The sequence below is a fragment of the Perca flavescens genome, chromosome 8 (genome assembly GCF_004354835.1).
Source record: "Perca flavescens isolate YP-PL-M2 chromosome 8, PFLA_1.0, whole genome shotgun sequence".
In the NCBI taxonomy this organism is placed as follows: domain Eukaryota; kingdom Metazoa; phylum Chordata; class Actinopteri; order Perciformes; family Percidae; genus Perca; species Perca flavescens.
The window spans coordinates 22,834,230-22,906,318 of NC_041338.1; the positions used below are offsets into that span (position 1 = coordinate 22,834,230).

The 72,089-nt window shown below is 38.3% G+C and overlaps 3 protein-coding genes, 2 long non-coding RNA genes and 3 pseudogenes across 7 annotated transcripts; 5 read left to right on the forward strand and 3 right to left on the reverse strand.

Moving 5' to 3' along the window:
- The first annotated feature begins 4,857 nt into the window (after window positions 1-4,857).
- LOC114560802 (proprotein convertase subtilisin/kexin type 5-like) lies at window positions 4,858-12,950 on the forward strand. The gene is made up of 7 exons (XM_028586434.1): window positions 4,858-4,930; window positions 5,603-5,848; window positions 6,511-6,706; window positions 11,333-11,538; window positions 11,687-11,787; window positions 12,087-12,261; window positions 12,339-12,950. The coding sequence occupies exons 1-7, from the start codon at window positions 4,918-4,920 to the stop codon at window positions 12,719-12,721; spliced, it is 1,320 nt and encodes a 439-aa protein (XP_028442235.1). The 5' UTR covers window positions 4,858-4,917; the 3' UTR covers window positions 12,722-12,950.
- A 485-nt stretch (window positions 12,951-13,435) lies between these two features.
- LOC114560075 (beta-1,3-galactosyl-O-glycosyl-glycoprotein beta-1,6-N-acetylglucosaminyltransferase 3-like) lies at window positions 13,436-14,687 on the forward strand (annotated as a pseudogene).
- A 709-nt stretch (window positions 14,688-15,396) lies between these two features.
- Window positions 15,397-18,012, reverse strand: LOC114560803 (uncharacterized). The gene is made up of 2 exons (XR_003693243.1): window positions 17,532-18,012; window positions 15,397-15,834 (listed from the first exon to the last, which is right to left on the reverse strand). It is a non-coding gene; the product is annotated as an uncharacterized LOC114560803 (long non-coding RNA).
- Window positions 18,013-19,295: 1,283 nt separating this feature from the next.
- Window positions 19,296-20,607, forward strand: LOC114560076 (beta-1,3-galactosyl-O-glycosyl-glycoprotein beta-1,6-N-acetylglucosaminyltransferase 3). Its single transcript, XM_028585231.1, has 2 exons — window positions 19,296-19,309; window positions 19,524-20,607. The coding sequence occupies exons 1-2, from the start codon at window positions 19,296-19,298 to the stop codon at window positions 20,605-20,607; spliced, it is 1,098 nt and encodes a 365-aa protein (XP_028441032.1).
- A 711-nt stretch (window positions 20,608-21,318) lies between these two features.
- Window positions 21,319-24,542, reverse strand: LOC114560407 (uncharacterized). Its single transcript, XR_003693179.1, has 2 exons — window positions 23,462-24,542; window positions 21,319-21,753 (listed from the first exon to the last, which is right to left on the reverse strand). It is a non-coding gene; the product is annotated as an uncharacterized LOC114560407 (long non-coding RNA).
- A 613-nt stretch (window positions 24,543-25,155) lies between these two features.
- On the forward strand, window positions 25,156-26,541 carry LOC114560077 (beta-1,3-galactosyl-O-glycosyl-glycoprotein beta-1,6-N-acetylglucosaminyltransferase 3-like; annotated as a pseudogene).
- Window positions 26,542-26,956: 415 nt separating this feature from the next.
- Window positions 26,957-45,666, reverse strand: bnip2 (BCL2 interacting protein 2). Of its 3 annotated transcripts, XM_028584534.1 has the most exons (11): window positions 44,558-45,666; window positions 40,524-40,619; window positions 40,352-40,416; window positions 39,811-39,987; window positions 37,580-37,762; window positions 37,239-37,341; window positions 37,021-37,152; window positions 36,788-36,874; window positions 36,593-36,691; window positions 29,403-29,438; window positions 26,957-27,696 (listed from the first exon to the last, which is right to left on the reverse strand). In XM_028584534.1, exons 1-11 carry the CDS (start codon window positions 44,923-44,925, stop codon window positions 27,639-27,641), a joined length of 1,404 nt encoding a protein of 467 aa, XP_028440335.1. In that variant the 5' UTR covers window positions 44,926-45,666; the 3' UTR covers window positions 26,957-27,638. The 3 variants fall into 3 exon arrangements, with proteins under 3 accessions (XP_028440335.1, XP_028440334.1, XP_028440336.1); XM_028584533.1 differs by lacking the exon at window positions 26,957-27,696 and having other exon boundaries at window positions 29,231-29,438; XM_028584535.1 differs by lacking the exons at window positions 26,957-27,696; window positions 29,403-29,438 and adding an exon at window positions 32,897-33,635.
- Window positions 31,229-32,481, forward strand: LOC114560590 (beta-1,3-galactosyl-O-glycosyl-glycoprotein beta-1,6-N-acetylglucosaminyltransferase 3-like; annotated as a pseudogene).
- Window positions 45,667-72,089: the final 26,423 nt, after the last annotated feature.

The window sequence follows — 72,089 nt, forward strand, 5'->3', positions numbered from 1 at the left end:
GACTACAGGTTGACAATTTGTCTATCAATCCACATCACATTTGTGTGTTTTGCCCAGAGATAACGCTGTACCTGAGACAAAAGGTGGTGAAACATCAGTAGATAAAATGTCGTTTTTACCGTGTGAATATGCATCTATTGTAGTCACAGGTTCACTGAATATGTAAAACACTGTGAATACAAGGCCTACGCTGTCGTATAGGTTTTCTATAGTCTCCTGTCGATGGAGACAAATAAAAACATTATCAGTAATGTCAGTCCAGTCAGTCAATTTTTACAAATAGTCACAAGGTGTCCTACGTCTGTCTCCTCTTCTGTTGGAGACAAAGAAACATGAATGTGAGCTTTTGAGTTAGAATTTCTGAAAAACTTCTGTAGTTTATCAGTCAAGGTAACAGCCACTGGACATGCGTATATGCCAGTAGACAAAAGAAAACTCATACTCGTCCTTTGATTTGTTCAAAAAACTTTTCAACGTAGTCTTCATCAGGGTCAAAAGGTGACAAAAGGAATGCATGTAATATTTGTGATTCCTTAAACTTAACTACAGGTGTCCCAATTTGTTACCGTAATCAGGAGATTAACAGACTGACATGGTACGTGTTACGTTAAAATTTGTAAACAAATACATACTTTTAGGCTGCAACAAAAATATGTCAGCCAAAGAGTGATTTTTATCAAACCGCACAACTTTAAAGCCAGTGGGCAAAAGAATAAACATTCCTAAGACCCGTGGGTGAAAGAATGTCTTCAATTTCAAATAGACATTTTCAAATGCAATCTGCATAACAAATTTACAGGACACTCAGATGAAAGGGAGAAAGAAACAATGAACATTTTCCTTTCTTATCTAGTTCAGGATCCTAAGGATCTGAATATACTCAAATCATAAGAATGGTGAACTTTTCTGGGATCACCATTCTATTAATCACTTCTCTAAAGAAAAACTAGTTTACCAGAGAGCTTCTGATTGAAGAACAAAGATCTTTACTAAACCCAAATTGTTGCTCCTGAATCAACTAAAGATTAAATTGTCTTCCCTTATATAATTAACACCATGCTAGGCAATTTGTATACACACCAGACAAACTACTTGAATACTTGGACATATTTTCCAAAAGTCATTTCTGTTTGTCGTGCTGTTTTTGCGTCTAATTTGATCTGTCTTGTGGGGAGTGTTTGTAGCGTGCAAAAAGCATGTCTTCATTGCAAGCATGTGTATGTACGTGTATGTCTGTATGAACTGTTTTTAGGGATCTGGCAGTCCCAGCATCGGAGAAGACTGCAGAGACAGTTTCATATCCACGAACGCTTCAATAACTTTGGCAGCAAAAGTCTTACAGTGACATCAGGAACGTGTACAGACATTCTAGGTGACCGGCTCAAGTAAAAATCTAATTGTTAACACTAAACTGAACAAGCTGCTATTCTGTTCATTTTACATGAAAACAGCACTGCACCAACAAACTTTTCATGAGGGATAAAAAGCAGATGCAGCCTTGAGTGATGTATTGGTTATCAGGTTTCATGCAGTCAGAGGCAGGGCTGATTACAGACGCCGCCTCAGTGAGGTCATTTTAGCCACACTGTAATTAACGTGGTTACGTCAGTTGAACATTAGGAGAAATTCTCAATCCGTCAGGTGTTGAGGTTAAACCAATGTTAAAAGTGCACATTAAATCACTACCTAAACCAAATAAGTGGAACCTTCATACACCAAGAATTGTTTTTCCCATGTACAGGAGAGAGGAACAGAGAATTTTTACTGTTTGATCTGCAGCCCCAATTGACCAAATAGAATGACCAAATAATCTTCAGTGTCAAATCTTTAGCTCTAATAATCAAGTTATGTGAGTGGAACCTCTTTAACTTTACATTCAGTAGTAGGCATTTTCTTCTAGGTTTCAGAAGATAACATACTAAAATGGTTTAACTGAATAGATTATTTTTCCAGATCCTTTCTAACCTATCAATTGTCCCTAATAGCAAAAACAAAAACAGTGTATCAGTGCAAAGCAATTCTTCATTGCATGAGACGAGTGTGTGTGTGTGGTAGCACTACCTTCCTCAGCTTTTGGACTCAGTCGAACAGAGGGACAAGTGTTGTTCTTTGTCGGAGGTGTTTTTTGCTTTTTCTTCGGGCATTTACATACCCAATGTCCAAAGTCCTTGCAGTACAAACACTGGTCTCGGTTGTAGGGCTCACCATTTTGCCCATGGTACCCGCCTGGGCCTCTCTCTGGCTCGACCACGTCCTTTGTGGGAGCGGCCTTTTTTTTTTTTTTTCGGGTCCGCGCTCCATATGTTGCCCACCAGCCTGTTGTAACATGCAGACAAACGCTTCAAACATGGTTTTCTCACGTACTCGTTGGTCTTTCCACCCGATGCCGGTGTGACTGATGAGTCCGTGTCCTCTTCGTCCCTCCGTTTCTCCAGCTCGTCTTCCTGATTTTTAGAGAAAGCTCAGAAATAGGCTTTGGTTAGAACTGATGAGGTTATTGGTGCATGTGTGTTTGCATTCTTTCCCTGTCTCACTGTTTTATCTATATTTTAAAACATTCTTTGTTTTTCTTATACCCAGTAGCTTTAAATCCTCTGTCTTAATTTTGTTTTTGTTTTTTTCCATTAATTTTCTTTCTACTTCTTCTAAAATCTTGCTTTAACATTCTCAGTGTCTTTGTACACAAAGATCCGTTTCTCGGAAAGCCAAAGCTTTATGACCAGTTATGACAGACATCGCAAACATTCCGTTCCATATTTATGAGTCATTTCATCCACTATGGGTCCAGCTGCATCACTGGAACGGGAAATTTCGTTTCCCATAATTGATTCTTGGACTTTATAGTATACTTTGTCTTGGTCGATGTGATCGTCACCACACCGGGAGGTTATTTGTTCGGGAAACTTGCGTGAAAACCCGTGTACAGCCCTGCGGACAAAATCTACTTAATAGTCAAATAACTCAACCTATTTAGTATGTTTTGCCTTGTTGCAGTCTGTCTCTAAATAATCAAGAGGCTCTCTTAGAGTAATGTTACAACCCAGACCGTCCCGCAGGTTGTCCTTAAAGGGTCCAGAACTCGTTTAGAGTTTATTTGTTTTTTGCTCGGGAAACTTGTATGAAAAACCCGGTGCGACCCTGCAGTCAAAAATCTCTTAAATAGTTAACTATTTTTTTGTTTTGTTTTACTCTGCAGTCCGCCTCTTTAATCAAGAAACGTGCTATCAGTTTCGTAGATTAATTCTTTAGGCCTTGCCTACTGTTCTGCCAGTTCTCTTACTGGTCTTGTCCGTCAATCAATTGTCTTATCACCATATGAGAATTCAATCATAAATATGTCCGACATTGTCCGTGTCTGCCAAAAGATGTCATTCATAACCTCAGTTATATCTTTGTCCTATCTAATGACCCAAAAAAAATACCCAGTTACTCACTTCCCAAAAGTCAGAATAAGTTTAATCTATTCTCTTTAGTTAAGAGAATGATTTCGCCAATTATTCATTACTTAATTCGTTTAGCAACGGTTGCTTGTTTAGAATGTTTGGAACAAACCTTGAATTCACAATCCAATTGTAATTAATCAATTTTATCTTACCGTGCTGCTTGAAATCTCTTCCTGCTCGTTTTTAACGGAGTGGAAAACAGTCAAGATCTCTCCGCGGTCCTAACCCTCTTTTCTCTGAAAAACCTTTTTAAGGTTAGAGGTATGCGGCAGGTGATTTTTGATCCCTGGATAGCCAGTCATCAGCGACCCAACGGAGCTCTTTTCTCTGTTAACTCATCCATCTTGCCGGACAACGCCAAACTGTGGTGGAAGTTTTCCTGTGAAGCAGCAGCGTTTAGAAATATAAATGATCAAATGAAAACGAATAACGACTGTTTGAGAATTAAACCAAAGGTTGGTCTTTGATTATTTATTCACATTTGCAAATGGAGAAAACACAGTTTCAAAGGTACACGCAGCACAACTGAAAATGTCTTTCCTCACTAGAAACCTAAAAATCAAAACATCTTATAGTGAAGAAACTCCATTAAGCCACCCCTCTTCAAATATCTTTAGCATGCTGCCACTTTTCTAAAAAATACCATAGACAGTCAGATGATTTTACAACCTTCCATTCTGCTCCTGTGTCTCCTACATTAGACTAAACACCTGCTTATCTCAGGAGACAGAAAGAGATACGGTTCACACAGTGTTATAGCCTTCTTCACTTTATCTGCGAGAAATAAACAAATGAGGAGCTGCAATTTCTTTAGCGAAAATAACTTCTGCCATTGCTCACAGTCTACAAGGCCAGCTCTCTCACTAGTGCCTTTAAGTCTACAGGAAGGAACAGGATTATGTGGAGGTTTAAAACAATCTTTAAATAAATGGTCAATATCATTAAACAAATGGTTAAAATAAAATTTGCCACCACACTCTCTTGTGCTGATGGCCACTACTTGGAGAGTGGTATGTGCAGACTCAACTGTTCACTGCGGACATACCCTGCAGATGATGGTACCTGCAGACGCTGTTCTCCCCACTGTGACGTTTGCTCAGATGACAGGACCTGTTTCAGTGAGTTGTTGGCCGTGTTGGCAGCTAAACTTACCAAAATATACCAAGTGGATGACATTTTAAAATGAATTGTGAGACTGAAATCTCTTGTTACAACTTTATCACCCCTCCTCAATGTCATTACAGAATGCAGTTTCCTCTACCTGATGCTGAATGGTGTGTGTAAGGCGAGTTGTCCCATTGGCTATTATGAGGACATGGAGGAGGGCCGCTGTGGTCAGTGCCACCCGACCTGTGGCAGCTGTTCAGGGCCCCTGGCAGATGACTGCGAGACCTGCTCTACGTTTAGCCCTAAACTCTATAAGGGTGTATGCTCCAAAGACTGCCCCACTGGTACTTACTATGAAACTGAAGCTATGGAATGTCAAGGTGGGCCTCTCAATACATGTGACTTAATTAGATTTTTAAGCAGTGTTGAATATGCAGGCTAACATAGTTTTCTGACAATGTACTATCTAGCACTGCCCTTTAAAATAGTAAGCCATGTCTCATTGTTTATGTCTCACCTATGGGAACTTTATTTAATAAAATAGTGAATGTATCACATTTTTAAGATATAGAAGAATTGATTTCTATGGCTTATAACACAACAGAAATAACACAAAACCCTAGGTTGGAAACGTGCAGATGGTTAAACAGATAAACCAATGTCTAACTAATGTCTCTGAAGTGAAAAATATCAAAGGAGAGTACACTGAGATTTTGACAGCCAGTTTTGTGAAATGGAAATCCAGCATATCGGGAAGATTGCGTTTTGGCTTATTTAATATAGCTGCTTGATAAGAAAAATCTGCAACAAAGCCAAAGTCAACATTTACAACTGTATAAAGTTTGCTTATGCGTAGGTAGAAAGTACTAAGTCCACAGGATCTAAAACCGCAACACTGTCATGTATTATCTGAAAAGGTTATCTCTGCTTAGTGATAATGAAAAACAGTATTTATCTTTATATTAAGATGGTGGTGGTAATCACACACTCTTTTGTGAATACACTTATATGACATTCAACTGACGCAGTCTGATTTGTTTGATTATGTGCTGAGTGCCACCAGACTTGTATGAGCTGTTCTGGCCCAGATGCAAACCAGTGCACACAGTGCGAGAAGGGACTCGTGCTGGATCCAAACACATTGTTGTGTGGCGTGACGGGTGATACAGACTGCCCTCCAAGGACCTACCTACACGACGACCAGTTCACCTGCATGGGTTGCCACCGGCACTGTTACTCTTGTGAGGGGCCGGGCAACGATGAATGCCAGACCTGTGCCATCCCCAAATACCTTCATAGTGAGCATTTTCCACTAATGTTCAGCTGCATACTGAGCAGAGAAGCTGATTTTTTTTTTTTTTAAAGTGTGTGTATAATGCTGGAATATTTTTCAAAGCTAAACCACATATCTCCAAACTTTCAGCTCTTCAGGGACTTGATAAAAGTCTTATTTTTAACTTTGATGACTGATGGAATTCGAGCTTGAGTCATAGATTTTTTTAATGAGTGTTTGAAGTTGCTGCCCTCAGTGCACCTTGAAAACGCTGCATAACGATGGCTTTCCTGAGAATATTTCACAATTTTAGTTTCACTTAAACAGCTGCATGTAATGTGTGTAATGCGCTCAAAATTGTATTTGAAAATATCGTAGCACTTTCAATTTCAATTATTTGGAGCCTTCAAAATGTCTTTTTTTACATGAATAACCATGGATTTTGAAGTGTAAGCACTGCAATGAGTCCAGTTTCAGTTGCGCCAATTTAAAGGTATTAACTAAAGTAAATGCAAAAATAGATTTATTTTTTTTATCGATTCTGAATCATACAAGATGTGTGAATCTCATGTGAATAAATTTTTCTCAGGTGCCATAATCCAGATGAACAGGAACGAAAAATAAAGAAGTCAAAAAAAAGAGCATGAGTGGGTACTAACCTGGGAATGTAACTTTTCTTTTTTCCAGACAGCACCTGTGTGAGTGAGTGTCCGGCTGGTACATACGACACAAAGCAGGATGCTGACGGAACAGAGCTGGGTCTCTGTTTGCCTTGTGATCACGCCTGTTCCACCTGCGATGGAGCATCGCCTAAAGATTGCCTCACTTGTTCTCCAGGATACCTGCGTCTTCTTCAACTCTGTGTCACTCATTGTCCTACAGGGTACAACAAAGAAGGCTCCATTATGTCTCAGAATATTTACTTTGTGATGAAATAAATGGCCTCACCCTTAATCCTAATTCATAAAACAAACAGCATGTCTGCTTTGAAAACAAGTTGTTTACAGAGCCATTTCCAGTATTTCTTGAGCAGTGGAGCAACTTCCTCTTAAAACGTTTTTACTCATTTCCACAGAAAGGCAAGACAAGGCAAGGCAAGGCAGCTTTATTTGTATAGCACATTTCAGCAACAAGGCAATTCAAAATGCTTTACATGAAACATGAAACATTAAAAACAGTTAGAAAACAATTAAAAACAATTTCAAAGCATTAAAACAATTAACAACAATTTAAGATCATTAAAAGACAAGAATAAAATGTACAGTGCAGTATAAGAATTTTAAAGAAAGAGCAGTTAAAAATAGGTTATTTAAAGAAAGGCAACATTAAAAAGATATGTCTTCAGCCTGGATTTAAAAGAATTGAGAGTTGCAGCGGACCTACAGTTTTCTGGGAGTTTGTTCCAGATATGTGGAGCATAAAAACTGAACGCTGCTTCCCCCTGTTTAGTTCTGACTCTGGGGACAACAAGTAGACCTGTCCCAGACAACCTGAGAGGTCTGGTTGGGTCATAATGTAGTAGCAGATCAGTAATGTATTTTGGCCCTAAACCGTTTAGTGATTTATAAACCAGTAAAAGTATTTTGAAATCAATTCTTTGAGGCATTGGAAGCCAGTGTAGAGACTTCAGTACTGGAGTGATGTGATCCACTTTCTTGGTTTTAGTGAGGACTCGAGCAGCAGCGTTTTGAATCAGCTGCAGCTGTCTGATTGATTTTTTAGGGAGACCTGTAAAGACACCGTTGCAGTAGTCAAGTCTACTGAAGATAAAAACATGGACAAGTTTTTCCAGATCCTTCTGAGACATAAGTCCTTTAACCCTTGAAATATTTTGAAGGTAATAATAGGCTGATTTTTTAATTATGTTAATGTGGCTTTTAAAATTCAGGTGTGAGTCCATGACTACACCAAGATTTCTGGCTTTGTCTGTTGTTTTTAACATTGTCGTTTGAAGCTGAGCGCTGACTTTCAATCGTTCCTCTTTTGCTCCAAAAACAACCACCTCCGTTTTTTCTTCATTTAATTGAAGAAAGTTCTGGCACATCCAATCATTAATCTGTTGAATGCACTTATTTAATTGTTGTATTGGGCTATAGTTCCCTGGCGATAAGGTTATGTAAATTTGTGTGTCATCCGCATAACTATGGTAACTTATTTTGTTGTTTTCCATAATCTGAGCCAGTGGAAGCATGTAGATGTTGAACAGAAGAGGCCCCAAAACTGAGCCTTGGGGAACTCCGCACGTCATATTTGTATGCTCAGATGTATAATTACCTATAGACACAAAGTAGTCCCTATTCTTTAAATAGGATTCAAACCACTTTAGTACTGAGCCAGAAAGACCAACCCAGTTTTCCAATCGATCAAGCAATATGTCATGGTCTACAGTATCAAATGCAGCACTGAGATCAAGTAATACTAAGACTGAAATTTTGCCACTATCTGTGTTTAAGTGGATGTCATTAAAGACTTTAACAAGAGCCGTCTCGGTGCTGTGGTGTGGTCGAAAACCTGACTGGAAGGCATCAAAACTGTTGTTTAGCGATAAGAAAAAGTTGAGTTGTTGAAAAACCACTTTTTCTATGATTTTACTTAAAAATGGAAGGTTTGATATTGGCCTATAGTTGTTCATTAGTGTCGTGTCTAGATTGTTCTTTTTTAGGAGTGGCTTGATGACTGCCGTTTTCAGGGCCTGTGGGAAGATACCTGAGAGCAGAGACGTGTTTACAATCTGTAGAAGATCAGAAGCCAAACAATTCGAAACATTTTTGAAAACACCCGTTGGTAGAATATCAAGGCAACAGGAGGAGGTTTTCAGATGTTGTATTATGTCCTCCAGGTTTTTAAGGTTGATCGTATGAAATTGTGTCATGTTGGAATTTGTTTTGCGTGCACACTGTGACAACACATATCCTGTACTTGATATGGAAGCACTGACTGTTTGTCTAATTTTCTGAATTTTGTCTGTAAAGAAGGAGGCAAAGTCATTGCAAGCCTTGGTAGACAACAGTTCAGATGCTATTGGTACTGGAGGGTTTGTTAATCTATCAACAGTAGCAAACAAAGCACGTGAATTATTATTGTTTCTGGCGATAATGTCAGAGAAAAAGGACCGCCTTGCATTTCTTAGTTCCAGATTATAAATGCGAAGTCTGTCTTTATAAGTGTTATAATGGACCTGGAGATTAGATTTTCGCCAACTGCGTTCAGCTTTTCGACACTCTCTTTTTTCTGTTCTCACAACTATAAAATTTCTCCATGGAGATCTTTTCTTACCAGAGACAGCTTTGACCTTATTGGGAGCAATAGCATCAATAACATTCGTAATTTTACAGTTGAAATTATCCTGGGGGTTGTCAACATGAATGTTAAAATCACCAGCAATAATTACACGGTCAAAGTTAATACAGATAACAGACAGCAGTTCATTAAAATCGTCAAAGAAGTTTGCACAGTATTTAGGTGGTCTGTAGATATTTAGAAGTATAGCTTGAGGGGAGGATCTTAGCTGAAGAGCCACATATTCAAAAGAAGCAAAATTTCCATAAGATAATTGCGTACATCGGAATGAGTCATTAAACAAAATGGCGACTCCACCTCCTTTCTTATTCACTCTATTCTCACTCATACAACTGAAGTTAGGGGGGGCTGACTCAATGAGAACAGCAGCACTGTTATTATGGTCCAACCAGGTTTCAGTTAAAAACATAAAATCAAGATTGTGCTTAATAATAAAATCATTGATTAAAAATGATTTTCCCGCCAATGACCTAACGTTTAGTAGTGCTAGTGTTAGTGTGTTTTCATTTTTTGGGATAGACTGTGGCTGACGAGGAATGGATGCTAAATTTGCAAAGTTTGCAGTTACGTGCTTATTCACCATTCTTTTTCGATTACCTATCACAACATAAATTGTGGAAGAATCTAATAAGCAGGGCCCAGGCTTGTCTTGGAAAGAGTCATGAGTGCTACTAGGCGTGCAGCCTGGACCCGGCCCATATCAGTTAATGCTTGCTGCATTTTGCACATAAGCATCCTTATCCGTTTGGGGAGAAGGAGTTAACTGCCGTCCTTGAGGAGGGATAGGTGCCTGGCGTTTTACGATGGGAGAAGGAAGGGGGGCATACTTGGTTCCAGCATTCACCAGCTGCTTCATCTGGTCAGTGAACTCCAACATGGGGATGGGGGAAAGAGGGGAGAGCGACGTATCCTTAAAGAGGTCCTCAAAGATTTCGTGGTTGTCAAAGGGGTTTGAGGAGTGTTGGACGGGTGAGACGGGGGGTTGAGATTTCTCATCTCCGCTCTTTGGTCTCCCATGGTCAAATCTTTGCTCAGTGGGGGGCTGTAGTGGATCACTGCCGCACTTTGTTGTGTCTTCCTCTTGTTTTGGTTCATCTTGTCTCGTGTCCTTGGCAAAGTGAGCAGATGTGTGGTGTGATTCTTTGGGTCAAGTCAGACACCATGTCTTTGGGAAAACAGAGTATTTTGGTGTTTTTACTGCTTTTTATATCTTTCACAGCAGAGTCACCCACAATCAGAGTTTGGGGCCCAGTCATTAGCTTTCCCTGTAGCTTTTTACTTTTAGAATTGTTCTCAGTCCTTACCCTGCTGTGTGACGAGACGTAATCCAGGTCATGTCCAGGGTCCTGCAGCAGAGGAGCAAATCTGTTCTTCACCTGCACACTCATTTGTTGGGGAGGCATTTTGTTGGTGGTTTTCCCTTTTGCAGTTGTCCACGGCTGTGTCCTACTAAGTACAGGGGTTGAAGAGGCGCTCTGCCTGGGTGGTAATGCAGGCCAGCCGGTCATATCACAAATCTCAGGGCGCTGTGCCCTGCCTGTTAGTCGTCCTCCCATTTCCCAGGAAAATGATTTACTCTTAGGCTTTGCACCAAAAGAGGTCCAGGGAGGACTACCGCCTGTAGATTTATTATCCGTTCCACAGCCCTCCTGTTTCTTTGTGGTCTTGCTGGTGCTAGTTAGCCGTGTGTTAGCATGCTTTTGTCCATTGTTTTGGTTCAGTGGTAAAGTGGTGTCATTTCCACATGATCCGTTCACTTCCACGTTTACTTCTAACCGGTACATTTTGGTTTCCAGAACTGCAATCTTCTGAAGGAATTTGTAGTAGTCCTCTATGGAGAAGGGTGGCATCTTGCTGCTAATTATCTTTAGCTACAGTCACTTTAGGACAGGCTTGAGCTATTGGTAGGCCACGCTCACGCAGAAAAATGTTCAAATATGAAAATAGCCTACTATGTCTACAAAAAATGTATAGTCCAGTGATTTATAAGTATCCAAGAGCCGCTGCTCATAGTTTCTCTCAGAGGAAAAGCAAGATTATCAGCAGAAATATGCAAGCAGAAGCAGGAGCAAGCAGTAGAGCGTCTGCACTGTAAGAAGCAGGAAGCGAGAAAGACTTCAGACATAAATCCTAAATGATGTCTGCAAATCTAAAAGATCTACGTATGTGTCTGACTTGTTAGTATTGATAATTCCATGCATTTCTTCAGGTATTACAAAGAGGGCTCCCACTGTGAGAAATGTGACCAGTCCTGTGAGCTGTGCACAGGGCCAGGGCCTGAGTCCTGCAGGGCCTGTCCACCTCCTCTTCTGGAGCTGCAAGGCACCAAGCTGTGTGTTGAGCACTGCCCACACCGCTTCTATCAGCTCAATGACATGTGCAAGCAGTGCCACACCAGTTGTCAGACCTGTACAGGTACAGATGAGGGAGCTATTAACTACAGCTAGTAACATATTTCGCAATCATTTTGTCTCCTCCACCTACTGTAAATATCCTTCCAGTGCGTCAATAGTGGACATTCCCTTTAACGTAATTTCTAGATCATGACTATGTGTGTTTGCAGATGCCTCACCTCAGGGATGTGTGACGTGCGACTGGGGCAGCACCTTAAAGGACAAAGTCTGCTATCCCCGTTGTAAGGAAGGAAAATACTTTTCGGAAAAGGTGTGCTCTTAACTGCTAGCCATATTTATTTAATTATTATAATATTTAAAGGCAAAAGATAAGGGCTTCCGACTTATTTTTATCAAACACAAAAGTGCAAAGCAGTTCCATTAATTTCTCGCAAAATCAGTGCACTGCTATACATTGCAATAGTGGGTGTACTGTACTGTAGTTTTGGTTATTTCACATAAGAAATATCAGTTTTTGTCTGTTTTTGTCTGGGCTCTTTGTACTGGTTTAGATTCAGCTGGAAAGATGCAATGTCACGTACAATAATTTGTGAAATTGTACCATTGTAGGGAACCTGTGAGCCATGTAACAGCTCGTGTAGGCATTGCACCGGCCCCAGACCTGACCAGTGTCTGACTTGTCACCGTGATGCTGCTCTTCATGCTGTGGAGAACCGCTGTGCGCACTGTTGTCAGGCTGGAGGGAATCAGGACACCTATTGCTGTGTTTGTGACAGCCGCTCAGGTAAGGACCCTGCCTATCATAAGAAACATAGACTTGTTTAGATGCAACCATCTACTAAAGTCAGTTTTTTGTTCTAGTTTTGTGTGTGGAGGCCCCCCAACCCAAGTCAGGAGACAATCAGGTAACAGACCTGGATATGTCGTCTAGAGCTCTGAAGCACACCTCGGCTGGCTTGCCTATTGCCTTGCTGCTAGCACTGGGATTGGCTCTGGCTGTGTTTGCCTTGGTCAAGGCTCATGCCAGGAAGAGGCTTTGCTGGGGCCAAAGCTATGAGAGGCTGAGTGGCAGCGCCAGCATCAACATGCCCCACGGTGTTCCCGAGCCAGACAGTGGAGACGAGGTGGATGTGGTGTACACCAGTAGAGGTGGATCAGTTTATCGACGCTACAGCTTTATCCATGAGCAGGACACAGATACAGACCAGGGTGTGGATGAGAACAATTGTCTCAATCAATCTTAGATACATTCATACCAGAGCTTACAGTATCTAAGGAATGTGTTGTGGATGCTCACAATATCAAGACTGACAGGTGAATTCAAAATAGTTTAGTTAGTGTTTAGAAGAGAATGTACAGTAGTGGTATTATGCTTTAGAATGTTGCTTTTTGAGTTCTGGTGTTTATTCTACTTTACAAAGTGCCTGTACCTGTATAATGCACATTCTTAGTTGAGGCATTTGTGAGTAAACAGTGAACAATTGCATATATGTATGTATGTATGTATTACTTTTTCTTTTCTTTTTTACTTAATATTAAAGAGATATTTGTAAAACAGTGAAAAAATCATGTATAATAATTGAAATCTGCATGATTTGTTGTAAATAGAAACGTAAATGAAATAAAACTATTTATACTTGATGCCCATAGTGCACCTTGAAAACTGGCTACATTTTGATAACTACTGAGAATATTTGTATATATAGTATCATAAAATAGTATTGAAAATTGTGTTAGTGTAAGCTGATAGTGTACATTCTTTCCACGCCTTTGTTTGACACACCTACTTAAGGGGCTGATTCATCTTGTGTTCATTAACTGAAGCCATGCTCCACTCATCAAACTGTAACTTGCACTGAAGACAAGGTCACCCGTGTTGTAGTTAACCTCAAGCAAGAAAAATGATTTTTTCAAGGTTGTTGAGGAGCCAGATGCTGATGACCCTCTCTCTCTTCCTCATGGGTACGTTCCTTTCTTTTGTCCTTTGGGAAGCTGGCTCGAACAGGCAGTCATCGCCTGATCTCATAATACCACAGCAGTTCTTTACTGATCTGCCTGGCTGCTCGGCTATCATCAGTGGAGACGTCGAGGACAGGCAAGGCGAATTAGAAGTTCTTCTGGCATCCAGGAAAAGACAGCATAGTTTATCTGAGGACTTCTACCTTAATGTGACAAAGGACTGTTCATCTTACATTAAAAACAGAGGTTTCATTACAGCGCCTCTGAGTCAAGAGGAAAAGGATTTTCCCATTGCCTATTCCATGGTGATCCATGAGAAGATTGAGATGTTTGAGCGACTTCTACGAGCTGTTTACACTCCTCAGAACATCTACTGTGTGCATGTGGACCAGAAATCCTCTAAAGAATTTCAGAAGGCTGTGGAGGCAATAGTTTCCTGCTTTTCTAATGTGTTTGTAGCCAGTAAATTAGAAAGCGTGGTATATGCCTCATGGTCCCGAGTGCAGGCAGATCTGAACTGCATGAAAGATCTGCTGAACTCACATGTCCAGTGGAGATACCTCCTTAACACCTGCGGGACAGACTTCCCCATCAAAACCAATGGAGAGATGGTTCAGGCACTGAAGGCCCTGAATGGGAGAAACAGCATGGAGTCTGAAGCCACCAATGACTACAAGAAAAGCCGTTGGCAGTATCATTTCAATGTAACTAACACTGTCATCAGGACAGATGTGAGGAAAAGTCCTCCACCCATTAGCAGCCCAATGTTCACAGGAAATGCTTATATTGTGGTCACAAGAGCCTTTGTGGAACATGTGATGCAGGACAGAGAGGTTCAGCAACTTCTGGAGTGGGAGAGGGACACATACAGCCCTGATGAGCACTTGTGGGCCACTCTACAAAGGATGCCTTCTGTTCCTGGATCAATGCCTGCCAACATCAAGTATGATGTGTCAGACATGCAAGCTCTCGCTCGTGTGGTGAAGTGGAGCTATTTAGCAGGAGATATGAAAGATGGAGCCCCGTACTATCCTTGCACTGGCACTTACAGAAGAGCAGTTTGTGTGTACGGAGTTGGTGACGTCCCGGCTCCTGAGACAACAACAACTCTTTGCAAATAAGTTTGATCCTGAGGTTGATGATGTCGCTATTAGATGTATGGAGTCAGTTCTGCGTTTCAAAGCTTTAAGTCCACGAGCCACTGTTAACAGAGCAACATTCCATCGTTTGGTAAAGCTTGCAATCATTTGAAACATGAAATACATTATAATGTATTAAGGCAATAGTTCGTAGTTAGAACAGGTATATAGAAACCCTATTCATTTATTATACATTGCCAGGGATTTTCTATTGAAATGTCTTACAATATTTATATATATCTTTTAATTTATATTATCTATTTTAAAATGAAATGTAAAAATATTCTGTCAATGTCAGTATATTGTTATGCTCTTATGTAATTTCTTATATTCTGTGCATTTTTAGATTATAAAGATGCTGATGGATGGATCTTGCTGTCATTTCTTTCTAGAATATTATTTTTATTTATAATTTCAATGAAATCTGTATTTGTGGTGCCATCTAGTGGATTCTAGGTGAAATAGATGTACATAGCAACAACAAAAAACATTAGCTGTAGAACCTACTCAAAAATTACAAAACAATGATGTGCATCCATGACTTTACTTGGAGGAAATGTTCCATTAAGACCTTCCTTGCTGTAGATTGTTGCTTTCACAAATGTTCTCCCTCTACAAGTCAGAGGGCACATTCAAGTGAGGGGCAAAAAGAAAACTTTATTTTTCCCCAGGCAGGATTTTGATAGAGAACATCAGCGGTGAACAGTGAAAAAGGTGCTGTCAAAACTTATTCTATAAAATGCCACTCGATGGGTCAGAGAAACCTAAAATGCAGTTTAAAATCAGAGCAACCATAAAAATATATTAATTTCTCTCCATAGTCACCTTTTGAATATAAATATATATTTCAATGTAATAAAGCAGAACATGCATCAACCATTTGTAACAGAGTGCTTTAAATAATGTGTAGATACACCAATAACTAGGAAACACCATTAACTAGAAAACACCAACAAGCTAAGTTTGACATGATATATTGGCAGTACATAAAAAAAAAAAAAAAAAGATAAAAAACATTTCAGACAGCATGTGGAAAAACGCTGAAGATCAAGCTATAAAAAGGTTCCACGTTATAACAGGCAGCATAGTTTCAAAAAGGCACTTTCTTGAGCTAAGTCTTCAGTCACGTTGTCCAGAACATAAAAATAAGAGTGGCTGTTGGAAACATTCTCCTCCTCCACATCTGGCAGTGCGAGCAGCATCACTCTGGAACAGCAGCAGCTGCGACCTCCAGTTTGCCGTGCATTTCCTGGTCGATCCTGCAGACAAATTCAGTCATCAGACAAATCTGTGTGACTGGGATGGGACGTCATCTAACCAGGCTAAGACAATAACAGGCTACTACACTGCCCATAAACAAACCTTTCATATAATCACATCCTGAAATGTGATCATGGCCTTTACACCGTTGCAAAAGGGAATTCTGAGAGAATACTTCTATTTTTTTCTTTTTTTACTTAACAGACTTGTTTTCAGCATACAACTGAATGCCTAATATTACCCATGCTTTTTTCTACTGAAAGCACTTTAACTACCTGGGCAACACAAACCACTATTATCAGTTGTATTATTATTATTATTATTATTATTATTATTATTATAATAATAATAATAATAATAATAATGTTCTTAAACCCCTTGACACCTTGCAAGACAAATGCATTAAAGTGATATGTACGGCATAAGACCAAATTCCACGTTAGGACGCAGACGGCTTTTATTATCTGCAGCACACATTGCAAATAGTCGTAGATGTCGTGCAATAAGAAAATGCATATGCATACAGGTTATGCAATCTTTGCAAACCTGTGAACAATATGTTACAACCCATAGCTATGTGATGAGTGCAACCTCTGTGTATAAAACATGCAATTTTTGTTGACATGGTCAGAAAGAACTCCATGGCAATGTGTGATGTTTCGCTGCATCTGTCTTGCAAGTTTGCCAATCAACTTAGGAACTCATGCCCCTAATGACAGAAGAGGAACTAAAAGAGTCTCTTCTGCAACCCCACAGTTATGACTTTTCTAATGTTATAACATGCCATGATATATCTGCAAATTAATAACCTCACACCTACAACTTATTAGTATGGAGCAGAACATTTCTGTGTGCATGAGAAAGGCTGACCAAGGTTTGTGGCAATTCCTAAACATCAGCAGTGAGTGGGTATGCAGTGAGTCATGCAGAGCTGTGAGAGTGGACAAGCCGAGTGTTCAGTGAGGGCGAGTTACTGAGGGGAACCATGGTTACAGTGCAACCACAAAACCACAGTGACAAGCTACTTCCTTGTAGTTCCACCCCATTGAGTTGTACAAACATGAACAAACTTACCAAACATCAACCATATCAAATTCTAAACCTGTTTTTTTTTTTTTTTAAGACACATGCAAGTAAGAGCTACCTGATGCCCCAACTTTAATATCAGAAAGCAGCAATGCAATCATTGACCTCAAAACTATTCTAACTTGTTCTTGACATAAATCAATAATTCAGCATCACAGTGGAGACAGTACTTCGGGTATAAAATGGGCTACAAATTTACATGGTACGTTTTAAACCACATACAGACAGCTGATATTATTTTGAGGCAATAAATAGAGAACACATTTAACAAGAATCATCTTTGAAATGAACTTCACAGAATTGGCCTCAGAAATGGGTTTTAGTTGGTTAAACAATCACCAAGCCACCTATTTTTAGAAATCAAACAGCTTTTCAGCCTGCTTTTAAGGGAATGTACTAAATCTACTGAGAGGAAAATGTGCGACATTTTGGGGGAGGGGGGAAAGAGTTGTTGATTTTGGCCAGAAGGTAACTGCAAATCAAACTACAAACACGCGGGACAGAATGAGGTGTATTGGTACATTTCTGAAAGCCAACAGATCATTTCGTTATTAGTTTTGTGAAATGCAAAAGAATTGCTGAGGCTGACCCTGGGTGAAAGTGCATATACCTTTTACGGCTTTTCCTATTTTTTTCGTCGTCAAACCTTAAGAGGGGGCAGGGAAATAGAGTTAAAGAAAGGAGAATTACACAGCCAACAGCAACCAGACATCCAAAAGAGCAAAAACGTTTGATAAAATGAGATGTATTTGTCTTTTCAAATGTCACTTGGATACAAGACCTGCCTCAGGTAAAGCCCACACAAGGACAAATACTGCATGAGTAATCTCTCAGCATGAGCTCAATAGTTATGTATATCAACAAAGGTTAACATGAGGAAATGACCAATGCGTTCTTTAATAGCTGTTTCTGGGACAAAATGATCTAGATGCAGTTTTCAGTAACACTTGTTGAAATGTTAAAAGAACTCACATAGCTATACTAGGCTCTTAATGTATATTCTAAAAAATACAATGTTTAGATATTTGTAGTTTGCATTTGAATCGTTTCTCCATCAGAATACATATAGTGTAAGTAAGTAAGACAATCATGCCAGACAGCGCGTCTATGGTTTTGGAAAAACCTAAATCTTGCTCGGGAATATTAGGGCTTTGAACGAAGAAGAATTGTGCAAAATTTCAACTGAGTCAGACTCATAATCACTGCCCACACAGGAAAAGCAGAATGATGCTGTAGCATCACCTACAGATGAAATGTAACCAAAGTTTGCAGGATCAGTCAGAGCTGATACTGCGTATGCACAAAACGTTACTCGAATACCTACTAGAATTTGGGAACCAATTAAAGCCAAAACATCAAGGCACGTGAAAGGAGTTACTTTTTTCTAACAACTGTTTAATTATAATTTGTACCAAGTTTGGTGAGTATTGGATGAAATTTGTAGAAAGGAAGAAATGGAAGGTGACCTCTACTCATGTAGTCATGGTTTATTTAGCGACTAATTCAAGTAAGCAGCCACGCATTGCTCCATGGCACAGCTGTTAAATCTGCAATCCCCAGGTCCACTTTGCTACCTTTAACCGAGAACCACTCTGAGATGTAAACGTACAACATGTGAATGCTTACTCAAGTGTTAGACTTGACCCCGAACACCTTTTCATCACTCAAGTATAAAAATCAGAAGAAAAAAAAAAAAAAAAAGAATTTCTGATATAGCCTCGGTTTTATATTTATTAGCTTGCGAGATACCTAAATATTTTGTCTTTTAACGAGACCTTTGTCTTGTTTTAAAAGAAAATAGTTTAGTTAGTGTTTAGAAGAGAATGTACAGTAGTGGTATTATGCTTTAGAATGTTGCTTTTTGAGTTCTGGTGTTTATTCTACTTTACAAAGTGCCTGTACCTGTATAATGCACATTCTTAGTTGAGGCATTTGTGAGTAAACAGTGAACAATTGCATATATGTATGTATGTATGTATTACTTTTTCTTTTTTTTTTTTTAATAATATTAAAGAGATATTTGTAAAACAGTGAAAAAATCATGTATAATAATTGAAATCTGCATGATTTGTTGTAAATAGAAACGTAAATGAAATAAAACTATTTATACTTGATGCCCATAGTGCACCTTGAAAACTGGCTACATTTTGATAACTACTGAGAATATTTGTATATATAGTATCATAAAATAGTATTGAAAATTGTGTTAGTGTAAGCTGATAGTGTACATTCTTTCCACGCCTTTGTTTGACACACCTACTTAAGGGGCTGATTCATCTTGTGTTCATTAACTGAAGCCATGCTCCACTCATCAAACTGTAACTTGCACTGAAGACAAGGTCACCCGTGTTGTAGTTAACCTCAAGCAAGAAAAATGATTTTTTCAAGGTTGTTGAGGAGCCAGATGCTGAGGACCCTCTCTCTCTTCCTCATGGGTACGTTCCTTTCTTTTGTCCTTTGGGAAGCTGGCTCGAACAGGCAGTCATCGCCTGATCTCATAATACCACAGCAGTTCTTTACTGATCTGCCTGGCTGCTCGGCTATCATCAGTGGAGACGTCGAGGACAGGCAAGGCGAATTAAGTTCTTCTTCTGGCATCCAGGAAAAGACAGCATAGTTTATCTGAGGACTTCTACCTTAATGTGACAAAGGACTGTTCATCTTACATTAAAAACAGAGGTTTCATTACAGCGCCTCTGAGTCAAGAGGAAAAGGATTTTCCCATTGCCTATTCCATGGTGATCCATGAGAAGATTGAGATGTTTGAGCGACTTCTACGAGCTGTTTACACTCCTCAGAACATCTACTGTGTGCATGTGGACCAGAAATCCTCTAAAGAATATCAGAAGGCTGTGGAGGCAATAGTTTCCTGCTTTTCTAATGTGTTTGTAGCCAGTAAATTAGAAAGCGTGGTATATGCCTCATGGTCCCGAGTGCAGGCAGATCTGAACTGCATGAAAGATCTGCTGAACTCACATGTCCAGTGGAGATACCTCCTTAACACCTGCGGGACAGACTTCCCCATCAAAACCAATGGAGAGATGGTTCAGGCACTGAAGGCCCTGAATGGGAGAAACAGCATGGAGTCTGAAGCCACCAATGACTACAAGAAAAGCCGTTGGCAGTATCATTTCAATGTAACTAACACTGTCATCAGGACAGATGTGAGGAAAAGTCCTCCACCCATTAGCAGCCCAATGTTCACAGGAAATGCTTATATTGTGGTCACAAGAGCCTTTGTGGAACATGTGATGCAGGACAGAGAGGTTCAGCAACTTCTGGAGTGGGAGAGGGACACATACAGCCCTGATGAGCACTTGTGGGCCACTCTACAAAGGATGCCTTCTGTTCCTGGATCAATGCCTGCCAACATCAAGTATGATGTGTCAGACATGCAAGCTCTCGCTCGTGTGGTGAAGTGGAGCTATTTAGCAGGAGATATGAAAGATGGAGCCCCGTACTATCCTTGCACTGGCACTTACAGAAGAGCAGTTTGTGTGTACGGAGTTGGTGACGTCCCGTGGCTCCTGAGACAACAACAACTCTTTGCAAATAAGTTTGATCCTGAGGTTGATGATGTCGCTATTAGATGTATGGAGTCAGTTCTGCGTTTCAAAGCTTTAAGTCCACGAGCCACTGTTAACAGAGCAACATTCCATCGTTTGGTAAAGCTTGCAATCATTTGAAACATGAAATACATTATAATGTATTAAGGCAATAGTTCGTAGTTAGAACAGGTATATAGAAACCCTATTCATTTATTATACATTGCCAGGGATTTTCTATTGAAATGTCTTACAATATTTATATATATCTTTTAATTTATATTATCTATTTTAAAATGAAATGTAAAAAATATTCTGTCAATGTCAGTATATTGTTATGCTCTTATGTAATTTCTTATATTCTGTGCATTTTTAGATTATAAAGATGCTGATGGATGGATCTTGCTGTCATTTCTTTCTAGAATATTATTTTTATTTATAATTTCAATGAAATCTGTATTTGTGGTGCCATCTAGTGGATTCTAGGTGAAAGAGATGTACATAGCAACAACAAAAAACATTAGCTGTAGAACCTACTCAAAAAATTACAAAACAATGATGTGCATCCATGACTTTACTTGGAGGAAATGTTCCATTAAGACCTTCCTTGCTGTAGATTGTTGCTTTCACAAATGTTCTCCCTCTACAAGTCAGAGGGCACATTCAAGTGAGGGGCAAAAAGAAAACTTTATTTTTCCCCAGGCAGGATTTTGATAGAGAACATCAGCGGTGAACAGTGAAAAAGGTGCTGTCAAAACTTATTCTATAAAATGCCACTCGATGGGTCAGAGAAACCTAAAATGCAGTTTAAAATCAGAGCAACCATAAAAATATATTAATTTCTCTCCATAGTCACCTTTTGAATATAAATATATATTTCAATGTAATAAAGCAGAACATGCATCAACCATTTGTAACAGAGTGCTTTAAATAATGTGTAGATACACCAATAACTAGGAAACACCATTAACTAGAAAACACCAACAAGCTAAGTTTGACATGATATATTGGCAGTACATAAAAAAAAAAAAAAAAAAAAAAACATTTCAGACAGCATGTGGAAAAACGCTGAAGATCAAGCTATAAAAAGGTTCCACGTTATAACAGGCAGCATAGTTTCAAAAAGGCACTTTCTTGAGCTAAGTCTTCAGTCACGTTGTCCAGAACATAAAAATAAGAGTGGCTGTTGGAAACATTCTCCTCCTCCACATCTGGCAGTGCGAGCAGCATCACTCTGGAACAGCAGCAGCTGCGACCTCCAGTTTGCCGTGCATTTCCTGGTCGATCCTGCAGACAAATTCAGTCATCAGACAAATCTGTGTGACTGGGATGGGACGTCATCTAACCAGGCTAAGACAATAACAGGCTACTACACTGCCCATAAACAAACCTTTCATATAATCACATCCTGAAATGTGATCATGGCCTTTACACCGTTGCAAAAGGGAATTCTGAGAGAATACTTCTATTTTTTTCTTTTTTTACTTAACAGACTTGTTTTCAGCATACAACTGAATGCCTAATATTACCCATGCTTTTTCTACTGAAAGCACTTTAACTACCTGGGCAACACAAACCACTATTATCAGTTGTATTATTATTATTATTATTATTATTATTATTATAATAATAATAATAATAATAATAATAATTTCTTAAACCCCTTGACACCTTGCAAGACAAATGCATTAAAGTGATATGTACGGCATAAGACCAAATTCCACGTTAGGACGCAGACGGCTTTTATTATCTGCAGCACACATTGCAAATAGTCGTAGATGTCGTGCAATAAGAAAATGCATATGCATACAGGTTATGCAATCTTTGCAAACCTGTGAACAATATGTTACAACCCATAGCTATGTGATGAGTGCAACCTCTGTGTATAAAACATGCAATTTTTGTTGACATGGTCAGAAAGAACTCCATGGCAATGTGTGATGTTTCGCTGCATCTGTCTTGCAAGTTTGCCAATCAACTTAGGAACTCATGCCCCTAATGACAGAAGAGGAACTAAAAGAGTCTCTTCTGCAACCCCACAGTTATGACTTTTCTAATGTTATAACATGCCATGATATATCTGCAAATTAATAACCTCACACCTACAACTTATTAGTATGGAGCAGAACATTTCTGTGTGCATGAGAAAGGCTGACCAAGGTTTGTGGCAATTCCTAAACATCAGCAGTGAGTGGGTATGCAGTGAGTCATGCAGAGCTGTGAGAGTGGACAAGCCGAGTGTTCAGTGAGGGCGAGTTACTGAGGGGAACCATGGTTACAGTGCAACCACAAAACCACAGTGACAAGCTACTTCCTTGTAGTTCCACCCCATTGAGTTGTACAAACATGAACAAACTTACCAAACATCAACCATATCAAATTCTAAACCTGTTTTTTTTTTTTTTTTTTTTTTTTTACACATGCAAGTAAGAGCTACCTGATGCCCCAACTTTAATATCAGAAAGCAGCAATGCAATCATTGACCTCAAAACTATTCTAACTTGTTCTTGACATAAATCAATAATTCAGCATCACATCACTGGAGACAGTACTTCGGGTATAAAATGGGCTACAAATTTACATGGTACGTTTTAAACCACATACAGACAGCTGATATTATTTTGAGGCAATAAATAGAGAACACATTTAACAAGAATCATCTTTGAAATGAACTTCACAGAATTGGCCTCAGAAATGGGTTTTAGTTGGTTAAACAATCACCAAGCCACCTATTTTTAGAAATCAAACAGCTTTTCAGCCTGCTTTTAAGGGAATGTACTAAATCTACTGAGAGGAAAATGTGCGACATTTTGGGGGAGGGGGGGGAGAAGAGTTGTTGATTTTGGCCAGAAGGTAACTGCAAATCAAACTACAAACACGCGGGACAGAATGAGGTGTATTGGTACATTTCTGAAAGCCAACAGATCATTTCGTTATTAGTTTTGTGAAATGCAAAAGAATTGCTGAGGCTGACCCTGGGTGAAAGTGCATATACCTTTTACGGCTTTTCCTATTTTTTTCGTCGTCAAACCTTAAGAGGGGGCAGGGAAATAGAGTTAAAGAAAGGAGAATTACACAGCCAACAGCAACCAGACATCCAAAAGAGCAAAAACGTTTGATAAAATGAGATGTATTTGTCTTTTCAAATGTCACTTGGATACAAGACCTGCCTCAGGTAAAGCCCACACAAGGACAAATACTGCATGAGTAATCTCTCAGCATGAGCTCAATAGTTATGTATATCAACAAAGGTTAACATGAGGAAATGACCAATGCGTTCTTTAATAGCTGTTTCTGGGACAAAATGATCTAGATGCAGTTTTCAGTAACACTTGTTGAAATGTTAAAAGAACTCACATAGCTATACTAGGCTCTTAATGTATATTCTAAAAAATACAATGTTTAGATATTTGTAGTTTGCATTTGAATCGTTTCTCCATCAGAATACATATAGTGTAAGTAAGTAAGACAATCATGCCAGACAGCGTCTATGGTTTTGGAAAAACCTAAATCTTGCTCGGGAATATTAGGGCTTTGAACGAAGAAGAATTGTGCAAAATTTCAACTGAGTCAGACTCATAATCACTGCCCACACAGGAAAAGCAGAATGATGCTGTAGCATCACCTACAGATGAAATGTAACCAAAGTTTGCAGGATCAGTCAGAGCTGATACTGCGTATGCACAAAACGTTACTCGAATACCTACTAGAATTTGGGAACCAATTAAAGCCAAAACATCAAGGCACGTGAAAGGAGTTACTTTTTTCTAACAACTGTTTAATTATAATTTGTACCAAGTTTGGTGAGTATTGGATGAAATTTGTAGAAAGGAAGAAATGGAAGGTGACCTCTACTCATGTAGTCATGGTTTATTTAGCGACTAATTCAAGTAAGCAGCCACGCATTGCTCCATGGCACAGCTGTTAAATCTGCAATCCCCAGGTCCACTTTGCTACCTTTAACCGAGAACCACTCTGAGATGTAAACGTACAACATGTGAATGCTTACTCAAGTGTTAGACTTGACCCCGAACACCTTTTCATCACTCAAGTATAAAAATCAGAAGAAAAAAAAAAAAAAAAAAAATCAAAGAATTTCTGATATAGCCTCGGTTTTATATTTATTAGCTTGCGAGATACCTAAATATTTTGTCTTTTAACGAGACCTTTGTCTTGTTTTAAAAGAAAATAGTTTAGTTAGTGTTTAGAAGAGAATGTACAGTAGTGGTATTATGCTTTAGAATGTTGCTTTTTGAGTTCTGGTGTTTATTCTACTTTACAAAGTGCCTGTACCTGTATAATGCACATTCTTAGTTGAGGCATTTGTGAGTAAACAGTGAACAATTGCATATATGTATGTATGTATGTATTACTTTTTCTTTTCTTTTTTACTTAATATTAAAGAGATATTTGTAAAACAGTGAAAAAATCATGTATAATAATTGAAATCTGCATGATTTGTTGTAAATAGAAACGTAAATGAAATAAAACTATTTATACTTGATGCCCATAGTGCACCTTGAAAACTGGCTACATTTTGATAACTACTGAGAATATTTGTATATATAGTATCATAAAATAGTATTGAAAATTGTGTTAGTGTAAGCTGATAGTGTACATTCTTTCCACGCCTTTGTTTGACACACCTACTTAAGGGGCTGATTCATCTTGTGTTCATTAACTGAAGCCATGCTCCACTCATCAAACTGTAACTTGCACTGAAGACAAGGTCACCCGTGTTGTAGTTAACCTCAAGCAAGAAAAATGATTTTTTCAAGGTTGTTGAGGAGCCAGATGCTGAGGACCCTCTCTCTCCCTCATGGGTACGTTCCTTTCTTTTTGTCCTTTGGGAAGCTGGCTCGAACAGGCAGTCATCGCCTGATCTCATAATACCACAGCAGTTCTTTACTGATCTGCCTGGCTGCTCGGCTATCATCAGTGGAGACGTCGAGGACAGGCAAGGCGAATTAGAAGTTCTTCTGGCATCCAGGAAAAGACAGCATAGTTTATCTGAGGACTTCTACCTTAATGTGACAAAGGACTGTTCATCTTACATTAAAAACAGAGGTTTCATTACAGCGCCTCTGAGTCAAGAGGAAAAGGATTTTCCCATTGCCTATTCCATGGTGATCCATGAGAAGATTGAGATGTTTGAGCGACTTCTACGAGCTGTTTACACTCCTCAGAACATCTACTGTGTGCATGTGGACCAGAAATCCTCTAAAGAATATCAGAAGGCTGTGGAGGCAATAGTTTCCTGCTTTTCTAATGTGTTTGTAGCCAGTAAATTAGAAAGCGTGGTATATGCCTCATGGTCCCGAGTGCAGGCAGATCTGAACTGCATGAAAGATCTGCTGAACTCACATGTCCAGTGGAGATACCTCCTTAACACCTGCGGGACAGACTTCCCCATCAAAACCAATGGAGAGATGGTTCAGGCACTGAAGGCCCTGAATGGGAGAAACAGCATGGAGTCTGAAGCCACCAATGACTACAAGAAAAGCCGTTGGCAGTATCATTTCAATGTAACTAACACTGTCATCAGGACAGATGTGAGGAAAAGTCCTCCACCCATTAGCAGCCCAATGTTCACAGGAAATGCTTATATTGTGGTCACAAGAGCCTTTGTGGAACATGTGATGCAGGACAGAGAGGTTCAGCAACTTCTGGAGTGGGAGAGGGACACATACAGCCCTGATGAGCACTTGTGGGCCACTCTACAAAGGATGCCTTCTGTTCCTGGATCAATGCCTGCCAACATCAAGTATGATGTGTCAGACATGCAAGCTCTCGCTCGTGTGGTGAAGTGGAGCTATTTAGCAGGAGATATGAAAGATGGAGCCCGTGCACTATCCTTGCACTGGCACTTACAGAAGAGCAGTTTGTGTGTACGGAGTTGGTGACGTCCCGTGGCTCCTGAGACAACAACAACTCTTTGCAAATAAGTTTGATCCTGAGGTTGATGATGTCGCTATTAGATGTATGGAGTCAGTTCTGCGTTTCAAAGCTTTAAGTCCACGAGCCACTGTTAACAGAGCAACATTCCATCGTTTGGTAAAGCTTGCAATCATTTGAAACATGAAATACATTATAATGTATTAAGGCAATAGTTCGTAGTTAGAACAGGTATATAGAAACCCTATTCATTTATTATACATTGCCAGGGATTTTCTATTGAAATGTCTTACAATATTTATATATATCTTTTAATTTATATTATCTATTTTAAAATGAAATGTAAAAAATATTCTGTCAATGTCAGTATATTGTTATGCTCTTATGTAATTTCTTATATTCTGTGCATTTTTAGATTATAAAGATGCTGATGGATGGATCTTGCTGTCATTTCTTTCTAGAATATTATTTTTATTTATAATTTCAATGAAATCTGTATTTGTGGTGCCATCTAGTGGATTCTAGGTGAAAGAGATGTACATAGCAACAACAAAAAACATTAGCTGTAGAACCTACTCAAAAAATTACAAAACAATGATGTGCATCCATGACTTTACTTGGAGGAAATGTTCCATTAAGACCTTCCTTGCTGTAGATTGTTGCTTTCACAAATGTTCTCCCTCTACAAGTCAGAGGGCACATTCAAGTGAGGGGCAAAAAAGAAAACTTTATTTTTCCCCAGGCAGGATTTTGATAGAGAACATCAGCGGTGAACAGTGAAAAAGGTGCTGTCAAAACTTATTCTATAAAATGCCACTCGATGGGTCAGAGAAACCTAAAATGCAGTTTAAAATCAGAGCAACCATAAAAATATATTAATTTCTCTCCATAGTCACCTTTTGAATATAAATATATATTTCAATGTAATAAAGCAGAACATGCATCAACCATTTGTAACAGAGTGCTTTAAATAATGTGTAGATACACCAATAACTAGGAAACACCATTAACTAGAAAACACCAACAAGCTAAGTTTGACATGATATATTGGCAGTACATAAAAAAAAAAAAAAAAAAAAAAGATAAAAAACATTTCAGACAGCATGTGGAAAAACGCTGAAGATCAAGCTATAAAAAGGTTCCACGTTATAACAGGCAGCATAGTTTCAAAAAGGCACTTTCTTGAGCTAAGTCTTCAGTCACGTTGTCCAGAACATAAAAATAAGAGTGGCTGTTGGAAACATTCTCCTCCTCCACATCTGGCAGTGCGAGCAGCATCACTCTGGAACAGCAGCAGCTGCGACCTCCAGTTTGCCGTGCATTTCCTGGTCGATCCTGCAGACAAATTCAGTCATCAGACAAATCTGTGTGACTGGGATGGGACGTCATCTAACCAGGCTAAGACAATAACAGGCTACTACACTGCCCATAAACAAACCTTTCATATAATCACATCCTGAAATGTGATCATGGCCTTTACACCGTTGCAAAAGGGAATTCTGAGAGAATACTTCTATTTTTTTCTTTTTTTACTTAACAGACTTGTTTTCAGCATACAACTGAATGCCTAATATTACCCATGCTTTTTTCTACTGAAAGCACTTTAACTACCTGGGCAACACAAACCACTATTATCAGTTGTATTATTATTATTATTATTATTATTATTATTATTATAATAATAATAATAATAATAATAATAATGTTCTTAAACCCCTTGACACCTTGCAAGACAAATGCATTAAAGTGATATGTACGGCATAAGACCAAATTCCACGTTAGGACGCAGACGGCTTTTATTATCTGCAGCACACATTGCAAATAGTCGTAGATGTCGTGCAATAAGAAAATGCATATGCATACAGGTTATGCAATCTTTGCAAACCTGTGAACAATATGTTACAACCCATAGCTATGTGATGAGTGCAACCTCTGTGTATAAAACATGCAATTTTTGTTGACATGGTCAGAAAGAACTCCATGGCAATGTGTGATGTTTCGCTGCATCTGTCTTGCAAGTTTGCCAATCAACTTAGGAACTCATGCCCCTAATGACAGAAGAGGAACTAAAAGAGTCTCTTCTGCAACCCCACAGTTATGACTTTTCTAATGTTATAACATGCCATGATATATCTGCAAATTAATAACCTCACACCTACAACTTATTAGTATGGAGCAGAACATTTCTGTGTGCATGAGAAAGGCTGACCAAGGTTTGTGGCAATTCCTAAACATCAGCAGTGAGTGGGTATGCAGTGAGTCATGCAGAGCTGTGAGAGTGGACAAGCCGAGTGTTCAGTGAGGGCGAGTTACTGAGGGGAACCATGGTTACAGTGCAACCACAAAACCACAGTGACAAGCTACTTCCTTGTAGTTCCACCCCATTGAGTTGTACAAACATGAACAAACTTACCAAACATCAACCATATCAAATTCTAAACCTGTTTTTTTTTTTTTTTTTTTTAAAGACACATGCAAGTAAGAGCTACCTGATGCCCCAACTTTAATATCAGAAAGCAGCAATGCAATCATTGACCTCAAAACTATTCTAACTTGTTCTTGACATAAATCAATAATTCAGCATCACAGTGGAGACAGTACTTCGGGTATAAAATGGGCTACAAATTTACATGGTACGTTTTAAACCACATACAGACAGCTGATATTATTTTGAGGCAATAAATAGAGAACACATTTAACAAGAATCATCTTTGAAATGAACTTCACAGAATTGGCCTCAGAAATGGGTTTTAGTTGGTTAAACAATCACCAAGCCACCTATTTTTAGAAATCAAACAGCTTTTCAGCCTGCTTTTAAGGGAATGTACTAAATCTACTGAGAGGAAAATGTGCGACATTTTGGGGGGGGGGGAGAAGAGTTGTTGATTTTGGCCAGAAGGTAACTGCAAATCAAACTACAAACACGCGGGACAGAATGAGGTGTATTGGTACATTTCTGAAAGCCAACAGATCATTTCGTTATTAGTTTTGTGAAATGCAAAAGAATTGCTGAGGCTGACCCTGGGTGAAAGTGCATATACCTTTTACGGCTTTTCCTATTTTTTTCGTCGTCAAACCTTAAGAGGGGGCAGGGAAATAGAGTTAAAGAAAGGAGAATTACACAGCCAACAGCAACCAGACATCCAAAAGAGCAAAAACGTTTGATAAAATGAGATGTATTTGTCTTTTCAAATGTCACTTGGATACAAGACCTGCCTCAGGTAAAGCCCACACAAGGACAAATACTGCATGAGTAATCTCTCAGCATGAGCTCAATAGTTATGTATATCAACAAAGGTTAACATGAGGAAATGACCAATGCGTTCTTTAATAGCTGTTTCTGGGACAAAATGATCTAGATGCAGTTTTCAGTAACACTTGTTGAAATGTTAAAAGAACTCACATAGCTATACTAGGCTCTTAATGTATATTCTAAAAAATACAATGTTTAGATATTTGTAGTTTGCATTTGAATCGTTTCTCCATCAGAATACATATAGTGTAAGTAAGTAAGACAATCATGCCAGACAGCGTCTATGGTTTTGGAAAAACCTAAATCTTGCTCGGGAATATTAGGGCTTTGAACGAAGAAGAATTGTGCAAAATTTCAACTGAGTCAGACTCATAATCACTGCCCACACAGGAAAAGCAGAATGATGCTGTAGCATCACCTACAGATGAAATGTAACCAAAGTTTGCAGGATCAGTCAGAGCTGATACTGCGTATGCACAAAAACGTTACTCGAATACCTACTAGAATTTGGGAACCAATTAAAGCCAAAACATCAAGGCACGTGAAAGGAGTTACTTTTTTCTAACAACTGTTTAATTATAATTTGTACCAAGTTTGGTGAGTATTGGATGAAATTTGTAGAAAGGAAGAAATGGAAGGTGACCTCTACTCATGTAGTCATGGTTTATTTAGCGACTAATTCAAGTAAGCAGCCACGCATTGCTCCATGGCACAGCTGTTAAATCTGCAATCCCCAGGTCCACTTTGCTACCTTTAACCGAGAACCACTCTGAGATGTAAACGTACAACATGTGAATGCTTACTCAAGTGTTAGACTTGACCCCGAACACCTTTTCATCACTCAAGTATAAAAATCAGAAGAAAAAAAAAAAAAAAAGAAATCAAAGAATTTCTGATATAGCCTCGGTTTTATATTTATTAGCTTGCGAGATACCTAAATATTTTGTCTTTTAACGAGACCTTTGTCTTGTTTTAAAAGAAAATAGTTTAGTTAGTGTTTAGAAGAGAATGTACAGTAGTGGTATTATGCTTTAGAATGTTGCTTTTTGAGTTCTGGTGTTTATTCTACTTTACAAAGTGCCTGTACCTGTATAATGCACATTCTTAGTTGAGGCATTTGTGAGTAAACAGTGAACAATTGCATATATGTATGTATGTATGTATTACTTTTTCTTTTCTTTTTACTTAATATTAAAGAGATATTTGTAAAACAGTGAAAAAATCATGTATAATAATTGAAATCTGCATGATTTGTTGTAAATAGAAACGTAAATGAAATAAAACTATTTATACTTGATGCCCATAGTGCACCTTGAAAACTGGCTACATTTTGATAACTACTGAGAATATTTGTATATATAGTATCATAAAATAGTATTGAAAATTGTGTTAGTGTAAGCTGATAGTGTACATTCTTTCCACGCCTTTGTTTGACACACCTACTTAAGGGGCTGATTCATCTTGTGTTCATTAACTGAAGCCATGCTCCACTCATCAAACTGTAACTTGCACTGAAGACAAGGTCACCCGTGTTGTAGTTAACCTCAAGCAAGAAAAATGATTTTTTCAAGGTTGTTGAGGAGCCAGATGCTGAGGACCCTCTCTCTCTTCCTCATGGGTACGTTCCTTTCTTTTGTCCTTTGGGAAGCTGGCTCGAACAGGCAGTCATCGCCTGATCTCATAATACCACAGCAGTTCTTTACTGATCTGCCTGGCTGCTCGGCTATCATCAGTGGAGACGTCGAGGACAGGCAAGGCGAATTAGAAGTTCTTCTGGCATCCAGGAAAAGACAGCATAGTTTATCTGAGGACTTCTACCTTAATGTGACAAAGGACTGTTCATCTTACATTAAAAACAGAGGTTTCATTACAGCGCCTCTGAGTCAAGAGGAAAAGGATTTTCCCATTGCCTATTCCATGGTGATCCATGAGAAGATTGAGATGTTTGAGCGACTTCTACGAGCTGTTTACACTCCTCAGAACATCTACTGTGTGCATGTGGACCAGAAATCCTCTAAAGAATATCAGAAGGCTGTGGAGGCAATAGTTTCCTGCTTTTCTAATGTGTTTGTAGCCAGTAAATTAGAAAGCGTGGTATATGCCTCATGGTCCCGAGTGCAGGCAGATCTGAACTGCATGAAAGATCTGCTGAACTCACATGTCCAGTGGAGATACCTCCTTAACACCTGCGGGACAGACTTCCCCATCAAAACCAATGGAGAGATGGTTCAGGCACTGAAGGCCCTGAATGGGAGAAACAGCATGGAGTCTGAAGCCACCAATGACTACAAGAAAAGCCGTTGGCAGTATCATTTCAATGTAACTAACACTGTCATCAGGACAGATGTGAGGAAAAGTCCTCCACCCATTAGCAGCCCAATGTTCACAGGAAATGCTTATATTGTGGTCACAAGAGCCTTTGTGGAACATGTGATGCAGGACAGAGAGGTTCAGCAACTTCTGGAGTGGGAGAGGGACACATACAGCCCTGATGAGCACTTGTGGGCCACTCTACAAAGGATGCCTTCTGTTCCTGGATCAATGCCTGCCAACATCAAGTATGATGTGTCAGACATGCAAGCTCTCGCTCGTGTGGTGAAGTGGAGCTATTTAGCAGGAGATATGAAAGATGGAGCCCGTACTATCCTTGCACTGGCACTTACAGAAGAGCAGTTTGTGTGTACGGAGTTGGTGACGTCCCGTGGCTCCTGAGACAACAACAACTCTTTGCAAATAAGTTTGATCCTGAGGTTGATGATGTCGCTATTAGATGTATGGAGTCAGTTCTGCGTTTCAAAGCTTTAAGTCCACGAGCCACTGTTAACAGAGCAACATTCCATCGTTTGGTAAAGCTTGCAATCATTTGAAACATGAAATACATTATAATGTATTAAGGCAATAGTTCGTAGTTAGAACAGGTATATAGAAACCCTATTCATTTATTATACATTGCCAGGGATTTTCTATTGAAATGTCTTACAATATTTATATATATCTTTTAATTTATATTATCTATTTTAAAATGAAATGTAAAAAATATTCTGTCAATGTCAGTATATTGTTATGCTCTTATGTAATTTCTTATATTCTGTGCATTTTTAGATTATAAAGATGCTGATGGATGGATCTTGCTGTCATTTCTTTCTAGAATATTATTTTTATTTATAATTTCAATGAAATCTGTATTTGTGGTGCCATCTAGTGGATTCTAGGTGAAAGAGATGTACATAGCAACAACAAAAAACATTAGCTGTAGAACCTACTCAAAAAATTACAAAACAATGATGTGCATCCATGACTTTACTTGGAGGAAATGTTCCATTAAGACCTTCCTTGCTGTAGATTGTTGCTTTCACAAATGTTCTCCCTCTACAAGTCAGAGGGCACATTCAAGTGAGGGGCAAAAAAGAAAACTTTATTTTTCCCCAGGCAGGATTTTGATAGAGAACATCAGCGGTGAACAGTGAAAAAGGTGCTGTCAAAACTTATTCTATAAAATGCCACTCGATGGGTCAGAGAAACCTAAAATGCAGTTTAAAATCAGAGCAACCATAAAAATATATTAATTTCTCTCCATAGTCACCTTTTGAATATAAATATATATTTCAATGTAATAAAGCAGAACATGCATCAACCATTTGTAACAGAGTGCTTTAAATAATGTGTAGATACACCAATAACTAGGAAACACCATTAACTAGAAAACACCAACAAGCTAAGTTTGACATGATATATTGGCAGTACATAAAAAAAAAAAAAAAAAAAATAAAAAAAAACATTTCAGACAGCATGTGGAAAAACGCTGAAGATCAAGCTATAAAAAGGTTCCACGTTATAACAGGCAGCATAGTTTCAAAAAGGCACTTTCTTGAGCTAAGTCTTCAGTCACGTTGTCCAGAACATAAAAATAAGAGTGGCTGTTGGAAACATTCTCCTCCTCCACATCTGGCAGTGCGAGCAGCATCACTCTGGAACAGCAGCAGCTGCGACCTCCAGTTTGCCGTGCATTTCCTGGTCGATCCTGCAGACAAATTCAGTCATCAGACAAATCTGTGTGACTGGGATGGGACGTCATCTAACCAGGCTAAGACAATAACAGGCTACTACACTGCCCATAAACAAACCTTTCATATAATCACATCCTGAAATGTGATCATGGCCTTTACACCGTTGCAAAAGGGAATTCTGAGAGAATACTTCTATTTTTTTTTTTTTTTTACTTAACAGACTTGTTTTCAGCATACAACTGAATGCCTAATATTACCCATGCTTTTTTCTACTGAAAGCACTTTAACTACCTGGGCAACACAAACCACTATTATCAGTTGTATTATTATTATTATTATTATTATTATTATTATAATAATAATAATAATAATAATAATAATAATAATAATAATAATAATAATGTTCTTAAACCCCTTGACACCTTGCAAGACAAATGCATTAAAGTGATATGTACGGGCATAAGACCAAATTCCACGTTAGGGCGCAGAGCGGCTTTTATTATCTGCAGCACACATTGCAAATAGTCGTAGATGTCGTGCAATAAGAAAATGCATATGCATACAGGTTATGCAATCTTTGCAAACCTGTGAACAATATGTTACAACCCATAGCTATGTGATGAGTGCAACCTCTGTGTATAAAACATGCAATTTTTGTTGACATGGTCAGAAAGAACTCCATGGCAATGTGTGATGTTTCGCTGCATCTGTCTTGCAAGTTTGCCAATCAACTTAGGAACTCATGCCCCTAATGACAGAAGAGGAACTAAAAGAGTCTCTTCTGCAACCCCACAGTTATGACTTTTCTAATGTTATAACATGCCATGATATATCTGCAAATTAATAACCTCACACCTACAACTTATTAGTATGGAGCAGAACATTTCTGTGTGCATGAGAAAGGCTGACCAAGGTTTGTGGCAATTCCTAAACATCAGCAGTGAGTGGGTATGCAGTGAGTCATGCAGAGCTGTGAGAGTGGACAAGCCGAGTGTTCAGTGAGGGCGAGTTACTGAGGGGAACCATGGTTACAGTGCAACCACAAAACCACAGTGACAAGCTACTTCCTTGTAGTTCCACCCCATTGAGTTGTACAAACATGAACAAACTTACCAAACATCAACCATATCAAATTCTAAACCTGTTTTTTTTTTTTTTTTTTTAAAGACACATGCAAGTAAGAGCTACCTGATGCCCCAACTTTAATATCAGAAAGCAGCAATGCAATCATTGACCTCAAAACTATTCTAACTTGTTCTTGACATAAATCAATAATTCAGCATCACAGTGGAGACAGTACTTCGGGTATAAAATGGGCTACAAATTTACATGGTACGTTTTAAACCACATACAGACAGCTGATATTATTTTGAGGCAATAAATAGAGAACACATTTAACAAGAATCATCTTTTGAAATGAACTTCACAGAATTGGCCTCAGAAATGGGTTTTAGTTGGTTAAACAATCACCAAGCCACCTATTTTTAGAAATCAAACAGCTTTTCAGCCTGCTTTTAAGGGAATGTACTAAATCTACTGAGAGGAAAATGTGCGACATTTTGGGGAGGGGGGAGAAGAGTTGTTGATTTTGGCCAGAAGGTAACTGCAAATCAAACTACAAACACGCGGGACAGAATGAGGTGTATTGGTACATTTCTGAAAGCCAACAGATCATTTCGTTATTAGTTTTGTGAAATGCAAAAGAATTGCTGAGGCTGACCCTGGGTGAAAGTGCATATACCTTTTACGGCTTTTCCTATTTTTTTTTCGTCAAACCTTAAGAGGGGCAGGGAAATAGAGTTAAAGAAAGGAGAATTACACAGCCAACAGCAACCAGACATCCAAAAGAGCAAAAACGTTTGATAAAATGAGATGTATTTGTCTTTTCAAATGTCACTTGGATACAAGACCTGCCTCAGGTAAAGCCCACACAAGGACAAATACTGCATGAGTAATCTCTCAGCATGAGCTCAATAGTTATGTATATCAACAAAGGTTAACATGAGGAAATGACCAATGCGTTCTTTAATAGCTGTTTCTGGGACAAAATGATCTAGATGCAGTTTTCAGTAACACTTGTTGAAATGTTAAAAGAACTCACATAGCTATACTAGGCTCTTAATGTATATTCTAAAAAAATACAATGTTTAGATATTTGTAGTTTGCATTTGAATCGTTTCTCCATCAGAATACATATAGTGTAAGTAAGTAAGACAATCATGCCAGACAGCGTCTATGGTTTTGGAAAAACCTAAATCTTGCTCGGGAATATTAGGGCTTTGAACGAAGAAGAATTGTGCAAAATTTCAACTGAGTCAGACTCATAATCACTGCCCACACAGGAAAAGCAGAATGATGCTGTAGCATCACCTACAGATGAAATGTAACCAAAGTTTGCAGGATCAGTCAGAGCTGATACTGCGTATGCACAAAACGTTACTCGAATACCTACTAGAATTTGGGAACCAATTAAAGCCAAAACATCAAGGCACGTGAAAGGAGTTACTTTTTTCTAACAACTGTTTAATTATAATTTGTACCAAGTTTGGTGAGTATTGGATGAAATTTGTAGAAAGGAAGAAATGGAAGGTGACCTCTACTCATGTAGTCATGGTTTATTTAGCGACTAATTCAAGTAAGCAGCCACGCATTGCTCCATGGCACAGCTGTTAAATCTGCAATCCCCAGGTCCACTTTGCTACCTTTAACCGAGAACCACTCTGAGATGTAAACGTACAACATGTGAATGCTTACTCAAGTGTTAGACTTGACCCCGAACACCTTTTCATCACTCAAGTATAAAAATCAGAAGAAAAAAAAAAAAAAAAGAAATCAAAGAATTTCTGATATAGCCTCGGTTTTATATTTATTAGCTTGCGAGATACCTAAATATTTTGTCTTTTAACGAGACCTTTGTCTTGTTTTAAAAGAGCTTAAACAGTTCTGATGTGTTTGAGTCGAGAGTACTTACTGTTTGATACAATCTGGTATGGACACATACTCCATTGGGACCAGTTCTGCAAGGTCTGTCAAGCTGAACACATACTTGATTTTCTGACTAAATTTGGAGCTGTGAAAATAAAAAAAAGCAGGAAATGTCAGAATCTACAGGTTACCGGAGAAGATCTTCAGTTCATCATTCTAATAGCCTAAACATTAAAGTTACCTTATAAAAGGTTTTGTGATTGCCAGCAGGGTGCGAATAAACCAAGAGGGATGGACAATTATCAAAGACTTCAAGTTCTTCCTTAACCTGTACAGAAACCAAAAAATGAGAGAAGCTGTCAACAATTTAATCACATATCGCACACAATGCAGCTGTTTTTAAGACTGGCCTGGTGCTTCTGCATTTGTTGTAAGAACTACTTGTTTTTGAGTGTAGCGGCCACTCAGACTCACCTCCTATCAATCTGCTGATAACACTTTCGGAGCCAGCCGACAGTTGGCATCTTTTTCCGAGAGGTCGCCCCATTCAAATACACAATCATATAGTTCTCAGCAACCAAAAGCTCCAGCGTGCCGATGACATACCTGCAGGACGCAGGAAAATTCCATCAGCGCTGGTTCTGAAATGTTCACTCACAAGGCCAGACAAAATCAAATAAACAAACACTCACTTGAATAAATTGTCCATGATGTATCTGTAATTTGGTTGATTGCTCTCCGGCATAAAGCACACAGCGAACACAATTATGGCATTCAAACCATCTCCATAGTAACCTGCAGTGAAAAATCAAAAATTTGATTTCAGTATCAAGAGACTATTTTCATTGTCAATTTTTTTTTTTTTTCATACTATGAATAAACACAGACTGACCAACTTCTTTCAAACACAAATGCAATATAGCGTGTTCATCAAGGAACACAGACATACATAAAATTGTGTGTGTGTGGTGTGTGTGTGTGTGTGTGTGTGTGTGTGTGTGTGTGTGTGTGTGTGTGTGTGTGTGTGTCTGACCTCCGTGGCTGATAACCTTCTTGTACGGCTCGATGGCCTTCATGTCCACTCTGTGTTCCTGGTCTCCAAAACGAAACACCCTCCAGCGTCGACCCTCCACCCTCTCCTCCGAGTAAGAGTACTCCTGCACCGACTCCACGCCCTTCTGTAGGAGTTCTGTAGTTTTTGGCTTGGGGAGATCGTCTAAAAGGAGAGGAGGCATTTTAAAGCAACAGCTTGGATGCTTCAACCACAATGAATGCGAGGGCTGTCTGATGTTATCAGATCTATGCTGAACAAATTATTCATAAAATGTTTAGATCACTCAATAATTCATGATTGAACTTCTCAATCGCATGCATTTTAAATCAACGTTACACTGAATTCTTTGCTTTAATATCTTTTGTATCTGGACGGCATGCTTTCTCTCTGAATCAACACCAACAATCACATCTCAACTTCCCTTTCGCTTGAGCTCAGCATTTACAAATACCTGATAGAGTTTCCTGGGGGAAACCCTGCTATTGTTCCCTGCACGGGAAATCAATGTGTCCAACAAATACTGCTGAAAGGATAGCTGCATGATGTGCACAGTAATTCTGAGCATATTGTAGACATCAAATGTTAAAATGATCGTGTAGGTCAAGCATGCAACAGGCAGAATCAAAAATGAGTGAATAGTGCAACCAAATCACATCAACACTTTTCTGAGGATCTGTCTGTGAGCGTCCCATTTCCACAATATACCAAATTAAACACAAAGCTCTCAGTTTCTTCTTTAGAGCCCTGTATGATCCATATATACAGATTTAGCATGGACATGACTGGTAAAGTGTTTATGAAATAATCTACCAAATTAAATCATTTAAAACCCCATTATTTAAGATCTAAGTGGTAAACTGCCAAAGCAATGCATGTCCAATTAAAAAGGCCACATATTTATATGCTATAAATGGATTCATCGATTGATGTGCGATATCTTGTAAAATATGACACACTGAATGACTATTAACTAAACCGCACCTTAGCAAATGCTAAAATGGCTAATATCCAATAACTGCGATCGGACAGAGCGTGTTTTAGCTGCCTGGGGCGACTTTTTGTAACGTTTTCAAAAGGGCTGGGTGATATGGAGAAAATCAGATATCACGATATTCTTGACCAAATACCTTGATATTGATATTGCGGCGATATTCTAGGGTTCACAATTGGGGCTTTAACAAAATATCTTCACACTTAGATTTTAGATGAATAATCATCCGTAATGTGAATATAATGTCTAAGTGGGAAAAAGGCAAATAATAGAACAGCTAGAACAGTCTGGTAAGTTCAGAAAAGTACATCACTTTACTGTAATGCAGCCTTTAAAACCAGTAAAAAACACTTTCATTGTCACACTGTCATTCACGATATTAAAATATCCAAAATCTAAGACGATATCTAGTCTCATATCACGGTATCGATATAATATCGATATATTGCCCAGCTCTAGTTTTCAATGAGAGTAAAGTGTTGCAACATGCCAACGCTCTCTGTCTGATCGCGGCCTTACTGTGCAGATTAAACCACTTCTTAACCGATAGGTTGCTACTGATAGTTTCCTCAAATGTAGGAACATTTCAAGGAAAGGAAAATGACATGCATAAAAACATTAACTGAAAATGAAGTGTACGAAAAACAAACAAAACCTCCCCATGATTTGTTTAAACAACTTAAGACAGAACATAATCTGGACAATAGGAGTTGATTGACTCATGGTTGGCAGAACAAAATGGGTGCTGTCCAAGAGACCTTACCACAACGAAGACAGAAACCTGTTGCTGGCCTGCAGCCTGTTTCCAGGCTGAGAATGGAAACAATTCTTCCAAGTGAAAAAGAGGAAGGCAGCAGTGTGGAAACACAGAAACAACAAAGCACATTTTAACTACACTTAAGGCTGTTAGCTGCCTACCCAAACCAGTATAATCAAGAACGGAAAAAAAATACAATTGATCCAAGAACCAGAAAATAAAAGACTGAGGTCTGGCAACACATCTGCTTCTGTGTTACAAGCCAAGAAGGGTAAATATTTCATAAATAAATTACACAACCGTGGACTTTATCTAGGTCCAATTTGAAAGCCTCTTTGCACCTCCCACCTCATCAAGTCAATCCATATTTTACTTTTTGAACTTTCAGTATTAATAAAACAAACTGCAACAAACGGGTACTGAAACTGTGATCATTGTCACTGCATGATATAACGTTCTTACCTTCCCATTCAAACTCATTACTGTTGTCTGAAGGTGTGTCTATGTCATCGAGGTCCAGCTCTGTACTTTCATCCAGCTCATCAGAGAGAAGAGAACCTTCACTGTGGTCCAGTGTAAGACTGATGTCCGGAGCTGCAAGCTTCTTCTTTGCCTTCTTGCCATGATCCATTGCATAGCCTAGGGTAGATGCCAGATCATCAGTGGTTATACTGTTTGTAAAAACTATTAAAAGTGTAGGTCCTGGGTTTTTCAAATCTATTATAATACAATACTCCGTAAGTTCTGCCAAAGCTAATATGGAGGCTTCTTTTTAGCCAGAGTTACAAAAATCAAGTGGCATCTTCCAATGTTAGTCTTTTACTACAAAATTCCCTCTTTGAATACAGTTTTTGAATGAAATATAATAAACTAGAATGATTACAGCGATCAATAACTCCCTCAACGTACATACGGTCATGTGAGTTTTAAAAACAGACTTGGAAAAAATTGGAACATGTTCTTGAATATTGCAAAGCAATGCATGTTATTCTTTTTTCATTACCAGGGTCCATCTCCTCCGAGGTTCCAAAAAGCTCATCTTCAAGCTCCTCTTCCTCCGGTAGGGGCCTAACAACCAAACAGCAGGTGATCATGCCTTCAGTAGGCTTACTTGCATGTGACTTTCAACACACAAACATGTGAAACAAAGCTGTGTTATGAGGGATCAACAATACCGTGGAAAGTCCTCATCCTGCCACTCTTCCTTAAGTTCAACTCCTTCCATTCTCAGGCGAGCTTCTGTTGTGGCGACTGACTCTTGGCGCTCCAGGCTGGGAATGAAAACACAAAAAAAGGTTATGCCATCTTTTATGTACTGCAGATGTATTCAAATCAAGAGCAGGGACAGCAGAGATTATCCGTCACAACCAAAACACATAACCAGTTGTCTGACAACGGCTTCTTGTGACTTGAACAATCCTCAAAGGATTATGGGGGAAACGTAGACCAGGAGTCAAAGGCAATATATTTCTTGGGTTAATACGTCAGCAACTACAACAAAATTATCTGATATGGATAGGGACAGTGATGGAATGCTGTCACATAACACACTTGACTAAAGCTGCACAGAAGCACATGATTATACGATCTACAAACAAGTGTGGGAATACAGGGCTCCAGACTGCGACCAAATGGTCGCATTTTGCGACCAAAATGTGAGTGTGCGCGACTGAATTTTACATCCAGTCGCACATGTGCAACCAGCAAATTTGCCCCCGTTTTTTACACGTTAAATGTCGAAATGTAGGTAGGCTACCTGAGCGCAAGCTTATCTGTCCTCTCTGAAAATTGACAGAGAGCGGTGCTCCGACATGCGACGTGCGATCGACGCAAACTACGTCGGCTGTTTTGTTGAAGTCACAGCGAGTGATGCCGATAAAGTGGTTTCAAGTATGGTTACAGTTTTTAAAAACTTCACACAGACAGCGTTTGCTGCTATATAATATTAAAAACAGTCACGGTGCTGTTGAAGTTACACTTCCTCTGAGACAAGATGCAGGCTCAACAGTGTGCAATTGTGCCCTGGTGACTGACTGACAGGCTAAGGTTGTAAAGCAAGGTAACTTTATTTCTACAGCACCTTTCAGCAACAAGGCAACTCAAAGTGCTTTACATGAAACATTAAAGAGCAATTGAAAACGGTCATGATGAAAATACAACAGGCTAAACAAGTTACAGTGAGTAAGAAATTAATAATTATTCAATTTAATAAGTTGTAGGGATGGGTTTGGGAGGAGAGAGGGAGGGGTTTTATTTTTATTTTTGTTTAATTTCTTTAGAGTGTAACATATTCTAATAAAATAACATAATGTTCTAAGTACATAGGATAAATAGGTTTGGAATTATTTTTACAACTGAAATAATTGTTTTGTAATTACAGAGGGAAAGTACCGAAAAAATGTACCATAATTTCAGGTATCTGTACCAATATTGGTTCCGATGCGAAAGGTACCCAACCGTAAGGGTAGTAGCCTAAACAATACATGTTTAATTTTAAGGTGAATTCATTGTAGTTGTAGACCAGAGTTGGTATATTTTTTTAAATATTTTGTTTACTGTCATGACAGCAATGGTGCCTTCTATGTTGCATCTTCAAAAGTGACACTGAATTTGAAACAGCACATTGTAATTTCTGCATCTGTTATCAAAGTATTTATTAGTAATACAGTGGAAATTAGTAGAAATGTGAATATTTGGTTAGCATGTTGATTTACGGTGTGTGCCCCTAAATTTTCTGGTTGCGCCCCTAAAATTTTCAGTAGGGTGCCACTGTGCTCCTAGTGAAAAAAGTTAGTCTGGAGCCCTGGAATATGTATGTTCTGAATAGGATAGGCTACGTTGAGAAAATACAACACATTACTGGAAAAGGTTCATGTGATTTAGAAGGATTCAATGGAGCAAAATAAGACTAAAATATAATTCCTAAAACTGTCTAAATATATGATTTATATAAGCTCTACTGATGTGCAATGTTCATACTGGTGGGCCAACAGCAGCCTCTACTGACCGTCTCAATGAACCTTTACAGGTTTGTAGATCAACATTTGAAATCTGATGTAACAATTTTTTTTTGGGCTTCTAATATTCCAAGAGCTACTTAATGTAAACAGAGTCAGTACTTTAATCTCAATATATGTATTAATTTGTCTACAGACGTACTGTCTAAGAAGATCAGTTTTAACAGTCATTAGTAAGAGATTGTGTGCCATTTATTGTCAAATTGTTCATATGAATTGCTTAATAACATCACTGACCAATTTTTTTCACTAACACCCAAAATCAATAGAGCTAAACATACTCCTCAGTTTGTGTCACCTAAGATTTTTATTTTTATATGCCAAGCATTATGTTCTTCAGTCCTCAAAGATGATGTGGGCGTTTTCCCTTTTTTAACTAACCAAATACTTTGATTTGACATGTTGTACCAGCTACTGGCTGCTTTGTGTTGCAGTGCTAATCAATACATAATTCACAGTCCTGCATGTTGATCGAGAATTTCCTCAAGAGTTTCAGCTTGCAACTGGCCACATAATCAGATCACTGGCTACTTGAAAGCTTACAAGCTTGTTTTTAAGGTCTTAGTTTATAAACCATAAGGCCACTCAGTAATGCTGATCATGGTACTGTATCTGTATCTTTGCTGTACAGAGCTCCCCTTGATGCATTAATCACATACACAACTCTATTTGTGTTCCCAGACACAAAAACATTCTGGGCATTCTTGGTACTCAACATTTCAACAAGTTTAGGCCCTAGCTGTTTGCTCATGTACGTATAGTGTTAATCCCCACATTACATTTGAAATCCAACTGAGAGACGTAGAAGTGCCACAGCCAGATCAAGCTGCGTGTAAGTGGAATCAGTCACATTAGGGAGTCAAATGGAAAAATGAATTACCGTTATATTATTATTATAATAATAATAATAATAATAATAATAATAATAATAATACAGCACTTAGTTGTGAGTTCAATTAAGCAGCAGATCAGACTGGAAGTTTTGACCAAAATGTTAAATAAGAAGTTATTTTTCATGCTCATGATTTCATCAATCTTGACAGGAATATTATTTGATGCTCACATCATTGCAGTGTCTACCCATATAAACTCTTCTTATGTCCCATCTTTATGATTAAAAGGGTGGGGAACCATGCTTTATTTGAATTTAGTTACATTATAGCGATACAGTGCAAGCTGGTTGGACCGACTGCAAGAAAGCCTTAAGTTTGCCTGGCATGGTCCTGTTTACAACAGTCTCTAAGCTAATCTGTTTCTGTCAGATAAAGATCAGATGGGTGAATTTTAAATTACCAATTCTTTTGTCAATAAAACTGCTGGTTATTCTATGTGAAGATTAAAAAGGCAGAAGCACAATACACCTTATCCTTTTAAACACAGATCAACACAGTGTGCATTTCCAGACGATTAATACGTTTGTCAAAAGGTCAGCTAAATGATGTTCTGTGCATGTAATGTTGCTCAGCTGTCCACTGGTGTTGCTTACTATAACCTACAGAGGATTGAGGCAGACAATTACACAATATCACGCGGACCAAAAAATAGCCATTTTCCCGAAGCTTATAGTTTTTAGTTTTGGTTTTGAAGTGTTGATTTAATTCTATGGTATTTTTGAGATCCTAGTGTGGACAAAAAAGGTTGAGATTGTACAGGTATTACTGTTATTGTGTCCTCCACCCCCTCTACAATGTTCAGGAAATAAATGTCATACCAGCCTCCGTCTACCTTCTACTTTTCCTGCTGTTTTGGCCAAGCTAAAAATACAGGAATATCAAAAGGTTTGGGAAGGATATGTACTCTTCTTTTGGTATTAATGCCTGTTTGTAGGCTAAGCATTGCTTTTGAAAATTGTTTGTAAACTGTATGTTTAAAAGACAGTGTACAGTATTAGTCCTTTTTGTTTTCTGGGTCAAACTGTTAAGTTTTGACTGTAAGGAAAAGTCTTTATTTTTTGCAGCTGAACAAAACAAATCGTGGCAATTAGCAGTGATTTTGGCAAAACTGCTGGCCTTTCAAATCCAGTGCACTGGAAAACATTCACACACTTGAACATAGGCAGCCATCTGGCTCAGGTGCTGGAGTCTGGGAGAACAGCATTCTTGCAATGGAGAATTGAAACCAAACTAGCTTCTATTTTTTTATGTTGCCAACATGTAGGCCAAGCATAAACATGTAACTTTACATATACAGACCTTCCAATGGGTCCAGGTGGCGAGCGTGGCTGGGGAAGGCTCACTGGGGTCGAGCTTCTTGCTCCCGGCTGTTTCTGTTCATTGTCTGGAGTTTTCCTTTCCTGTGGCGTACCTCTTGTTTTGGTTGGACTCTCTTGAAGTGCCTCTTCGCCATTTTCGACTGTTGAAGCTGTGCTATTTTCTAATTCGTCCAAGTCCTCCTCCTCACCTTCTCCCGACACTCCAGAAGATGAGGGACTAGACGTCTGTCTGTGACCCAGCTCTTCATGAGTCCTCCTGGGTGTGACAAAATCTAGGCTGCTATTGTTCAAATTAATATCACTTACACCCTTCAGCACCGCTTCACTCTCAATCACATCCGATGCCATTAGTTTATCCTGTCGCCCTAGTGCTAGAGCGGATCAGAGGGAAAGAGTCCGACAATAAAACGTTAAAACACAGGTTTGCCAGTTAACCAGTCAGAGAGCTGGACCTCACTTAGCTAGCGGTACACAATTTCTTTCAAAGTTTGTGGCTAGCGTGTTAGCCCTCGTCCGCTACACAGCTAGCCAAGAGGACAGTTGTTGTTGACAGCTAGCTAGCTAGCAGTGCGAATTAACAGCAATGTTATTAACCAAATAGTGTTAAATGTCACAAAGTGTGCACAGATCAGAACGTTTCTAAATGCGTCACAATGGGTGAACTCGGGAGACCAAGAAGTATGCTATCTTTGCATAAGCAGCGGTGCGCAGTAGTCCTACTTATTAATTTCCTCCCTTCCTTCAAGGTAACTTTTTCTACTTTCCTTGCCTTCCTTCCTCCAAGTCAGAATGTTCCCTTGCGGACGTAACGTCAGTCACGCTAGCTTATGAGCTAACGTTACAGTTAGCTAGCTAACTAACTTAGCCACAGCAAAAGACAAGCGAATGTTGTTGTCCACAATCCATACAATCAAGCTAGCTAGTGTCAACTAGCTACGACATAACGTCAGGACAACCGTTCCATTGATCCATGTAACGTATAAAGTCAGTATCCGCTCATTTAACTAGCCGGGTCCACCGAAATCAATCTCCGCAACGTAACGGTAGAAGACGGTTCGGTTGTTTGCTAACAACGCTATCTAACCGGAACATTTTTTTTTTAAATTTTTTTTTTTTATCTTTATTGAAAAAATACATTCAAATATACAACATTTCAGACACGTAGCCTATAATGATCCAGAGAAACAAAAATATGACTTTAAATAAATAAATAAAAATAGTTGTAATTAAAAAAACAAAATTATAAACAAACAAACAAACAAACAACGATTAGTTTTACACTAGTTTTATATAAAGGCTATGGTTTTACACAATATATGTGTCATTCGAGTCCAAAAAGTAAGTAGGCCTAAATGTGGTTAAAAAAAAGAATATATATATATATATATATATATATATTTCTTTTCAACGTTTTTCTAACCCTTGATTATGCATTGCATCTATCTATCTATCTATCTATCTATCTATCTATCTATCTATCTATCTATCTATATATCTTCTATCTATCTATCTATCTATCTATCTATCTATCTATCTATCTATCTATCTATCTATCTATCTATCTATCTATCTATAAATTCCAGGAACGTCTGTCTGTCTGTCTGTCTCTGTGTGTGTGTGTGTGTGTGTGTGTTATGCGTATATCTCTCGAACCATTAGTCCGATGGATTTCAAACTTGACAGGTGTCTTGGTACTGGCACGAGTAAGTGCAGTGCCATGTTTGACGTTGTTTGGATTAGAAATGCAGAAGATATCATTAAATATATATCGGTAAAAGACGCACACATTGGCTTTTGCCGCTCTAGCCGCTGGCCACTCCCCCTCTTGCACTTCACGCACACTGACTGAGCACTAAACCTGTTTGAGTCGTGACTCACTGGGATCTTTCACCTGACTCTTTAAATGAACTCCTGAGTCGCTCATACTACGAGACAACACCGTCTCGCGCGCGCACACACACACACACACACACACACACACACACAAACACAAACAGTCCGGTTCTGGTGGTGATTAACGCATAGCCTATGTGCTGTTTAGCGCTCATAATGGGCCGGGTGGCATGAGTCCATGACGCTAATCTAACGTTCTCTGTCAGGTAAATCAGTAATTAGTAGTAGGGTATAGCCTACAGGGGAGTTGCATTTGAAGTGGTTCGGGGTCCTTCTGTAAGTAATTTTGGGGTACAATTTGGTTTTGATGAATTCTACAAGCAGCAATACCACAGGCCAAACAATCGGCCCATTCCAAACAGGCACATTTTCAACGGTTACTGCACTAGTATGTGTAGATGTGAAATACAACAGAATTTGGTTTTTTTTTTTACAGTTTTTGAAATTTTCAAAAATCAGCCTCTCGCCCTGACTACGGATCTGCTGGGAAAAATGAGTAACTCAAAAAAGTAAAAAAAATCGTAATAATTCTTTTCAATGTTTCCTACCCTTGTTCACGCATTGCATATGTGTAGATGTGAAATGCAACAGAATTTTGGTGTTTTTTCATAGTTTTTGAAATTTTCAAAAATCGGCCTCTCGCACTGACCACAGGGGCATGCTGGGAAAAATGAGTAACTCAAAAAAGTAACAAAAAAATCTTAATAATAATTTTCAGCGTTTTTTAACCCTTGTTCACGCATTGCATACGTGTAGATGTGTAATGCAACAGAATGAGTTTTTTTTTTTTTTTTTTTTTTTTACAATTTTTGAAATTTTCAAAAATCGGCCTCTCGCCCTGACGTGCTGGGAAAAATGAGTAACTCAAAAAAGTAACAAAAAAATCCTAATTCTTTTTCTTTTCTTACCCTTGTTAATAATGTTATTTTTTTTAATTATTGGCCCCAGAGGGATAACCACACCGAATTTGGTGCTTGTATCCACTTGTGAACGATTTTCCCCCTTATCTACTACTACTATTGCAGGACAATTTTGCCATGTCATTTTGACTCAATTTTCCGCTTTATTAGGGCCCGAGCGCCAACAGCGGCGAAGGCCCTATTGAAACTGAAGGAATTCTTTCTTGCAGCAAATTAATCACCTTTTTGAAGGGCTTAACATACTCAAAAGCTCGCCAAAATTGGCGGTCGCATCAGGCCTGGTGAAAATGTATGTATTTTAAGGTTTTCGGGAATAGGCGCACAAAAATGACTCGATAGCGCCCCCTATAAAATGAAAGAAATTGAGCCCCTGCAGTACGTTTAACTTAGATTAACGAAACGTGGTACACATATGTATCATGTTAAGACGTACAAAAAAGCTAATTGGAGCCATACCCTTAACGCAACAGAAAGTCCGCCATTTTGAATTGAAAATTCAAATTCTCCTCCTAGAGATTTTATCCAATGAACTTCACATTTGGTCTGTGCCATCTTGAAACGTTAAAGATGAAAAGTTATTAAAAGAAAAACTTTTTGTCGTAGGGCATGGCTGTGGCGGGGCGGCCGTTTCGCCAACAAAAGTGAAGTGGGTGTAACTTGAGTGTACATTGTCCAATAGACGGGTTTCCTGTTTACAAACATTACAGGGTGCGTGCGCATACCAGGGGCAGAAAGACAGATTGGTGAGCTGGTCCGATAATGCAAACGCATTTTTGTCTCAGTGCATATTGTCTTAGTCCCTTCATTTCGTCATGGTATTTATATAACACATACTCTATGGTCTTACAAAGCTAACGTTTTTGACCGATTACAATTTAATCATTTGTTGTGAGCTGGAGAGCTCTCGTTATGAGAAGTTAGCTATAGCTCTGTTTGCCATTCATTCCAATAGGGAAACCTCGCGGCTAGACTTTTGACATACATTGCATATATTTACACTTTGAATTTCGTCATGGTATTTATATAACACATACTCTATGGTCTTACAAAGCTAACGTTTTTGACCGATTACAATTTAATCATTTGTTGTGAGCTGGAGAGCTCTCGTTATGAGAAGCTAGCTATAGCTCTGTTTGCCATTCATTCCAATGGGGAAACATCGCTGCTAGAATTTCGACATGCATTCCGGTGGCGTATTCCTTTAAGCTTTCCTTATTGTTTGTATATAACTGCTGACTCAATAAAACATGATTTTAGTTGGATCTGTTTGTCGGTCTTTAATTTTGCAGTGTTGCTGTGATATATATGTATGGCTATAATTATTAGTGGTGGGCAGATCGAGGCTTCGTGAAACAATGAAACAGTTGAAGCAAATGTGCCATATTGTGTCGAGGCTTCGAAACAATCCGACACCCGTCTCAACAATGACACCTAGTGGTCACTTACAGGTGTTGATCTGAAACAACCTTGACAATGAGCCATTAAAAAGAAAAATGTATTATTTTATTTTTGTAATATGTGAAGCTGTTAAGGCTTGTAGGCTCCTCACTGTGCATAATGTTATTTTGGTCATGAAAAATGAATATTAATAAAAAAATCAAGCCACAATGTCTCACTTTTTTATAGATTTTTATTCCAAAATATGAATTTCTCTGCTGTGGCTGTTAGCCTACTTCTTTTTTTACACATAATTTCTCCAGCCTTTGAAAAAATCCTCTCACAAGGGACACTTGTTGCTGGCATGCAAAGATATTTTTTAGCAAGGACATACAAATGAGGAAAGATTACTGCTCTCTCTTTCCAGTATGTTAGGGGCTCATGAGTTCTGGGAAAAAACGCATCTTTGAGGTATTTTTTCACTTCCACTGTGGCATCAGCTGTAGCATTGTGTATCATCTGGGTTTCACGGATAAGATCATCAAAACGTTCCCATAAACTGTCCTGTGTTTCTACTGGTGTTGATGTTGATTATGATGGGCCTGATGTTGACATTCGTGGCTCTGAATGAAAACGGAGTTTCCATTTTTATTTCTCTATCTATCTATCTATCTATCTATCTATCTATCTATCTATCTATCTATCTATCTTAATTTATTAATGTGTCACTGTATGTATACTCTATCTGTCTCTAGCCTATCAGTCTATGTGTAAATTTAAATGTAAGCCTAAATATAACTAAACAAATCCGCTATCTCAAAATCAAACTCCTGTCACACGCTGATTCGGCGGACCATGCCACCTGTTGAAACACTTGTTAAACACTCCGAAGCTTCATTTAGCCATAGTCACGTGACATGGGTGTTTTGAATCACGCTTCGGATCAGTGTTTCGAAACATCTACGCTTCGTGATCTCGACAAAGCTTCGGAACGTCAGTTTCGCGTCAGCCATCCCTAATAATTATCATTTTAGGCTAATGTAATAGCCCGTGTTAGCAGCAGGGTTACTCCTGAGTGTACCCTTATGGTTGGTTTATGCCTTAAAATAATGGCCAGGATTTCTGGGAAAAGGTACGATATGTTAGTTTCAAAACATCACTGCAGGTTGATTGTTTTTCGCAGCAGAGGTTGATTGTGGGCGAGAGGGCCATAACACTGTCTTGGTTAGCTCGCCGAAGCCCTACTGCCACTGTCTCGGCAACGTTAGCTAATGTAGGCTAACTATAGCCAATTAGCTTTGTATGTAACGTAACAAAAACCCACCCATCTCAGAGGAGCGAAGCTTAATATTTCATTCAATAAAGTTATGTACAAAATGAGCACTAACGCCACAGGTCTTATGTTGGCAACGTGGACGCAGACGACTGCCTTCGGAGTTTACTACTGTTGATATAGTAAACTCCGAAGGCAGTCGTAATATTTACCTAGTAGGCTAGGCTAACACTGTTGCGCTAACGTTAGCAAAAAATCGGCGTAGCTTTAGCTAGCTGTCTAAACTTGTCTCGAGTCCGGACCTTTAATTGTCTATGGTCCGGACTCAAGTACCACAACCCTGACAGGTAGATATCACTTAGCTGAACAACCACAAGCTTGATTGATACAATGGGAGCCTTACTGCTTGCACATGACCCCAATTTGCCCCTCTTATGACTTGAAGCCATAACCTCCGCCGGTTTTTGGCAAAAGCATGCTTCCCCCTAGGTATGTTAAACATCAGGCACCCATCACTGGCTCTGTTTGTACAATTAACTACGCAACAACTCCTTGGCATTTTGACTTACGCTATGCCTCTGCTAGCTAGCTAGCTACACAAAACACGTCTTCTTTCTGCCCCCCGGTTGCGTGCGCAAGCAGTTATGACGTTGCCGAGAAACCCATGTATTAGCTCGAAACTTCATAAGAGTCCAACCCTAAGGACATCTAGAGACAGAGATTTACTCAAAGTCTTAGCGCCCCCTAGTGGCAACAGGAAGTAGACCTTTTTTTTTAATCATTTTTACCTGCACTTTTATGTTTTAATTTGTTTTTTTTACTTGTTTTTAACTGCTCTTTAATGTTTTATGTAAAGCACCTTGAATTGCCCTGTTGCTGAAAGCTGCCTTGCCTAAATGTCAAGGTGCTATACTTCAGTTCGAAATTTGTGCGATTTTGGCCATTTCCACATGTTGTACTTTAACAAACTCCTCCTAGAGATTTAATCCAATCGACTTCAAATTTGGTGTGTGCCATCTCAAGACCTTAACGATGAAAAGTTATTAAAATCAAGACTTTTTGTCCAACGGTGTGGGCGTGGCGTGCTGGCCATTTGGGGCATTTATTGATGAACGAAGAAGTTGTTGTAACTTTAGTGTACATTGTCATATCTGCCCAAAAGTTCTCACGTTTGACAAGGGTCCAGGCCTGAGGTCATCTATAGGCCAAATTTGACTTTTGGTCATAATGCCCCATGCTGGCAACAGGATATCAGCCTTATATGACAAAAATCATGCACTGTTATTTATTAAACAACCTAACAGTAGATATCTAGCTTCACCTTGTTGAGTTACAGCGTTAATATTCTGCTTACATTATACCCTACTGTTGTAATACACTGTCATAATAATCAATATAAAATAATATAACACTCAGAAACTCTATTCTGCATAACAAGTAGGCTACTTATATTTGTGATACTCTAAGTACATTGTGTTGCTAAGACTTCTGTAGTTTTGCTAAAGTAAAATTTTGAAGCAATGACTTTGCATTGTAACCTACTTGCACTTAGGTAAAAGTACTTCTTTTATGACTGGTCTATTTGCATTTGTATTGGTATCAGTCTTAGTAAGCCAATTAGTAGTCCTGTGTATTTTCTCAGTTTGTAGCTTCAATCCATAAACAACCCATGTTTTGTTGCTATATGCAAAGACATACACATGGTTGGAGTAATGAATCTGTTATTAACTGATTGATACATGTGTGGACTTCCACTGTCAGTGTAAGTGTTACATGTAATTTATTTTTCTTCTTCTCTATGGTTGTGGATAAACATGTAAAGGGATGTTGGTAGTATTAAAGACCACATCATTGCATAAGATTTAAATTTTTTTTTTAACTTTTTAATTGTTTAATGTAGCCTATGTAATATAAATTCAGTGTTAATTATACTATTTCCACCAATAGGATTTGTTACAGTTACAATATCACTTGAATAAGATTTACCCTCAGAGACTAATCTTTGCCACTAGGTGGAGGCATATGCTCACTTAAACCCTTAAATCTGTGAGGATGCCTTTATTGATAAAAATCTGTCATAACTCAAACCCTTGTGAAAAGCAAACTGGAGCAAAGTCTGAGATGTAATAGTAATTGAAAATATAATTGCATGAGCCAGCTTTTGACTTACATTTAGATGGTTCATGTATCTATAATTGGCAATGACATGTTTCTTCCTCCCAATTCAGGTAAAATGACATGCCTTTTTAAATAGTGATATTCTCAAATTAATAGGGTTGCAGTCACCCCTCAGGTGTGGCCTTATAAATAAATAATTCTGGAGAGTATAGAACATGTCCATCTATTTAGTTTTAAGAGCTTTCATCAACTCTCACTTTCAAACTGAATGGAGTCAACTGCAACAAATGCGCTATAATTTCTCTTTTGGGGATAGTTATAATTGCCATTTTACTAACAGACCTCATACAGACAGCTATAGATCTAATATAATGATGCTGCCTGGCTAATACCTCCTCTGTGTGCAGCGGATCATTCAGTGTAATTTCTAATTAACGTTGCTATTTACTCTGTTGGACCATTAGGCCTCATCACAAAAGGATAATCCAGTCAAATTGAGAGTTTATGCTTCCCTTCCACCTTCCACCATGGTGCTGTTTGCTAATGAGTCCTGTTGCAATTATCTAACAAATTAAGACAAATGTTGCCTGTTTAGCCATGATAAATGCATTGCGCCAGCCAGGCTATACATATGACACAGATAGAAGAATGTATCCTGTCACAGAAAATAGTAAGAATTACAGTGGAATTTTGATTAATCATGACTTTTGATATAATTTTTACTTTTTCCTCCTTTTATTTTATTTTGTTAAAATAATGAAATTGTGAAATGTGAAAATGCAAAATATGATAAATGAGAATAAGGGAGCTTTTTAACAAAAATCCTACCACAACACAATATTGTTATGACAGAAAAAGCCAGACTATAGACTATTGTAATGTTCGTGTTGCATTGTTCATTACAGTAAACCTCTCTTGTCAATAAGCAATGAAGTGTCAGGGAGCAGCTATTGTTGTTCATATTAGCCTAGTAAAGTAGCATTGTCTGATGCAGGATGTATCTCTTTTTTAAAGTAATACAAGTACTCCAGATCTCAACATAGATGCTGTGGCAGACCCCTCCTTTCATGATGAAAGGAGGGATGAACTTTAGGATCAGAGATGGAAGTTGTAACCTATTTGTGAAGCAGAATCATTAGGAAGGTTCTCCAACCAATTTCCATAAGTGGGGTAGCGGGATGTATTTAGGCTACTCGAAGTATATCACTAATGAGAAAAGACAAAAAGGATTCATGTGCATGTTTTATGCAATCTCTTTCTGGGTGTAGATGAATAATTATTTATGATTGCAAAGCCTAAAAGGGAGGCAAAAAGATAGCAACTGCAAAGAGACTGGTAAAAAATTTAAAGGGGAAGTTAAATGAATATTTAAGGGAAGATGAAATATTTAATGGAAACAAATGAGCAAAACATTTAAAACGGCATGATAAATAGTAGTGAGTGCCATTAAAATGACCCTCTTAATTTGTTCCATTTGCTGCAGTAGCCATAAGGTCTCACTCATAATGGTGCTAACTGAGGACTCCGGCAACTGTTGTCAACATGCCAGTCATTACTGTATATGAGGACATTGTGTCTGTTACCCAGGGCTGACCTCATAGCTGAAAAATACTAGCCTTTGATTCAGTGGAGTTTGTATTGATGCCACAAGGCAGAAACAATTCATGTTTTATTGACCTTCAAGTTGAGGTTAGGGTTCTAAAAAAACACATAATGACATAAATTCTGAATATAGTTGTAGTTAATTTCTCAAAAGACATTCTGCATTGTAGGGTTTACGATAACATCTATGTTTCAGTCAGATACTCTACAGCACATTTTGTAAATGTTCACCTATCAAAATAAATGAAACAAATCTGGAGTATGTAGCAGCACAGTTCATTTGTTTTCCAAATGCGAAAATGATTAAATCAGCAAACAAATAATTATTCAAGTCAATGAGAACAATTATCTCAAAGACGCCTCTGAGACTTGGATGTGCATACTGAATTGATTAATTATCCTGCTAAAGATAATTGAGTTGAGCTAGATCTTTGACTGCTTCCTTTCAACACTCACACAACACACTTGCCTCCATTTTGATCTTGAAGGAATATCATCTTCACCATCAATTATAATATGTGGTCATCACGAACACTTCTTTTTGTGTTAAAAAAAAAATTCCGTGGTGTGATGACATGTGAACGGACCAGAAATGTGGGAAAGAACTGTATTTTAATTTTGCAGTCATCTTGCTGTGCAGATCCTAAGGAAAACATGTCCATGGCTAGAAATCAAGGGCTACTCATCTCTTCTTGAACCTTAGTCCACCTTGTCAGTGACGCTGTGTCATGCCCTTACTAACCCGTGGGCAGACTATTACTTACGTCTGAGCCAGACAGAGATCATTACCTCTGTGAATGATGGCAAGGTAGCCCGGGCCCAACAGCTTTATTTCCCAGCCCAACTTGGCGGACGCAAGCCATCACATCCTGTTAACAATTCCATGGCTCCACCATAAAGATAAGCTCTCTCAATCAGCTCTGTCTGTCTCATTCGCCACTGAAGGGCCATCAGTCATCACTAGGTGGGACAGGAGCCCTCCATATTCACTTGTGATTGCCACCGTTTAGATAATTCAGTCAGAATCACTGGGCTGTTTATTTCGTATGTGTACTGTTTTCTGATTAAGGGACTTCATGAAATGTTTATTCTTGATATCAGCATTCAACTTCATGCAATCGGTCTTTTCACTCTGAGTAAATATTGATGCATTTTATGTGGAATCTTTCAAATGGTAAGATGAATTAAGTCAGAGGCTTTGACATTTTGATCAGTGAACATAAGAAGCCAATTTTCACAGTCAAACCACATGAAGGTCATTTCAGTTGTGAAGGATCTGCTTGCCATAACATTTAATCGTTACATCCTAATGATTCGTTTACATGTGAGATCAGGTTGATATTTATGTATAAGCACACATTCTATTCAAGGCCTTTTATTCTATTAACCTGTCCTGTCTTTATTAGATCCTTTATACGATAATTCCCATTTGGCTTAGCCTTTGATAAATATGCTTTTAGGTCTCTCTAATTAATGCATTCACTGTGATTTTCTTCACTTGTCACCCACTCTTTAACCTCATAGCAGAGGAACAGACTTTTTTTTCAGACTTTTCAAATTAAAGGTCCTCTGAGACGCTGTACATGTGTGAGCTATAATGATGCAGTGCGCTGTACAACCTGATATCTTATCTTGAGGGCCTTGTTGAAATGTTTTGAGTAGAAATTAATTATATGACCTCACTATTATGGAGTGTGGATATATTCCAAGCAAACATGCTTTATTTTATTGTGTCTACTCTTAACTGATAATTCTGACTTTTTTCTGTTTGATTGCCTCGTGAATTGAGTTTATTTTAATAAAGGTTTGGTTGTGTTACGAACAAAATATTCAGCAGATATTTGCTTTGTAATTAGGTTCTCATGGTGGTTGAAATATGAAGTGTTTGTTGCTATATAACATTTGAGTGTTTGATGATTTGTACCAAGAGACTGCAAGTCTTTACAATAATTTGAATACTAGGGGAGAAATGTAATAAAACAAAGCTACATTTAGATTCATGGGCACAGACCAACAAAGCAATGGCCTGGTGTTGAGACAACATTTCTGAAGGGACACAGGAGGATAGCCTCCACTTGCTAAGTCTACTTTTTCCAAATTAATTAAACCAATTCAGCATTTTTAAATGTACTACTCAATTGTTCCTGCCATGTGACCAAGGGACCATAGGTATAATAAATGAGGGGATAAGGTGGTGATCAGCATCCACTCTTGGCTATTTTTGTAACAAAATTTGCTTAACGAGAGAAAGGCCAGCTGTACTCTTAAAGCTGTAATCTTGAAGATTTTCATTAAAATACATGTCTGTTAAGTCACTATCTATCGCTGAGGGTGGTAACACAATGGTGAGTGATTGATGAAAGTATTGCAATATCTATCTGCAGTATTACAAACTGTGTCTGGCATGAAATTTCCTGGGGAAAATTCTGTATTACAGTTTTTCTATAGAGTATACAAACATAAAATGTAACTATGCACACAATTCTTAAAACTTGAAGCTTGTGTATTAACAACAGAAGCTATGTCCCAATGCAGGGGCTGCAGCCTTCGGAGGCTCCAGACTGTAGAAACAGAATCAGATTCTATACTCTAGACTGCTAAACTGCTAAATGTAATTGTTATCACTCAAATACGAATTCTAAATCAATTAGGACTGGAATATTAGGATTTTATTACAATAAAATATGTTGCGTAAGGTATATAATATATTTGCCATTATTTGCAATAAAACTATGTTAGGAACTCCAATGTTGTTTGATTATTTCAGCTGTCATATGTCAAAATGTTGTGATATGGCTAAACAGGAAAAATTACTTTAAAAAGTCACTATAGGATTTGTTGTCTGTTTCTGTGGTAACAAGGTCCAGAGTGTCTGGTGCTTGAGCAGAGTCTTTACAAATAGTAAACATAGTCTTCTCTACACATGCAGAGCAAAGGTTGTTAGGGAGGAACTCAGGTTCTTGGGTGGTCACAGAGAGCGTTGAATTCACTAACAAATAAGACAAATAAGTGAGCATTTATTGACTTTTATTCAGATCGCCTAGAAAAAGCTGGACGACAGATTTTCTTTCCCTAAACAGCCACAAAGGACATCTAGTTTTTTTTCTAGTTTAAGTGTGTAGTTAACTTACTGTAGGTAATATTAATTGATAAATTAGCATATTTAAGAATCCACTCTGTAAACTAACACCATTAGACTGCAGATGTGGGATATGATTATATGATTTCTCAGTATTGTAGTCGCCAGTATTTAGGCAGTTACCTCTGTTTGCCTTGTGGGGCCCCAAACATGTGCAATTACTTAATAAAGTATCAAGTGCATTTATGTCACAGTAGGAATGATGGATTGGTCGGATTGAACCTTTCCGGATCGCTGTCCAAAAGAGAGCCTGATGAAAAACATTTAAAGGGGGTCTGTTTATAAGCTGTCATTTTAAAATGAAGATAAAACATGAACTGAAACTGTACATTTTCTCACTACAGTTTGTATGATGATGTCTTATGATTTTATTGTCACAAGATACATGATTTGCAGCATAACTACAGTGTAAATGTGTGGTATTGTTAGAGGAGGGTCATGTTATTCAGAGTTTAGAGTTTTAGAGTTAGGTAATAGCAAAATGTTGGTCATGTTTATTGTTACTGTTAAAATACTAAGTAATTGAATACTGCCTAATTGAGTCCACGTGGTCCACATTTGTTTTGTATCATATACATCAAGGTAACAGCACTATTGATACAATAACAGGGCATATTCCATTACATTAGGGTCACTAAGGACACTCATCTTAAAGACTCAGTAAAGAGTTATCAAATAATTTAGGCAAACTAGAATTTTGACACTTGACTGAGCTATCAAACAACCTTTAGTACATCCATTGTCAAAATGCCAAGAATCTTTCAAAGTCAAAAATTGATCAATCCCTCAGCCAACATGAAACTCTTTGAAGTATATCCTTTTTATGTAGTGTGTCAGAAAAGCCTACCGGTAACTGTCAGTGAATGCATCTTACATCCAGTGAGTGATGAGAAAAAGCAAAACTTATAATTACTCTTTCTGTCACTTTTTTATGAAAATGTTTAAGTTACCATCTGCACAAAACAATAAATATTGTGCACAAAAGCTGCTATTTTCCCCGCTTTGGCTTCAAGCCCTCTAAAGAATTTATTCACCATTACAGCCAAACATTGTAACTACAAAAATACTTTTCCTTGTCTTTTAAAAAGATGAAATATTTTCTCTGCTATGTAATTCTCCTCTCTGTATTTCGAGAGATACTGACCTAAAAAGGTTGATCAAAGACTGTTGGAACTCTACAGCCTGCAGCAACCAATAAATTGGTCCATTCGATGTTTTGCACTGACAAATTATTCTCCAGAGTACTAACATTCTTGGTAGCAACTCAATTAGCAAGAGACAGATGTAGCAAGAATTCACATTTATGTTTCATAGACCTTTCAATATTTTATTATTTCAGTGCATGTTAGCATGGACCCTTTTATGTCGCAGAAATGATAACTATTTGCTAATTCTCACATAAAGTGATAGTTGTTTTGGTGCGTATTGCAGATTTGTAGGGGAAAATTACACTGTGTATAAATCCCTTTAGGCTTTTACACAATGTTGGAATGGCCTTAAGCGTCTATATGCTTTAAAGTGGCTGTTAAAAGCCAATATTTCTTATTATAGCTGAGGGGAGACCAGTCCCGCTCACTCTCAATGTAAAGAGAAGTGTCGACAAAGGAAAGTGGAAAAATCATACCTATTAATGTAACCCTTTGTGAAGTTTATATATTTAAACTTTATGAGTTCAGTTTGTTTCAGTCTATCTTGTGACAAGATCGTTGTCTTGTTGATAACTGATGGAAGGACTGCAAAAATCCATCCCCCTTATTGCCATTATTTTCAGCAAACAGTTAAAAAAAGAATGCCTTTTTTATCTCATCATATTAGTTTGATAGTTTGAATAGACTAGCTGTAATGAAGGGACTCATCCATTAATTGTCTGGCAATGCACTGAAATCACTGTACATTCATTGTTGTCTTTTTAAATAAAACAATGATTTGCCATCTTCCTGGTTTTCTTTGCACAAGGGAATATAGACTCACATATAGTCATTAATATGCATGGGTCCCTCTTGTCTATGTTTGGGCATTTGATATTAACCCTCAGAAACACTGGTGACCTTTTGCACCAAACCATATGGTTAACAGTAAGCCATCTCCCTGCTGTTCAAGCATAATTTACCTCAGAAAGACACAAAAACAGAGAGCACAACACAACTCAATGAAGATGTGTAAAAGTGAGGAATTCAATTCATTTAAGAAATTTAGATGAACCATAACGCATATATTTTTTATACTGTTTGTATATGGAACATACATAGTGGACATTCTTCAGTGTATTGTGTATTATGGATTACAGAGCATAAACAACATGAATATATGATTATACTTGTGTCATGAAAATCAAACATTAGGGATTACCACCTTATGTTACAGGAACTGAATCCAGTGAGTTATGACGTACTCATACAAATAACACTAGCATTTTTCTAAAACATGCTGAGCCTTTGCATGTGGCGACAGTAACAAAACACATGGTGCACTTTCTGCTAGGCAAATATGAAAAGGAACCAGAGCACAATAACAGCTTTATTGTCTCCCTGTACATTTGCCCAGAACATCTGAGAATACCAGACTGCATAATGAACTGCCAATGAAATGTTCCCTCGAGTCAGTCTTCTGATTTATTAACAAAGTTATTTTTTATTGCCCATTTCATTGTAAGCCAAATTAGATAAAATGACACATTTCTGAAGAATAGGACAATGTATTGTCTTTACCTAAAAACATATGGTCATGATAAATGATATATTCCTCATGAAACATAAAGAATATGATCTGAAATATACTAACTAAATAACCCACACATTTACTACAAGGTGTAAGCCCACATTATTTCAGTGCAGGTGTATGACCTGTTTATTATTATAGGTGGGTATTATGTATTATGTACTGTATATTATGTAAACATAGGTGTTTATTGTCATGTGTATTATGAAAATATAGATTACTGTCATGATGGGCTATCTATAATACAGTACAGGCCTAAAGTTTGGACACACCTTCTCATTCAATGCGTTTCCTTTTTATTTTCATGACTATTTACATTGTAGATTCTCACTGAAGGCATCAAAACTATGAATGAACACATATGGAATTATGTCCTTAACAAAAAAGTGTGAAATAACTGAAAACATGTCTTATATTTTAGATTCTTCAAAGTAGCCACCCTTTGCTTTTTTATTAATAAGAGAATAACTTCCACTAATTAACCCTGACAAAGCACACCTGTGAAGTGAAAACCATTTCAGGTGACTACCTCATGAAGCTAATTGAGAGAACACCAAGGGTTTGCAGAGTTATCAAAAAAAGCAAAGTGTGGCTACTTTGAAGAATCTAAAATATAAGACATGTTTTCAGTTATTTCACACTTTTTTGTTAAGTACATAATTCCATATGTGTTCATTCATAGTTTTGATGCCTTCAGTGAGAATCTCCAATGTAAATAGTCATGAAAATAAAGAAACACATTGAATGAGAAGGTGTGTCCAAACTTTTGGCCTGTACTGTATATATATCTTTATGTCACTGTTAGAATTGATGAAAATGTAATAGTATTAAATGGATTTTTTCCTGAATTAAAAAGAAATAGAACTAGTTGGAGCTTCTTCTTCTGGATTCTTAAAAATTTTTTTTTTATTTAAATATTTTGTTATATGTACAGTATATACTGTATTTTAACATATTTCATAATATGTGGAGCTGTGACATATAGTCGTGAATATAATGTTTTCACCACTTGTTATTGTTATTTTCCTGTCTGTAGCAATTTGATTTCATATAGATGCACGCACTATTTAAGATAGTGTGGTAGAACAATACTGGACATATTATACTTTATTGAATGCAGTCTAGCTGCCTGCAATATATAAAGTCACTTGAGTGGCATTTAAAATGTGATGTAGGGCTCCAACAGTTGCAGAAACGTAGTTGCAGTACTCATCACAGTTTGAGATGGAGTTGAAACTGTTTAATGATTTAGATCAAAGTTAAAGTTAAAAAACTGAAAGCAGAAGGTGTCATTTGTGGCACCACATGAAAATATCTTGCAGCATAGCTTAAAGAAGACAACCAGAGGGTTGATGAGCAGTTGTGAGAACATCAAACAGTTCTGCTTCCTATTGAAGAAATACTAGAGAATTTTTGGTAAGTGAGGCTGTCTTTTTAGCTGGCAGAGATTTCAGAGTGGGTGTTGCTCTTAGCAGCAGGGAGGCACCAGTGGAGAACTACCTGGATAGCTTTCCTAACAACAGACCTCTCCCAGAATGGATCATTAGCATTGTGCCAAAGATGGATGGCAACTTTCTGCACGACTTGCTGGCCGCCAGTGTAAGAGCAGGGCGCAGGCTTTCCTCTGGTCCCTTGGCCTGCCTGCTAACCTGCTCCTGGGTCTTAGTTAACATTCAGGGGGCCCTGACCTGAAAAGCAGGCTTGGCAGCAGAACCAAGGTCCCATCCTCCCTAAAGAAATTAGAGATGGTAATCTTTCAGGGACAACTTGCTAACCTTCCCAGACCATGTTAATGCAATAGATGCAGCTGATTGCCCTGCTTCTGTTTTGCAGCCCCTCTGTGTGTCCCTGTCACTGGCTATGCCAGGTCGTGTCCAATTTATGTGTATTTGACAGCTCAGAGGTGACAAATGATGGCTAGGCGTAAAAGAAGGTTACATTTAAACACAGCACAGGTCAATGGGGTAGATGGCTGAATGCTAAATCATTGTCAGGGAAACTAATGATACGACATTATAAGACAACAGGGCACGGTAAAAGATAAAGTGCAGGATGTCATGCTGATGCTATAATCAACCAATGTCTATTTCAACCGCACATTTATCTTGATTTTGCATAGACATTCACATATTCTAGTCATTGCTGAATGGACACACTGAGGAATTCCATACAAATAGCTATTTATGGAACTGGATCCTTTTGTGTGGCACAAGAATATCATGACAGTATGGTTCCCGGCTACATTTTTATGGCTGGAAATATAATGACCCTTTATACCCTTCTGCCTGTAATACTGTTGGGACTATTCCAGTTCCACTGTAATTAAAACACAAAATACACTTTGTGAAGTATTAGAAACAAATATTTAATTCTTTGTGTCTAAGATCTGTTACACCTGCTGTAGCAATTTCAAAAACACACAGGAAGTGTGAATAACAAACACTGAAAGAGCCTGGGAACCAAAGCACGAGTTGTGGCATCTTGACAAGTCTTTAAGTAATTCTTACAAGAACAAACACCCCAAGGCTCACTTGCTTCATTGCTTAAGTCAAAACAGAGAGTACATACAGCCACTAGGCTGCCACGGAAATCAGATAAGTAATGCCCTCTCTTTCAATAAGAAAATGTAAGTTCTTAAATGGTCATCACTGAGCAAAATATGGGCTATGCTGTTATTGGAGGGTGTAAACTCAATATGAATCTGGTTATACTGACATCAAATTACAAAAGCATAATTGTGTAATTATTTGGATGTATTACTGGGATTGTAAGCTTACCTTTTTGTTATCTTCTTCTTTTTTTTTCTTTTTTTTTTTACAATTTTCTTGTATGTGATATGAATACACACCAAACATGTTATTTCAGTAGGTCTATGTGTTTTTTGTTTTGTTTTTTATTAAAAGGAAAATACATTGTAGCAGCTAATAATAACCAGTACCTAACTCCATGTAGCTGGAGGTTATGTGGACATGGAGTGTCCAGGATCTCAAGGACGGCTCACACTCCCAGATTAAACAACATTCACTCTCTGTCAAATGGCCAGCTCCCAAAACTGCCAAGCTAGAGGAAAATGAGCCCCCACACGACCCTCGATGTGGATGACAGGATAAAACACAAGACAATTGTGCCTGAAGGAGACTCTGGATAACGAAATAATCTTTAATCTCTGTCCCTTCGAGGCACTTTCAACACCTGTTATTCTTGATGGCATTGTGAGAGAGGGCAGCTCGCAGAGTCATTTTAAGCCTGGTAATTATTACACTAATTATTCACTTCGGTGTGGGGTGATTACCAGTCCTCGTTCAGGTGAATACACGTCCGCTTGCACACCAGCTGAGGCCAGAGCAGCTCGGTGGAACAGTTGTTCCACTCCTTTTTCCCTTGCAGATATTTGACCTCTTGTCATGTTTGCAATCTGTACTTTAGGGGGAAGGGAGAAAAACAGCCAGAAACTTTTAATTGCTCAACAGAAACAGGAGTGAAAAGCACAGATTTTGGCCATCTGTTCAGCCCACACCATCTCTTTAGCAAAGAAACTTCCTATTTAAACAGGTTGCATGGTATCCACCATCCTGTGTGATGGATCTATTGGGGCATTTCTCATAGCAGAGTTGTTGCTATGCTGTTCTACGTAACGATGAGACATTATTTCTCTTAAATTAATGAGTACCCATAGTATGTTTTTTGTCTTTCTCATCAATAATTAATGAATCAAGATATATTCTTTTCATTTAATGGGATGCATTTATAATCAGAGCTTGGGGGGTTGAAAGCCTTTAAGACAAATAGTTCTGCTCTTTGACTAGATTTAATTCAATTAGTAGAAATACAACATCAAATACTATGCCTCCATTAACAGATCTTTCATGTTAAAAATGAGTATCATGAATATTACATCTGTGGTCATATGAAAACAATTATTCTCTCATACTGTGGAGATACAGAAAATGCATAAGTAATTTCCCTATATTGTGCAAGTAGTGATGAGTTTTAGATCTGACAGATATTAACTATGGGCTGTAATGCCACATCATCACAGGCTGCAATATGAAATATTCAATTATAAGATGATATCCAAAGAATCAAATGGCAGTGAAAACAGTGAATTTGAATATGACTTTTAACTTTAGGTTTTGGTGGGAAATGCGTAATGCCAAGATCACCTCCTCGCTAATCATCGATAATCTATAATTTTGTTGTTGTCAACAAATCCCTGAAAAGATCAAAAATAATAATGTTAGTTTGTCTCTCATTACTTTCCAACCTCCCCACCCTGTCTGTGGCCCTCAGCCTTAAGCCCATTCATTTCTAATGAAGAAGTAAATGTTAAAAAAGGGTCACAAATATTTACTTTCACTGCTAAACAATTTGCTAAAACTGCTGTGCTATGTACGGTAGTTTATAGCAAACGTTACTCAAAGCTTTCACTGCAGATTTGTTGTGCAAGTGACTATTTACGGCACAACAATGGCACATGAGGGATTGACTCAACATAAACTACAGTCCCCATGCTAATTGTAATAAAGGAACATTTTAGCAATTGCAACAATGCGTTCATACTTGTTAGTAGGATAAATTCACTGTTAGTTTTAGTCTTTTCATGGAGTTTATCGACAATGAGAAAAATGCACAATATCACCAGACTTATTCTTCCAGCACACAACCTAAGACAGGGATCTAGAGCTTATGTAAAGATTTGGATATACAGTGGTGTTAGGAATTGGAGCATAAAACATCCACAGGTAAAAGAAAGTCAAGTGTGAGGAGGGGACATGGGCAGTATGAGCAGATTTTAGAGCTCACACGATTTTCCTTATTAAAACACTGTCATAATAGAATTCAATCATAGCAAATTAACTGATTTAATCCATCAGTGATGAGGGAGATGATGATGCCATGGATACATTAAAACTGTAAGAAGTTTAGTGTCATTTAACATTTATCCAGATAACTTTGCATCCATCTTCAAAAGTAGATATATCCCCCCATACATATGATGCAAATACAGCCATCAAATTCATTTGATATTGTATTTTATTCTCTAGCTCTTATAAATAAAGAAAAATGCTGAATGTTGTTACTAATATTGTTGGTATACACACTAAATACATCATATCACACCCACACATGACACAACTCACATACCTACTGTTAACCTTAAAGAAACTCAATGACAAAAATATATTTTTAAAGTTAGAAAAACCTGTGATAAGAAATGTAACTCTTTGCCGGGCCTCCTAAAGGTCAGGTTTCACTGTCTCTTGAAGCACCGCTAAAATATAAATGCGCTGCAACACTGTGTCTGCTGATTGCTTTACTCTCTAGGCAATGTCAATTTTGTGAAAGTACTTTCAGATTAAGTCGGCAGGACGTCAAGGGCCCTTATAGAAGCTGCTGTCTTGTCTTAGCGAAGGGTCCGAAAGCCCTTGTCTATTACTGGAGACACCCCAAGGACAGATGTTTTAGGCTTAGGGGGGTGATGGAGAATAATAGCACATTAGATTCCTAATGTCTCTCGGATGCAGGACTCGGGGGACACAGAACTCCTGGGTAATCCAAATTCATCTTTCTCTTTCCCTCTGTCTCTCTCTTCATTTCCTCCTTTCTTTCTTCTCTTTCTTCGCTCTAACCAGAGTTGGGTCCCGCTCTGCCTCTTGAGGTGCTGAATCCTAGCCCGAAGCTACAAGCTACACAGACCATTCATCAAAAGCATGACCCTCTCCAGTGAGGAACAGGATGCTATGGACTAATGAACTCAGTGAATGGTATGAACGTATGTGTGTCACATCTCTGTACATAAGGGAGGGAATCTTTATTTGTTACAGGTCATCAAAAAACATGCATCATATTTCAATATAAAGAGAAAAGTCCACCTCCGTCTGATGTGCTTGTCCTTGTGTTGTTTGTGAAATTATTTCACTAAAAACAACAGTGAAAGGCTGAATGTCATTGTGATGTGTCAAGTGTCATTGGTCTCAACAGCTGACATACATGCGTAACAGATGGATGTTTATGTTTTAGTGTGAAAAAGAACCTCAGCAAGGCTTTTCAGCTTGTTAAATATATTACAATAAAGCTAATATGTAATGAACAGCACTGTGGTAGTATTCCCCTCTGGAGTTTTTTATTGTCATACATCATATGTAAATTGGGAATAAAGAGACTTTTTTTGTGCCAGCATGAATGTGCGGTGTACTAACACACATGCTAGTGATATGAACCCCCCCTCCCTCCCCCCACTACTAGCGTGGAGCCCCCACCCTCTTCTCCAACCCCAGGCCAAGGGTACACCTTGATGAGTGAAGAGGGAGGCTAATTTTGTCCTCAGGCTTAATTAATCCTATGTCTTATTTGATGAATGGCTCCCAAATTGTGCTGTAATAGTGGTATTTCTTTGTGGTGGGGGCTGTGGAGCAGAGTATTGACACGAAGCTAGGAGAAAGTCAAAGTCGGGACTTCCGAGAGGCTGGACTTGGGGCTTTGTTTGTAAAGTTGTAGTCCTCTGTGGACAGTTTAAGCCCTGTCCTCTGACGCCAGGCTGGCTGCAGAGAGTGATGGTGCACTGCAGGGAACATGTGTTTATGGATTTCTCCTCGCTAAGATCACTATAGGAGTCCACTGCCTTTGTCTCACGCTGGGTTTGTCAGTTTTGAAAACATGATTTGTTGTCTGTAAATACACACTGTGGCCTGCGACGTTCTTTCTCTGAATATCTGCCTCAGGGGGGCAACACATTACAATGATAAATCCCATGTTTGACTTTCTAATGAGAGGTGCCTAAACTATTGATTATAATGAATCTAAATGTGACGCTAAATTGTTCAGTGGTTTGACCAAGGTTATAGTTAACTGAATGAGGTACCTGAGATTTGCCATATGTCTGACTTGAAAGTAAATATAGAATTTTATTGAACATTTTTACTATTTTAGGCAGACTCCCAGCACAACTAATATAATATCATTATTGTGATGTCTTTTTTCTGTGCTGTAGAGGTGCCTCCAGGCCATATGATATGAGTCTGCCCACATATTCAGGACTCTTGCTTTTGCCCTGTTTAATTTTAATCATTTTGTCACAAAGGGTTCTGCTTTACGTATGCATTGTCATAACAGAGGTAGCACTTAAAACTAACGATGTCATAAATTTTTCTGGCTAATGTGGCAGGCGTAAAGGGAGCTATGGCGGGTGGGGTGAGGGTCTGGTGATTTGAGAGGAAGGATGATGAGATTTGGTGGCCTAGCCCAAGCAATGAACTTGATTAAACTAATCTCATCTCTATCAAAGCATCACTCGGATCCCTCTTGTCCCATTATTCATGGCAATGGGATAATTACACTGAGATGCATGGAGCCAGACAGACAGCACTGTGACACTGGGCCCTCAGACTCTGGGCTATGCCTCCACTACTACGTGGCCTGTTCATTTTAAACACAGATTAATTATGGTCAATGGGATGGTTCACATCTGTCACTCTTAGTGAGAAAAATGGAAATGATTGCCCTCAAGATGATAAAGGATGTATATTAAGTCATCTGCTGGTTGGACGTTCAATAGGGATGAATACAATCAGCATTTTGATTTTTAAAATCATCACCATGAGTGTCAGAATAATGTGGAAAAACTGCAGTAGACGTGATAATGTCAATGTTTACAGCCATTGTACCAGGAAACTCACAACCCCGTGTCCTAAAACCAATACAGAGATCAGTTCTCTGAAAAACTCAGACTGACATAGACCAAATTCCCCTTATGGTCGGAAAAAAATGAAGTATTACAGCTAATAGAACTCTTTTTACTTCTAAGAGAAACCCCATGCATACTACTATTTCTGTTTTCTCCAATACTTAATTGTTACTTGTGTTTACAGTATGTACTGCATTGAACAGACAACACCATTTATTTAGTCTTATTGGATTTCAAACTTTATTTGGGGTAATTTCTTACCCTAAGCGTGAAGAATGATAATATCTGTTAATGCTGCTAAAGCATGATATATTAAACAAATGTTCTGTGATTCTACTAACAAATATTTTCTTTTTCAAGTAAAATGTTTTTTAAAAATAATAATACATAAATAATTGAGTAATGCAATATTTATGTAATCAACTCAGAGGTGTTTGTGGTACAGTGCTAACGCCTACACACATCACTAGTTTATACTGTGCGCAATCTTTTCAGGCGCTTACATTTGCTACCTCTGAGTGCCTTTTTTATTTATGGAGACTGTAATAAAAACATTTACACAAAAAATGTATAAGGCCTTTTTCTTTAGTTCAAAATAAATATGGCAGCTTAATTGTACAGAGTGTGTTTTAACAGGTTTTGTGTCTTTACTTAATTTTTGTTTGGATGGCTGCATCAAACACACAAACAATACATTTTTGTTCAGCAAAGCAGTAAGAGGTGATTTCAGTGTATGTAGGGTCCCCCAGTGCCCACGCACACACACAGTCCAATACACCCCCCCCCCCCCCCCCAAGGACTTCTGCGGGACAATAGGGAGGGATGAACAGACACGAGCAATAGACACCCAGCCAGTGTAATTGTCTCCTGTAGTCAGTGAGCTCTGGTCTGCCACGGTCAGAGTGTTGCCCTCGGTGCTCATCTGCAGGTTGTTTTTAACCACCACAATGATTGGGCATCTTCCCCCGAAAGCCCCAAGGATGTTTTTCTCCAGTTCAGCCTTTCAACTGTGTCCCAGAGGACTAACATCGAGTCACTGACAAGTGACCATACCCCTTGAAACTAACAAGATTATTTAGTTGCACAGTGTACTTGCTTTCATTTTCTGTCTTCTTATTTTTGAAGTCTCCATTACCTGAAAAGACTTGCAAGAATTGCGTTGTTGTTAGAATACAGATCAAAACCTGCTCCAAAAGAATATGTGACTGTAAAATAAATGTTTATTATAATAAACAGGCCATGCCCAGATATGTGCAGACATGTTTATTTTCTTCTTCAGGGGTTTATGTATTGAATTAAAAGTGCATATTAATTAACATCCCTCTCTTTGTGCAGTAATTCTTTATATTTGGATTTGGTCCAACACAGTAAACATGCTCTCAGATGCAAATGTTTATTGCTGTGTTGTTTGTAATAGTCACCTTTCATTGAACCAGCATTTTACATGCTGTGACACAACACTTACAGATTGCAAATTAGGAATATTTTAACTGCAAATACAGGAAGTTTAATTTAAAGGAAAACCCCACTTTTAATACAACCTGGCTCTTATGTTTTGTAGTTTTGTCACCATATTGTCTATTTTACTCACTGCTTCAATTGCTGAGATGTGGACACATACTGTAGCCGCATGTGTCTAGAGTGTATTGGGGCAGTAGTCAGATGGTTGTAAACAAATCCCAGTTTTTCCATTTTATCCAAACAATTTATTTAGAAGTATTCAATAAGAATTGAAATTAGCCCATTGTTTTCAATGCACCAACCACTTAATGGACATGGTGAGTTTATAGCCCCTTTGTTCTCACTGTTAGAACTTCACTACACTTCCTACACAGAGTCAGGGAAAAGGTCACGCTCCAGCAGGTAGTGAAGAAGAACCTGAGGACTTTAAACCCAGTGTTTCTTGGGATTTGACTTAAAACTTGCTTATGGTTCCACCTTGGGTTAGTAATACACTAAAGTTTGAGTTGAGAAAGTTAGGGAAATACAAGTCTCACATGGCTTTTAAACAGGTTAAATCTCAGACATCAAAAGCAGTTTCTTGGAGATCTAAATGAAGGAAATGGAGTTATCTACCCCAGTATACATTAGAAGTGTGTTTCATATTGCAGAGATACAGTACTTCTGTGTTTGACCTGCAGATTGACTTGATGTGCATCAATGTTTTGTTTATATTGAGACATGGGATGTGATCAGGGCGACTAAAAAATCAATCAAAAATCAATTTTTTTTTGTTATTGTTTTTTTAAACAGGTGTGTGTCTGTGTTTTAATAGCCTCATTGGACTCTGGAAAGCTGTTTCCAGTGGATATCATGTGTCCCCTATATTCAATGTTGTGTTTATCTAAACAGTAGGTATATTATATGAATACATAGGCGACCAAAACAAAAGTTGTGTTTCCATCCAATTGTCAAGCAAATTTTCAATTTCAAGCAATGGAAACACGACTTATGACGTTGTGTGTCAAACATCTTGTCACGCAAGTGGAGACGCATTCAAATGCCAGGTGTGGACTAATGTACGTACAGCTGTCCACCTTTGATTGGATCACCCAAGACGCATGTTAATGCCAGATCTGAACTGGGCCTAAGGTGTAATTCATGCTTTTAAAAGGATTGACTAGCACTGCTGTTGTTCAGCACTGAAGGTACACTGTAGAAAACCGACACAAGTCTGGCACAGGAAAAGTGTAAAGTTTCTAATTTCATAATCCACACTAAAACAACAAACTCACCCTCAGAAGACAGGGAGGTCATGCTACATTGTTTAACATGAAGACTATGCATGATGAACCCCACCTCAGCTATGCCAGCATATACAGTATGCTTTTTTGGATGGTTGAGTGTGCTTTACAGATTTTTACTTGGACCGAGTCTTAAGTAAATCAATATGTCTTTCAAGCATGGCCATTAACAGCAGTGTCCTTTCATTCCCCTTTTCTCCATCAAACCACACTAATCCTGATTTACACAGTTTAAAACCTTGGCCACATCCCTTACCTTCCAAGGAGATAGGGTAATTAAATTGGTACTTTTTACAAGTCGTACTCAATAAATCTGAATAAATTAACAAGGCATTACTAAGACTGCTACATTAAATTTGCATAGTGTGTTTAATGAATATGCAACTGCAAGTGAAAAGGTCTGCTATTGTGAACTCTTGAAATTAGCATAACTACTTCCAGCATGTTTCTTAAATAATGCTCTCATTTGCACATCACTGAGTTGGCTAATTCTAACTTCAGTCAGTGTAGCCTCATAATTAAGACTCTTGCTTTAATTTTTAATGAAGTTTATGTTACATCAATCCTGACAGTAATGAGAGGGACATGGAAACAAAAAGGCTGCTAATAATTAAATTCACCGACCAGTTTGAGGCGTAGTAATTCCTGAGGAGAAATTACATGACTAATTATTAATTTGATATTCATACCATTCCATGGGTAGACTCGCATAACTGCTCATCCTGGTGCCAGTTATGCTGAAATGCAAAATGCCTTTTCACTGCCCCCATGACTGGGAGGTCTCACATGGATTTTAGTGCACAATTAATCATGTTGACACTCACGATTAAATGCTTTTTATTGGTCCCGATTTATTAGGCCATATTACCTGAGTTGGTTTAACGCCTGTTGAAGTCTGTCAGTGAGATGAGGACATAAACAGAGTAATGATTGAATAACAGTGCTGATTTGAAAGCAGTTCAGAACTGGAGCTGACTTTCAGCACTTTGATTGAACCAAGAAAATAGCAACTGTAAAGAAAGACTGTCTCTCGCTCCCGGTCATGGCTATTAACTTTCAGCATTACGAAGTTTGCTTAAATATTCCCAGACTGTGTTTGTACAAGACTACATGACTTACAATTTACAGAAAACTTTGCACACCGAGAAGGGAAGAAAAAAAAGACACAAGTCTAAAAATGTCGCAATGAAGAAATTGAATTCAGACCTTGTTGTGAACATTTTCATTTTAGTCAATTACCATGTTTACCTTTATTTTCTGGGGGTTTTTTATGCATTGCTTTTTGCTGTTTTATGGTTTGTCAATTTTGGGGATGTATTTTCTGATTGACACTTATTATCTCCCACCTGTTGTCCCACATATCCCATCAGAACACTGAATGAATGCATATAAAAGTCAGGTCTGTTATTTCGCTGTTTGACAATGGCTAATTATTCACTGCATTTTGTCACAACACACACCTACAATACTTAATATGGAAATTCATTTTTTTTAAATTGTTCATTTTTGCTTTTTAAATGGCACTTACAAGAAAAGGGAAAGTTTGTATTTTCTCTTAGAAAATGGAAGTGGAGAGTCAGGATATGAATTGTGGAAAGTTATGTAGTGGTTGTAATTTAGTGTAAAGACGCAGATGCATTCAGCTACATTAAAATGACAACCTTTCATAGAGAAAGTGGACACATTTCCACCAAAGCTCTGAATTTGTTATTGAGGACTTTTTGAGATCAAAACATGATAACAGTGAACAAAGTGTCATTATCATCTGGTATCTGAGCCCAGTTGAGTATGAAAAGACTCAGAGGTGAGAAACAGAGATATTTTTGATCAAAATTGTTCTACATGCAGACCCTCTCATCTTAGTTGTCACGACAACTGGCTATCCAGCTGAAAGTTAATTATTTGGGATTGTAATAGCTCTGGTTTAGGCAAGGGAACTGAACATTTCCCCAGCTGATAAGGCTGTTAATACTCTGTCTGTGCCTACATTCGCTGTGACCGATAAAGATTTCTCCTGGCATGCAGCGGTACTTGACATTTCACA

Coding starts and splice junctions, on each gene's coding strand:
- LOC114560802 (XM_028586434.1), top strand. Junction 6,707..11,332: donor GTCACTCATTGTCCTACAGG/GTACAACAAAGA, acceptor GCATTTCTTCAG/GTATTACAAAGAGGGCTCCC. Junction 11,788..12,086: donor GAAAATACTTTTCGGAAAAG/GTGTGCTCTTAA, acceptor GTACCATTGTAG/GGAACCTGTGAGCCATGTAA.
- bnip2 (XM_028584533.1), bottom strand. CDS start 44,925: ATGGCATCGGATGTGATTGAGAGTGAAGCGGTGCTGAAGGGTGTAAGT. Junction 40,417..40,523: donor CAGGATGAGGACTTTCCACG/GTATTGTTGATC, acceptor TTTGGTTGTTAG/GCCCCTACCGGAGGAAGAGG. Junction 37,153..37,238: donor ATCATGGACAATTTATTCAA/GTGAGTGTTTGT, acceptor TGCGTCCTGCAG/GTATGTCATCGGCACGCTGG.